The 68,004-nt window shown below is 36.8% G+C and overlaps 1 protein-coding gene and 1 pseudogene across 1 annotated transcript; one reads left to right on the forward strand and one right to left on the reverse strand.

The window, feature by feature from the left end:
* Positions 1–26,860: 26,860 nt before the first annotated feature.
* Positions 26,861–30,015, reverse strand: LOC114025345 (annotated as a pseudogene).
* A 234-nt stretch (positions 30,016–30,249) lies between these two features.
* ELP5 (elongator acetyltransferase complex subunit 5) lies at positions 30,250–33,117 on the forward strand. The gene is made up of 2 exons (XM_027838634.1): positions 30,250–31,172; positions 32,793–33,117. The coding sequence occupies exon 1, from the start codon at positions 30,280–30,282 to the stop codon at positions 31,147–31,149; it is 870 nt and encodes a 289-aa protein (XP_027694435.1). The 5' UTR covers positions 30,250–30,279; the 3' UTR covers positions 31,150–31,172; positions 32,793–33,117.
* Positions 33,118–68,004: the final 34,887 nt, after the last annotated feature.

The following is a 68,004-nucleotide window of genomic DNA, read 5'->3' on the forward strand; positions in this document are numbered from 1 at the left end:
ATAGATAGATAGATAGATAGATAGATAGATAGATAGATAGATAGATACACATATATAAACCTAACCAAAATGGAGATCTTAGAGAATCAGGTATGGATTTGGCCACTTAGATATAAAATAGTTTTTATGAATGTCATATGGTATCATAATTATTATTTGTTGAGCATTCACTTAACATTTTAAGCACTACTTATTTAAAGTCATACATGTGTATGTACACGGGTTTGTGTAAAATTTGGTCCTTGCTGGATCTCTCTCTCTCTCTTTCTCTCTTCCCTTCTCTTTTCACTGCTGCCATCTAGCTAGCCTCAGCTGCAGCCTACTCTTCCCCAGAAGAGGAAAGATTGCTTTTGCCATCTCTTTCTTAGCTTATAGTGCAAAGATTAAGCTTCAGATCTTTTACAAAAGCAAGCTCTCACATACCCACTCACCAGACTAGAGGAGAACAGACTTCTCTTCATAGAGAGAGAAGTCTGTCAGTTTTCAGAGTTTTCACTCCAGATTCTAAACTCTTTCAGCATACAGATCAGTCAAAACCTAATAAGAAACCACAAATATTTATTCTGTCTTTTGGACTCACTTCCCTAATAGCAGGATCAGAGCCTGTCCCAAGCTTTTATCTGATTTAGTGTTAGACAGTATTCTTTAACTCCAGTCAGTTCCTGACTTTCAACCCTCATTCCTACAAATCACAAAGGTCTGTGTGAGTCTGAGGTGCTGCGGTTTCCCTAAGCTCTCCAAATCCTTTGGGTCTCTCTTAACAAAAGAAAGGGAGAGGGAAGGTGGTTGGCAAATACAAAAAGGCTAGGTGGAACCAGGCAGAGCTATCATCCTCCACTTTGCAGCAATTGTTCTAAATTCCTGTCTTTCATGTATAAATATTGGCTGGCAAGAAACCTCCTAGCCTTGAAAGGCCTACCATGAGCATGACTATCATCTATGTCATCTATGATATATGTCCTATTAGCTATACTTGTGATTGTAAACAATGCCTTTGATTCAGTCAACATAATATCATCATGAAGCACCCTAGCAGTCATATGTAGTGTACTTGAACTAAAGAAATCAAATAAACAACAAAATTCCCCACAATATATAAGCCCTTCCATATGTTGAGAAAGGCAGCATGGTACAATGGAAAGAACAGTGAATGTAGAATTAGAGGATACAGATTCAAACTTCACCTCTACCATTTAACCTCTCTAGACTTCAGTTTCCTTAACTATAAAAACCAGTTAGACTGGTACTTTCTACCTCTAAATCTATGATCTTATGGCCCTTTGATCTCTCACCAAGACAATCTATCTCCCTATCTCAAGTCACTTCCCCTCCAATCACCCTAACTACTGCTGCCAGCTTCATCATACCAATATTTGATAAAGTCTGATAAAGTCACCTAACTGTTCAAAACCTTCACTAGCTTTCCATTGCCTACCAAATGAAATCTATATTTCCTAGGATGACAATCAAGACTTCCCATGATCTGGTTCTTACCTAGCTCTCAAGTATTTGGTGGAGTCAGCACAGTTCAATGGAGAGAACCTTGTCATATGAGTCAAGAGATGTAGATTCAAATCCCAGCCCTATGACTTACCACCTATGTTATCTTAATACAAATCACTTAACTTCTCTACACCTCAGTTTCCTTTTCTGGAAAATTATGGGGTTATACTACAGTGGTCTCTGAGGTCTCTTCTACTCTAAATCCTTCAGCTTTGTTGTTCATTTCAGTCATAACTGACTCTCCGTGACCCCATTTTGGGTTTTCTTGGCAAAGATACTGGAGCAGTTTGCCATTTCCTTTTCCAGCTTATTTTACAGAGGAGGAATTGAGGCAAATAGGGTTAAGTGACTTGCCCAGGGTCACACAACTAGTAAATGTCTGAGGCCAGATTTGAACTCTGGAAGATAAGTCTTCAGATTCCAGGCCTAGCCCTCTATTCACTGTGCCACCTAGCTACCCAAAATCCTTCAGCACTATATTATATATAGGCTCTTAAGTTACTTTCCCAACCCCAACCTATACCGGCAGATTGAGTTCCCCAGAGCTTGGCTACTGCTCCCTTGCCCTCCACCCTTCAGGGCCCTAGAGGCAATCCTAAGAGGTTGTAGGTTATTTTTTTCTAATAATCTAGTTCATGAGCCACCATCTGTTGGTTACCCCAATATCAATCACCAGCCAATATCTCCCCAACACCATGTCACCACTTGACCAACTGATTTCTCTTCCACATCATTTAATATCATTTAGATTTTACAAAGGAATGTTCTCTGGGAATATATTGCAAAGACAGAACAAAAGCATCCCCCAGAACTGGGGCATACTCTCTCTTCTGCACATCTTCTCAGTCCCTGGGATGGTGGGCTTAAACTTAAAATGATTATTACAAAGCATTACATGCTCGACCCCACCCCTATTCATTTTTAATGTGGCATAGTTTATGACCCTTGCTTGCAGGCCACCGTATCTCAGGTTCTGGGTCAGTTCACTGCTGGTCTGGATCAAGCAGGCTCAGCTGCTATGACTACCAGTAGTCTCTGCTATGGAATCCATTGCTGGGCCTCTCATGGCTCTTTCTGACCTTCAGAGCTAGCAAGGTAATAACTGCTCCATTCCATTTCTGATACTCATTCACCGAAGAATAGGAGAGAATAGACACGACAGAGATAAGAAACAAAGGCAGATATTAGTTCACAGCCAAATAAAGGCCTAGGAGGGCAGATGAGGCAGATAGTGGTACCTATTACTTCTTTCCCACCCTGAGGCTTACATCAGTTCTTTCCTCGCTTGCCTCCAGTTCTTCCATTTGTTCATGACCTTTGAATATATATTCAGTTCCAGCTCAGCAGCCAAGTAAAAGGCTTTTCATTACCATATGGTAAGCAGACAGGAAACAGTCACAGGTGCATGCTCTGAGTCAGGGAGGGCCCCTCCATCACATCATGATTTCCAGAAGCAGGTTCACCAAGCCTCCATGGAAAGTGATGCCAGGCAAAATATATTGTTCATGCTCCAAGAACTGTGGCTGTCACTGATCAGACTCCTTTTTATGGGACAATATTGTTTTACATTCTATTTAAGCTGAACTACTCTCCATCTCCTGAACAAATCTTAGTCTTTATTTTAGCAACCAGGTTCCATAACAAAATTCACAGATGTGAATGAATCTAGAATAAGGTAAATTCTGGTACCTATGTCAATGACTATCAGAAAGAGTAACATAATAACTAAGAGGGAATAATAAAGGATGTCAAGGTAAGAAGATAAATCTATTAAAGACTCATACAGGTCAGATGGAGGTTGAGAAGGGCCTTTTGTGGGTTCAATAAAAATGAAGGATTATTTGGATATTATTTGCATGGTGTTATGCAAATACTTTTCTCTCCCTGTAGCTTAGTATATTTGTATTATTACTAGTCCCTATTCCTTTCTGCCCTTTTCCTAATCAGAGATCAATTCATTTTTACAGGGTTTGCCTTGAATTTCCTGATGGGCTGGAACAATTTACCTCATTGGACCCTTGTACACACGCATCAGGGACTAAGTGCACAGACCACCACCTTTCAGTCTGACAACCTGTCTCAGTGTTGAAAAACAGTTCAAGGTAGCACTCCAGACCAAAAGTGTCATTTTCCTTGTCAAAATGAAAACTATAAATTTTAAACCTAATGCTTAATGTATCTAGATATTGAACACAGAGACTTTTATCCTCAGCTTAATGGTCTGTCTAAAAACATCAAAAAAGATTACTTAAAAACTCATGGCCTCAGAGGTCCTATAAAATTACATGAAGCTCTTTTTCCCCTCCAAGTTTTAAGAAATTTATTGAAAAACACTTATTCAGTATATAAACTACTTCTTAAGCCTTGATTTCTTGGACAAAGTGCTTGAATGCTTAGGGACAGGGCAGGAAGGGAGGATTGAAAAGAGAATAGCATGAAATTTTGTTAGGTTATGATCCAAAATTTTAAGAGATCATTTTTGAGAATGATACTTCAATGGATCTATGATCTCAAGAACATGGAAATTCAGTCCAATGCTACAAATTGCAATTTATCCCTGTGCTCTCAAACTGTGAGACTCTTGCTGATGCCTTCCTGAAGGTCCTCCACAAAGGAGGTACACACATCCTGGAGATTTCTTGACATTGCATGGATAACATGGGAGTGTGGGCACTCTTTATCAGTTAGCTTTATCCTTAGCTCTTGCCCCATAACTGACCCACCTTCTTTTCCATCATAAATCTCTCCAATGACATCTTTTATGTTTCTTCTGTTTTGCAATTCTTTGCTGGTAAGGTTCTGCAGCCTGCCTACACCCACCCACTCTGTGCCTTTCCATTGTCCTTTGGGTGACCCTCAACTTTAATTCTTTGGATGCTGTGGTATTTCATGACTCACAACAATACAGCATGATCAGTAGAAAATTGGTGTTAAAATATGGGCCTTTGTTTCATTCAGGAAGAATCCTGGATTTATTAAAAGCAATACACAAATTCACAAAGGCAATACAGCCTGTTCTCCTGTGCACTTCTGAGAACAGCTCATTGTCCATGTTAAAGTGTGTCCCAGACATGACATTGGGATGTCCATCCAACTGCATAACATGGATTGTATCTTTTCAGTCTTACTTTGTATTCCCCCTCTTTACACGCTCTACAGACCACTCAAATTAGCCTATTTACTATTCCTCAGGTTCCATTTCCTATCTCTGTTCTTTTGCAGAAGCCACGTGCTTGAAATACACTACTTCTTCATCTCTTAAAATCCCTAGTTTCTTTCATAATTAAGCTGCAACATTGCTTCCCACATAAGGTCTTTCCTGATTCTCCCACCCTCAGATGATACAATCACTTTATCTTTATTTTTATATATTTATTTTATATACACATATACATGTAAATATTGTATATGTTGCCTCTTAAGGGCAAAGATGATTTTGTCCTTTGGTCTTTGCATCCATTCCTAGAACCTAGCACTATACTTAGCACTTCATAGTCATTTAATAGTAGTTGCTGTTGATTGGACAATAAGTATTCTTTATCCTTTTGGACCTCCCTATGTGGATAATTAAGCTGGATTCTCTTGAGAATTTATAGATTTCATTTAGGAGGCCCTGCAGTGTTCTGGGCCTTGATTCAGTCAGCACAATGCAATTCACAAATTATAATAGACCATACTATCTAAAGGGAATCTCTCTTCCATTTGAACTCTGTTCAATGCAAATAGTGACAGTGGCTAACACCTTTAGTGGGTATATATCTGCTTTTAAAAAAAAAAATCTTTGGGGCAGCTAGGTGGCGCAATGGATAGAACACCAGCCCTTGAGTCAGGAGGACCTGAGACAGTGCCTCAGAATCCTGCCTCAGACACTTAAACAGTTACTAGCTGTATGACCCTGGGCAAGTCACTCAACCCCAACTACCTCATCAAAAAAAAAAATCTTTGATTGATAACAATGATCAGAAAGAAATCAGATAGACAAAGTTATCTATATCGCTACATCTTAAGCTTGGAATTTTGAACGATCTGAAATATCTAGCATATCATTGTATGATATTTGTATGTATATGTAAATATATGTATATGATAGCATACAGATACATATACTTAATTATATATCACTCTAAGAATGTTAATAGCCCTTGATCAACATCTTATTGAACAGGTGAAAAAGATAAGCACATTTTCACCTCATATAATTTGATAATAAAGATAACCAGAGCTTCTTTTGAACTAGACATAGGGCAGCTATGTGGCATGCTGGATGGAGTGCTGGACTTGGAGTCAGTAGTAGGTGCTGAGTTCAAATCTTGACTCAGAGACTAGCTGTGTGACCCTTGGCAAGTCAAATAGCTTCACTTAGCCCATCACACAGGGTTGTTATGAAGTTTTAAAGTAAATAAGATATACAAGTACTTGGCAAACTTTAAAGCACTAGCTTTAAATGCTAGCTATTGTGGAATCTGGTTAGAATTATATTTTGCTATTGTTTGGTAGTTTCAGTCCTGTCTGACTCTTTGTGACCCCATTTGGGGGTTTCTTGGCAAAGATACTGGAGTAGCTTACCATTTCCTTCCCCAGCTCACTTTACAGATAAGAAACTAAGGCAAACAGGTTCAGTAACTTTCCCAGGGTCACATAGCTAGTAAGTGTCTGAAGCCAGATTTGAACTCAAGAAGATGAGTCTTCCTGACTTCAGGCCCAACACTATCCAATGTGCCACCTAGCTGCCCCAGTCAGAGTTAGAATGGAATAATAATTGAACAGGATTACCTATAGAGTTCCAATATTGTCTGTTAGCCCTCCCTGACACAGAGGAAGAAAACTAATATTGAATCCCCTAAGTTTGGTTAAAAATTGGGTTATCTGTTCTCCTTGTGAAAAAGTAATCTAGGTATATAAAAAAAAAACAACAGTAGAAACTAAACAGTGAGTCTTGTATTATATGCAGAACAGTTTTGTGTAACAGATCTTGCTTTCAATCTCTCATGCTATTCCTATGGAAAAGATGAAAAGGTGTGGGCTAGTCAATAGGGGACAATAAAATTAAGTAAATTCAAAATGTCTTGACACAATAGAAGTAATTATCAAGGTTTGGATGTCAACCTGAAAGAAGGTCTTTAGGGGAATTTGTGTTTAATCCTATATGCTCTTTAACATTTTTTATCAGTGACTTGGATGAAGGCATGAATGGCATGCTTATCAGATTTGCAGATGACACAAAGCTGAAAGAGATCACTAACATACTGGATGACAGAATCTGACAGAATTTGACAGGCTAGACTGAATAGAATAAAATGAATTTAATAAAGATAAAAGTGGAGACTTTCACTTAGAATCAAAAAGATCAAATTCACATTCTTCATAAGTAGAAGATTGGGGGCAGGAGGAGAAACACAGTTAGACAACAGTTCTCCTAAAAAAATCTTAGGGTTTTAGGGAACTGTGAGATAAATATACATCAACAAGATAACATAGCACCCAAGAAAGTTAATGCCATCTTAGGCTGAATTAAAAGAAGCTGAGCTCTCAGGACAAGTCAGGTAATGTACTTACTTACCCTGGTCAACGCACATCTGGAATATTGTGTTCAGTTCTGGGTGCCACATTATTTAGAAGGATGTAGACAATAACGTGGGGGATGTCTAAAAGATGGCAACAAGGATGATAAAAAGCCTCAAGATCATGCCATATGGGGATAGATTGGAGGAACTAGAGATATTTAGCATGAAGAAGAGAATATTTATGGGGTCATCATAACTGTCCTCAAATATGTGAAGGGCTGTCATGTGGAAGAAGGAATAGATTCATTCTATGTAGTCTGAGAGGGAAGAACCAAGAGCAACGGATGAAAACTTCAAATAGGTAAATTAAAGCTTAACAACAAGATATTCTTCCTAACAAACAGAGCTATCCAAAAGCAGAATGGTCTATCTCAGGAGGTGGTGGGTTTGCCCTCACTGAAGGCCTGGAGCAAAAAGCTAGCTAAATCTTTCAGGGTATATTTTACAAATAATCCTTTTTCAAGTATGAGTCAGATCACATGGCTCTTGAGGTAGTATATAATTTTTGAATCCTGTGATTCTTATTGATGTAGCCATTCTCTGTAGTTAAGTTCTGTCTTAACATAAACAGGCTAACTCACTGTGTAACACTTCCTAGGCAGTTTATCTCTTTGAGAAAATGAGAGGATTGAACAGGATAGTTCCTAATATTCCTTCTAGGTAAAATAATCTTTCATTTTAGAATCCTTGTTTATCTCAGCAGAGCAAGAGTTTAAAATGAAGGCCTTTTCAGCCAAAATAATTAATTACCCCTTTGCCAAGAGAAAAAGTATGAACTATAGGGAGATTTCCACTGCTTTGGAATGGTATCATATCTCTCTGAAAAGTGATGCTGTCTGATCTCATTATAGTGTATAGAATAGGTGAGTGGCAAAGCAGAGAAACTGAGTATTTTTCTAGTTCCTCTCTAAAGAATGCTTTCAATATTTTAAGTGCTACAAATTATCAGAACATTATCTATACATTCAATTTGTATAGTACTACAAAATATTTTCAAGACATTATCTCACAATGTAAGAAACAGATATATACTTCAAATGCTATGTCATATAAGCCAGCCATTTAAAGTTGACTACTCTTACCCCACTTTGGGACCCACTTGTATATCTGACATGACAACAATCAGAACTTTAACAGCCTCAGTCCAACAACAGATCTACCTCAATCCTTTTTTTTTTTTTTTTAAGAAACCAATGTTGTAAGTAGACTAAAGCAGTTGCTTATGGGTTAATGGAGCTGAGGTGATCTTTGCCCATTAGCAGCTGCTTGAACAGCAGGATGAGAAAAGCTCTGTTCCCAATCATTCATAGCTGACAATATTGGTAACAGTATGAAGGTGAACTTACATACTGAGTATCCTTCAAATTACATAATAATTTAGAGCTAGAAAGGAACCTCAGAGATCATCTAGCTCAGATAAGGAAATCAAAACCCAAAGAGGTCAAGGGATTTCCCCAGTGTCACGCAGCTAGAGAGATATTGAAGCATGCTAGAGAGGAAGTAAGGACTTTAAGTATCTTCTAATCATAGACATGTAGAATCGGAGGATTTCCAAATTGGAAGAGACCTCAGAGACCATCTATTTCAACTCATACTGAAAAAAGATCTCTGAACCATACCCTCTAAGTAATCAGCCAGCTTTCACTTCAGACTTCCAGTAAAGGCATACTCCCTATCTCCTGAAACCCTCCATTCCACTTTGGGATAACTCTACTTGATATGAAGTTTTTTTTTTATAATATCAAACCTAAATATACCTCTTTTTGACTTTCAGTCATTGCTTCTAGCTGTTTCCTGTGGGAACAAGCAAAACATCTTTTCCTTCTTCCACAGGACAGTCCTTGACATACTAGAAGTTAGCTATCATGGCTCTATAATGGAATTCTCCAGGCTAAACATAGCCAGTTTCTTCAACCTATTCACATATGGCATGATCTCAAGCCACTTCACCATAGTTTTGGGTCTGTTTTGGCCACTCCCCAGATTATCAATACTTCCTTAAAATGTGGCACCTCAAACTGAACACAGTATTTCAGGGCAGAGGACAGTATGACTACAATCTCCTTATCTGTGAACATTCTTCCTCTCTTCCTGTTGTCTAACACCATTAACCTTATTGACTGCTTCATCATATTATTAATTTATATTGAGCTTCACTGGTTAAAGTTCACTATAATCGTCAGATCTTTCTCAGAAGAGCAATGGCATAGCACCCTGATCTTGTACTTGTGAAGTCAGTTTTCTAAATTCAAGTGTGGATATCACAATAATCCCTACTAAATTCCATCTCATTTGATTCTATTCAATGTTCTAGCCCATCAAAATCTTTTTTGAATTCTGTCATCTAATCTGTAAGTGATTCCCTCTCAAGGATGCAAATCCAAACATCCAAAATGTTAAACAGTGTAAGGGCACAAATATATTACTGTGGCATGCTACTGTAGATTTTGCATATGTAATCATTCATGATTACTTTGGGGGCCCAACCATTCAATCAATTCCAAATCTGCCTATATCTCTCCATCTTTTCCTTAAGAAGAAGAAGAGAGAATTTAACAAATTTTTGTTGTTAAGTCATTTTTCAGTCATGTCCCACTCCTCATGACCCCTTTGGGGGTTTTCTTGGCAAAGATACTGGAGTAATTGCCATTTCCTTCTCCAGCTCATTTTACAGATAAGGAAACTGAGGCAAAAAGGGTTGAGTGACTTACCCAGGTACACACAGCTAGTAAGTATCTGAGGTCACATTTGAACTCAGGTCTTCCTGACTCCAGGCCCTGCACTTTATCCATTGTATCATCTAGCTGCCCTAATTTAACAAATGCTTTGCTAAAATTAGACAACTATATCTACAGCATTCCCCTGATCTACCAGTCTATTAAACCTTTCCCAAAAGAAAATCAGGTGAGTCTGGCATTACCTGGTCTTGGAGACAAGGTTCATTATGATCACCACTGTTTTTTCTAGAGGTTGCCTACCTATTTAATATTATAGTCTAGAATTTATACTCCATTTCCTGTCTTCTGTGGAAAATCTGACAATATTTGCCCTTATTGTCCACGGTGTTATCCACAGTGTTTAAAAGACCACTATTTAGTACATATTCCAGCTTTTTCAGTATCCTACAGGGGTGGGGAACCTGTGGCCTTGAGGCCACATGTGGCCTTCTAAGTCCTTAGGAGCAGCCTTTTGACAGAGTCCAAGTTTTATAGAACAAATCCTTTTATGAAGAGGATTTGTTCTGTGAAGTTAGGATTCAGTCAAAGGGCCACACTTGAGGACCTATAGGGCCGCATGTGGCCCTCGAGGCCACAGGTTCCCCACCCCTGTACCTAGGACATAGATCAGTAGGGTCAAATGTCTTAAAATCATTAAGGATAGCTAAATATTCTTTTACTGTCTCCCTATTCATATTGGTTACCAACTTCCTTTCCAGTCTGATGAAAATTCTTCTTTGCAGAAAAACAATAGAAGCAAAACAATCATAACAATAACAATAATAATAAGCATCTCTGCCTTCTCTCCATGGTCAGTTGTTGTTCTATCTACCTGAGGAATGATCCTATAATACTCCTCTTTAACCAAATATAACTTAAAACTTAAATCTATGATCCTGTTATTTATTTTACAGATGAAGAAATCGAGGCACAATAAGGTTGAGGAATTTACCCAAAGTCAGTTTAGTGATGTAAGGCTAGAATCCAGCCCCTCTGATTCATAAGTCAGTTTTCTTTTTATTATGTCATATTTAACCCTCTATGTATGTAGGTGGCCAATAAAAACCAAATGAATGATTTGTTGGTTTTATTCTACAGATTTTTCAATCAAAATATCATTATGCTTTTTTTATTTCCTATATTCTTCTACATCCTTTTTGTCTCTCTTTTTCTTCTTCCCTTTCCTTCTCTTTTTCCCTTTTCTTACTTACATTTTCACTGATTGCAATTCCTCCCTTCCTTCAAGGCTCAGCTCATGTGGTGTCTTCCGAGGGAAGACTCTTTTTACTCTCAAATAATCATATATAAACATACATGTTTACATGTTGTATCCCCTCAGAAGAATGTAAGCTTCTTGAAGGCAGAGACCTTTTTTTTTTTTCATTTTGTCTTTGTATCCCTAGCATCTAACACACCTTGCACTTAGTAGTATTAATAAATGCTTGTTGGAGTGGAGTGAAGAGAAAAAAGTGACTACTGTTAAAATTCCTTTGAAAAAAAAACAAAACACTAAAGTACATAGCTACTATTCATCACACACATTGAAATTTATCACTTACTCTGCTCATTTTAAAGTAATATGTACAAATGTCTACCATAAGAAATTCACATAATTTTACTTTTGAAGATACTAAATCACTTTAATATAAAGAATATTAAAAATCCTTACCTACAAAATATTTTGATTCAAAAGGTGTGTCTTTATCATACTAGTTCAACTTGTTGGAAGATGAAAAATACAATCAGGTCATTCAATTCCATGTCCTTCTCCCTTTTTCAGAGGAGAGTTATGGGGGCAGGGACCAGGAAGATACTGTCTTAAAGATTTTAAAGTATGATATTATGAAGAGAGTACTAGATTGGAAGCCAGAGAACATGGGTTCAAATTCAGCTCTCTTACTCACTGCCTGTATGAACCTGGAGCTCATCACTCAGTTTTTCTGAGCGTCAGTTTCTTCCTCAGTAAAATGAACAGGTTGGACTAGATAATCTATAAGCGCCTCCCAGCTCTAAATTTATAAAACTATTCTATTTGCCTAGAAAGCAGAAGTGGGCATTTGTATTCAACTGAGCTAGCTACTGATGACTTCTGTTTAGAGTTCAGAACTCCAACAACATTTTCAAAACTTTTCCTATCTCCCTTCCAATCATACTCTTTCTAGAAACATCTAACCACATAATTTTCATAGGTCTTTTAAAAACCAGAGTGTCATCTTCAACACTTCCTTCCCCCTAACTACCCTTATCCAATCAGTTGCCAAGTCTTGTCAATTTAACTGTTCATTCACATTATCACTACTCTACTTTAATTTCTCATCAGCTCTCACCTGTACTATTGAAGCTGATTCCTAACTGGACTCCCAACTTCCGGTTTCTTTCCTCTCCAGCTTGTGATACAACTACCAAAAATATCTTCATGAACACACATTTGATCATGTCACTCCACTGTTCAAGAAGTATCAGTGGCCCTCTATTACTTCTCAGAGAAAATGCAAACTCTTCAGCTTGACATTTAAAGCTTTTTATGGTAGGATTCTGGTCTTCCTTTTCAGTCTTAATTCACATTATATCTCTTCGCACAATACATTCCAGCCACACTGACCTACTTTCTGTTCTCTGAACCTGGCATCTCATCCTCTGCCTCTGTACATTTTCACAGACTGCACCAATGCCTGGAATACAATCTTTCCTCACTTCCACTTCTTAGAATTCCTCCCTTCCTTCAAGGCTTAGCTCATGTGCTGTCTCCTGAAGGAAGACTCTTTTTACTCTCAAATAATCTTATATAAACATACGGGTTTACATGCTGTATCCCCTTAGTAGAATGTAAGCTTCTTGAAGGGAGAGACCTTTATTTTTTTCATTTTGTCTTTGTATCCTTAGCATCTAATACAACACTTTGCACTTAGTAGTATTAATAAATGCTTGTTGGAGTGAAGAGAAAAAAGCAACTACTGTTAAAATTCCCTTGAAAAAACACACTAAAGTACACAGCTACTATTCATCACACACACTGAAAAATTGTATCAGCCTTGAAACTAACACTCCTTTCTAACTTTCCATCCAGCTTAATTTAATTTAACTCAATTTAGTCTAAAGGCTTATACTCTGTATTAGGCTGTCTTTTAGCTTTTTGAAGTGAAAATAACATTGATACTTGAACCTGTGGACCCGTTGCATATTTTCTAATGTCTGTGTGTTTGCTTGAAGCTTGCAATGAAAAGCAACTATTAAAAAATAATAAATGTGTGTCCACATTTTGAAATGTCAGTAAATACACTATTTATATGACAGATCATAATGACTTGTAAAAGGCAGCCATATGTGTATCAAACTCTGTCTTCCTGGGGTTCTTTCTTTTTTCTTTTCTTTTTCTTTCCTTTTTTTTCTTTTAAATCAGAGAAAAACAGCACTAAATAAGAGCAACATTTAAGGAATTTTAACACTTTCACACAATTCTAAGTTAAAGCTGATGTTCTTGGCCCATGACCCACTCCCTTGCCAAGAAGAATCAGAGGAGCTTTTCCAGAGTGTGGACTGATATCACATCACCACATCTGGGGCAAAAGTGAAACACAAGAAAAATGAACTAAATAGAGAATATTTGAGTCAGTTCCTTGGTTTTTCATAGTCTGTTTCACTGACTTACAATGCCTGAAGCAGTTCATAAGCTCATGACAACCATAACATTCAGGATTAGAAGGGTCCTTAGAGATAACTTTGTTCAAGCCCCTCATTTTACAGATGAGGAAACTGAGACTGAGAGGGATTAAGTGACTTGTCGTGTTTGTAGATTTATTATCAGAAATACAGGCGTTAACAGTACTTTACATTCTTAGATCATTTGACCTTCCAAAAACAAAACATTTCTAAAACATCATACATATGTCAAATTTTAAATGATATAACCAGAAATCAACCAGTTAAGGCCAAGTGGAGGACAAGTTGCTATTAACAAAAGATGTTTTGGAGATTTTTATTTTTAAGGAAACAAATTCAAAAGATGGCCCTTCTGAAAAATGCTGGGGATGTTAAGTGTTTTCTTAGGAGTGAAATCAAATACACCAGTATAAAGCTGGTACAAAATTTTCAGAGGAGACATAACTTCTGTTTCTGAGTGATTAAGCACTTAATCAACATTCATAGTGTTACAAATTTCACAGTACTATATACATAAACTGCATCTTAAAATGCACAGGACTGATATCTGGAGCATAAGCTGTCCTTTATTCTGAAGGCTGTTTGTAAGTGATCTTTCCATAGACAAAAGCTTTTGCATTTATACTGATTAACCATCTTTCTTTAGAAAAAAGCTCAGAATATACTTTATGGGTGCCAAATTGCACAATAGAGAAAACTAAACAATTCTAGCAAGGTTTGTGGAGCCCTCAGTAAATCCTACAACAATTCTAGTCATCTGTCAATCAGGATGTTTCTTATAGAGAATCATGTGGCATTGCTACTGTCTATTACCTGTAACTATTCCTTTCGGTTCACTTGAGAATTAAAAAATATATATAATAAATGCATTCAATAATTGTTCAAATTGCTGCTGTGCATTCTGTCATAAATGGTTTATGGATAACCATCAATTGGTTCTGCTCATCAGTCTAACAAGTTCAATGTACTACTCAGAGCAGAGGAGGACTATTTATTTAACAGCTCTTGGCAGGAAAATTTGTTGCATGCCACAACTTTACAAAGAACATTAAAATCAATGACAATTTATAAACCAAAGCCTGGGAATTATGGTTTGGATTCCCATAATTCATCAGAATAAAGCTGTCAGATAGCTTTTATTATAAATTAATAGCATGTTGTCTAAAAGCTTGGTAGTGCAGATGTTTTGCCAGTTCAGTACTGACATCTAGTGGTCGATGGGTAAAATCCCTGATTTGAATTTGAGTCGGGAATTTTCTTTCATTCCCAAAAGTGTTTGTTATCAGTCATGAGATTTTATCATGCTAGAAACTGGTTGTATGTTCAAAAGTACATGACATGCAGCAGAATTTAGTGCTAAATATTTCCAAATTATACATCTTAAATTATTCAAGTCTAATCAGCAAACAATCTTTTTCATTGTTTCTGTATGATATTTTAGATTTGTTTTGCTACTTCTTGACATATTTGGTTCTTATCCCTTCACTATCAAAATAATTTTATTCTAATTCAATCTCAAAATCATAAGTGTTAACTAATGCCCTCTTATAAAAAAAAAGCAACAGAGAATTTTCTGTATTTCTAAAATGCTATGCAATAATTTTATTCAGAAATTTGAAACAACAGTCCCTATTTAGAACTTATTTGGTTTAAAGGCAATAATCATACTTGAAATAATTTTTGCACATGCATTCACCTATAAAAATTGATTTGTGGTGTGTAAATTACTAAGTAAATGAATACCATTTGATGATCAGGTCAATAGAAATAAGCAAAGTTCTTTTTCTTTCTATGTTTATTAAAATAATTTGTAACTAATATCACTTGAATAATAGCTACTGTTGGAATCACTTCCTACATCTAGTATGGCTCTCTGCCTGACAGGTGAATTGCCTCTATAACATCTTCAACAGGAGGTCATCTCATCTTTGCTCAAACCCCTACAGGAACTGGGCCATCCAGACTTCATGAAACAGGTCATTTTTTGACAGCTCCAATTGTTCAGGAATTCTTTCTTGTATTAAACTGAAATCTCTCACCCTGTAATATCTTCATTTCTATCTATGACTAACTTTCTTCCATATGAGAGTACTTTAAATGTTTGGAGACAAATGTGGGGTGCCCCTGTTGTAAACAATGTTTTCCAAATTAACATGTATCTTTTGCTTCCCCTTACACTGCATTCATGCTGTGTCTACACAATAACATACACACACACGCGCACACACACACACACACACACATATACACTAAGAGGGTAAAAGAGCTCCCCAGTGTATGCTGGTATACTCCTAGATTATTCAGTATCAACTCCAGTAGGTGTTCTACTCTAATACATTCTGGGCATATATCAAAAATTGAGTCCAGTATTAGGATCGCTCCATGTTCCAGGAATTCAGGTTTGTCTTAAAGGATAGGACATAATTAAACAACATAAAGAGAGGGTTTTTTTAATCTATTCTGGAAGAAAAAGGAGGATCAAAGAAGAAGGAACCCAGAGCTACTCAATACTTTTTTTGTTTCTTTTATCCCTGCAAATAGGGAAGAAATTTTACACTGGACATGACAGCAAGAAAAATATCAAGCAGAGAAATGATATCCAAGTAAAGAGATGGCAACACTGTATCTAGCTACCATTGATGAATTCAAGTCACCTGGCTCAGAACAACTACATCCTCTGGTCCTGAAAAAAACTTGAAGATGTGATTACTAAGCCACTCTCAATAATATGTGAAAGGTCATAGAAAACAGGTGAGTTACAACAAAATTAAAGAAGAGCAAATGTCATAACTATAAAAAAAAAAGTGAAACTGTCTCCAAATTATAGGCCTGTGAGTTTGACTTTGATTCCTGGGGAAATTCTAGAACAGTTCATTAAAGGGTAGATGTCCTTAAAAAAAAATTGGTGATTACAAAGAGCCAGGATGACCTCACCAAGAACAGGATGTGCCAAGCTAACTTAATTTCTTTTTTTACAAGAATATTGAACTAGTAGAAGGAGGAATTGCTTTGGACAAAGTTTATGTACATTTTTGCCAAACTTCTGATAAAATATTAAATTATATTCTGGTGGAGAAGATAGAGGAATATAGATTAGACAAGAATACAACCAAATAAATTCAGACCTGGATGGATAGATGGATGTATTCAACAGTAGTTGTTAATGACTCAGTGTTAACAGGGTCAGAAATCTTCAATGGAGCATCTCAGAAATCTGTGCTTGGTTTTGGTCTGATTAACATTTTTATCAGTGTCTTGGATAAAGGCATAGATCATATGTTCATCAAATTTGCTGGTGATACAAAGCTAGGAAGGACAGCTAATACAGTGAATGACAAAATCAGGAGCTGAAAGCATCTTAACAGGAAAGAGCCCTTGGCTGAGTCTAATAAAATGAAATGGAATAAGGATGTATAAAGTCTAGCATTTGGGTACCAAAAAAATCAACTTCACAAGTATAAGATGGGGAAGATAAAGATAGAAAGCAGCTCTGCAAAAGAACTGAGAGGGGGTTTAATAGACTGTAAGATGAATGTACAATATAATGCAACACAATAAACATTTATTAAGTGTCTATTATATGGCAGGCACTATGCTGAGACATATTGATTCAGTAGTGTGATGTGGCAGCCAAAAAAGCTAATGCAAGGTTGGGTTGCAATGAATGGCATAACCTCCAAGAATATGGAGGTGATAAGTCTCTTTACACTCTGCCGTCACTAGACCTCAACTGGAATACTGTGCTCAGGTTTGAGAACCATAGTTTAAGAAGAATATTGATAAACTAAGCATGTCCAGAAGAAAGCAACTAGATTAGTGAAGGACCTTGAGTTTGTGACATATAAGAGTGGATTGAAAGAAGTGAGCAAGAAGGAGAAGGAGAAGGGAAGACTCAGCCGAAATGATAGCTATATTCATGTGGAAGAGGAAATGCACTTACTCTATTTCGCCCCAGATAGTAGAACAAGGAGCATTAAGTGGAAATTGCAAAGAGGCCAATTTTGACTTGATGTCTGGAAAATTTTCCAAACAACTAGTGCTTTCCAAAAGTGGAATAGGATGCCTTGAGATACAGTGGTTTCCCCTTCACTAGAGATCTTCAACCAGAGGATGTATGATCACTATGTAGGTATATTATAATGGAGATTCCTTGTATTTATAGGTTTAACTAGGCTGCTAAAGACCCTTCAAAATTTCATATTTTGTGATTCTATGAGAATTTCAGGAAATCACAGAAGAAGGTCATTTTCAAAGCCTTTTTTTTGGTATATTCATCCTCAGATAGAAATTGAGATAGTAGAAGGAATGACAGTAGGATGAAAGGGCAAAAGTATAGTATATAGAATAAATATTGATGAATAAACATTACGTGCTTTATAGGATACTCTTCCACTAAAGTTCTACTCTAATATCTCACCATGGTATATAGGTAACTCTGGATCTTGAAGGTTACGTCAATAGAATGAAAGTTCTAGCCAGTTTTACCAAACTGTTTGAAAGGCTTCAATCATGGTCCTGGTGGTAGACTATATGTTTGTTGGCCAAGGACTCACCTAAGTTCAAAGCATCACATCTCCAGAACAGCCACTAGGTAATGAATTTTTGTCACCACAATTTCTGAAAAATCACTAAGTTACAAAGAGGTTGTGATCTGTGTCATTGGAGGGAGATGCCATACCAACACAATTCAAAGTGTTTGAAGTATTTAAGAAGCAATGGATAACAAAGTGAAATGTGTCATATCATTCAGCTCTCCTATGAGACATTCAATAGAGCTTTTCAGAAGACACTTAAATTACCTATTTCTCACTCTTCTTGAGTATAAAATAGGAAGAATAGTATGTCCTACCACTTAGAGATTTAATGAATTTATAAAATCATATTTAGGCTATTTTATAAGAAATTCATTACACTATTATCATTATTATGAAGGTGAATAAAAACAAAATGCAGCATCCTCCCACAACCAAAGAAAATCAACTTCAGATGTTTTTTAGCTAAAAGAAAAAAAAGGCTATTTAAAGAGAAGCCCCACAATTTTATATAGACTAATGTAAAAGAAAATCTTCAGAAATCTAATTTTTCCTTTTCAAGAGCCTTTGCAATCCTTGCCCTCTGCCTCAATCCTCATTTAAACATTTCCTTTCATAATAAGCTTTCTCCTTTCACTAAAGGAAAACCAGTGCAAGAATAAAATTGAGCCAAAATTTTGACTACTGAGGTGCTTTATCAAAGATCAGTTTTTTCCTCTATGAGAAAACAATCAATTCTTTGCCCCATTATTATAAAACAATCTACTCACATTGATTTTTCCTTGTATTTCCAGGTTTCTCATAGCTCTTTCCCAAACTTCCCATCATTCTAACATGACCTCAATCCATTCTAATACTCGGGTGATATGTTTCAATAATCCCAGAAAATGAGAAATCTATATTTTGTACCATGCCTATCATGCCCTGGCATGGTAGCAGCACAGAAGTCTGGCCAGAAGAAACTAAAACCAGTAAGTCAAAATGAGGTAAGCCACAGGCTGGGATCCAATGAATGTGTGTGTATGTGCGTGCGGGCATGCGTGCATGAGTGCATGCGTGTGTGTGTGTGTGTGTGTGTGTGTGTGTGTGTGTATAATGCATAGGTATAAATACGTAACTCAACTCAAAGGCCAATTGTTTGTGACTCTTCTTCTCATGGTAAAGATTGATTACTCATTTCCCCAAACCTTCGTGAGGAGCAGGCAGCAAAGTGCAGCTTGAAACCTAAAAATTACTTCTCCTAGACTAACAATATCTAAAGGAACAGATAGACATAAGTCTTACCAGGAATCCCCTTTTTCTGAGGAGAACAAAGTAGCTAGTCTCTGGCCCTTAACCTCCTGCTTCTCCTCCTGGAAGGAATTAAAGTCTCCTTTGCAGAAGAGTCGGAGGAGGAGTCTCAAGAGTTATCAATTAATTCTTGCCTTCCTGTGAGCCACATCTATACATTCATATGGACACTCATAATCTACATGGAATAAACAGGTAATTCCATATACCCTACCTTAAGAGACAGAAATAAGCATAATAGAGATAGATAGATTAACAGACAGAGACATAGTTATAGATATATAAACACAGTTGTTTTTTTTTTTACTCTTTGTTGGTGTGGGAGAGAATGTAATGAAGTAGCTGTCCAAGAGGCATTGGGTAACCTCCTCCCAAACACAAATTTCCCAAAAAAGCTATCTGAGTTTCGGGAGCCTCTTTGTGTCAGCTTCCACTCAAAACCATAATCTGTAAGGCCTCATCAGCAACAACAAAATTTACTTTTTCTCAGGGCAGCTAGGTGGCACAGTGAATAGAGCACCAGCCCTGAAGTCAGGAAGACCTGAGTTCAAATCCAGCCTCAGACCAAACACTTGACACTTACTAGCTGTGTGACCCTGGGCAAGTCATGTAACCCCAATTGCCTTTAAAAAAAAATTTACTTTTTCTTTAGTCAGCCAGAAGACACAATTAATTGGAAATAAATGCATTAATGCAATATCACAGTAGGAAAAGTAGCAATGGAACATTTCACCATAAAACTTAGTTCACAGTCATCCACAAATATACATGCTTTCAGTGGGAGAGTACACAAGCATTGGGAAGTTACATGCATGGAAGGACAACTCCAGCCTCTGATAGCACAGAATCAATTTTTTTTCTGGTAGTGCCACTGTGTTTTTCTCAATGGAAGATTATACTTACATAGTGTATTTATATCCACACATATACATACACATACACATGCATACATACCTACATACATACATACATACATATGTAATATACTTAGCTCTGGACCCACTCTCTAAGAACCAGATCTGTTATATTTCCCCCCTAACTCCTCCCAAGATTCTCTGATACCCAGAGTAGAGGTGTCCAGGGAATCTTTTTCTGCCATTGGCTTAATCCAACACCAGTTGCATTTCCTCCATTTTGGGTGGCCCAACAATTAGTACTCCCATTCTATTTAACCACTTAATCATTGAATAGTTTTTGCAAAGGGATGTTTACTTCAAAAATATAGCAAGAAAAAACATACAAACATTTTCCCCCAACACTTTAGGAGCATAATCCCCCTCTTAGACCATTTCACTATCTGGGGAGGGGATAAGATAAGGCTCACAGTTTAGCTCAGTCCCATCAAGTTTAACTCCAAAGCGAGTTATGCCAGTTTCTACTGGGCTCACACCTAGAGTTACTCCTCAGGGCTGCCAGCCTAACTGAAATATCTAGCTTAAATTCCTGGACTCCACAATCCCCATGACTCTAGCTCTTGGACTGAAGACTATTCAGTGCACCTAGAATGGAAAAAGACAAAGGAAAAGGCCAAAAGCTCATGCCTAAAAGGCTGGAGCAGGGGTAGGGGTGCTGTGGAGGGTTGTTGGAAAAAGAGGAGGATGTCCTTAGGCCCTCCTCCCCTCACTACACAGTGCAATCAGAAGAGTCCTTCCCTCACAGATACAAATGTAGGAAAAGCCCCACTGTGCTCAGTCAAGCAGTTTTAAAGACACAGATAGTTTTGGCTATGCAACCAATGGAAAAAGGCTGTTTCCAAAACTCTTGATGCTGGAAGTCTATCCGAGTACCAGTCTTCTAATCTCCCAGAGGCAGATCAACTAGCATCTTCCATGTGGGTGGTGCCATTTTAAGTCATCTAGGCATGTGTCAACCCTCCACTTACATTGCATATACATAATTATACAAATATATATATGAAAAAGATTAAACAGAACATGCACAAAATTGACTTATTTAGACAATGTGCCTTATTTAGTACTGCAGGGTCTTGATGCTTTGAGATGAGGAAGTCCTCTTATGATAAGCAGCTGAGCTGAAAAAATTTGACGACTCAATAGATATTTAAAAGGGAGTGACTCCACCTTCAGCATTCTTTCTCTTCTTTTCTGGTTTCAAATCTTGCCACTTCCTTTCAAGGGTGGGGAACAGGGAAGAATAAGGGAATAAGCATTTATGTAGACTAATCATATATATATACACATATATATAGTATGTGTGTTTACATGTATATATGTATGTATATATAGACATAAATATACATATACATATAATACCATTTGATCCTTAAAAGATCCCTGCAAAGTAGGTGTTGTCCTCATTTTACAGTTGAGGCAAGTGAGACAAACCGAGATTATGTGACTTGCCCAGGGTTACACAACTAGTTCAAATCTGAAATTTGAATTCAAGTCTTCTTGACTCCAAGCCCACCAGTCTATCCACTGTGCCACTAGCTGCTTCTGCAGCTGGGCATCTTGCCCTATCTGCACTCTGGACTTTCCCTTAATTTTAGTTTTCAACATTCACTTCCATAAGCTCTTGAGTTTTAAATTTTCTCCACCTCCCTCCTCACTTTCCTCCCCAAGATGGTGTGCAATGTAATATAGGCTCTACATATACATTCCTATTAAACATATTTTCACATTAGTCATGTTGTAAAGAAGAATTATAACCAATAGAAGGAACCACAAGAAAGAAGAAACAAAACAAAACAGAAGGAAACAAAAGAGCAAATAGCATGCTTCGATCTGCATTCAGACTTCTCCCTGACTTTTTCTACAATGCCTGAAAAACCTCTTCACCCTGGAATTCACTCCATCCCTAGACTTCACACATTGAAATATACTCCATTTCTGTGGCCTCTCCCTATCATTGGCTTGCTCCTCCCCAAATCTCCATTTTAAGGAAGGATGCCTATGCCGGTCTTCATTGCTCTAACTCCAGTCGGTGCTCTTTCCATTAGAACATGTTGCCTCTTTATCTATTGACTACATATCCCTTTTTCTGTTTTGTTTATTTTCATGTATTTCCTCTTGAAGTTTTTAGAGGGTAGGGCTGCAGTATTTTAAGTAAACCCCTATATTTCATTCAAATATTTTATCTTTTATTATTTAATTTTATAATTACTATGACTACGACAGTGTGGTGTTCTGGATAGAATTTTGTCTTGAAATGAGGAAGGTATGGATCTAAGTACTACCTCTGACACATAGTAGCTAAGTGACTATGAGCTAGCAGCATAGCCTCGCAATGCCCCAAGGCAAATGCCCCTTTACAAATTGAGTTACTGATCTGCAACCATTGAAGTCCTTACTGGAAGTTCCCTATGCCAGTAAAATTATACAAGATAATTTTCCCTGTTGGTGTACTCAAATCAGTTCATTTTTCTGGTATCTTTTCAAAGAATTTATAGGAGAAATGTTAATCTAAAGATCTGTGATTGTACCTGAAAACAATTCATTCTCCTTTCAACAATGAGATAATGGATGGCAAAGACAAATAAAATTGAGAGAAAAAGAAAGGGGGGAGAGGGAAAGGGGAAGGGAGAGGGGGAAGGAAGGAAGGAAGGAAAGAAGGAAGGAAGGAAGGAAAGGAAAGGGAAGAAAAAAAGGGGAGGAGGAAGGGAAAGGAAGTGGGAGGTACATGAGAGGTGGCATGGTTGGAGATATCCAGGAAAGGTTGGAACATAAGACTTTGACCTATCAAAACCCAGTATAATTTCAGGGACAGAGTCCAATTTTCCAATTGGGAGGAAGTTAAAATAATTGCCTTAGTACAGTCCAGTGGAAATAGCATAGCCGAAGATGTCCAAGAAGCACAAATGATGAAAAGTAAAATGAAGTTTATTATTTATTTTAAATCTTAGTAATTTCTATGAATTTTTAAATTACATCTGTAATTTTATGCATATATGTATATCTATGATTATTACATAACAGTTATCACATAATTATACATATGTATGTATACATACATTTGTTGGTGCATATATCTGTGATTTGTAGTTGAATGATTTCTTCCTTAGGTATTCACTTCAGTCTATCACACAAAGACTTTTACCTAAAGCTTTAGAAGTATCTAAACTAGAACTTGTAGAAATAGTGTGCAGCTGGGTAGCTGATTGAAAATTCCAACAGCTTTTTGTTTATTCTTTTTTATATTCTATCAGTAAGGTTTTAATAGTTACACAAGAACCACATGTTGATGTTACATGATAGAGTCCCAAGCAGAGATATCAATGACTGTAAATGATTAAATAAATAATACTGACAGCAAAAGGACCTCCAGGATGGTAGAAAAGAGCATCACAGAGAGAGGGAAATGAGTTGCTCTACAACATGTAAACAAGAATTTGGCACTGTTTATTTCTCCTTTCCTACAAATATATTGTAGAATTGTTTTGTACCTTGTTCTGATAGAAAGTTTGTGCAACTCCATGAAATATTTCCAAAGAGGAAGGAAGGATGGAAGGAAAGAAGGGAGGCAATAAAGTCAGTGGTCTCAGAGAGCTATCCAGGGGTGGGGAACCTGCAGCCTCAAGGTCACATGTGGCCCTCATGGTCCTCAAGTGCTAAGTCCTCAACTTCACAGAACAAAGTTTGGATTCAGTCAAAGGGCTGCACTTGAGAACCTAGAGGGCCACATGTGGCCTCCAGACTGCAGGTTCCCCACCCCTGACAAGCAAATACACAAAGTGAATCACAACTAAAGAGAACTAGAAAATCAAATATAAAAAAGCAAATGTGATCACGCAGTTTATCGTTGAAACTTGATAGGATGAAAGCTATCACTAGAATATTTCTTTGGAAGGATATATCTTATTCAAAAGGAACAGAATAGGGTAAGCAGGGAAGGGGGTAACATTGTAAAATAAGAAAATATACTCATATGAGAATGTAAGCATGATAGAGACCATTTGGGTAAAGATAAACAAAGGCAGAAGATGTAATCAAGATTGGCACCAGAGATAATTTCAACAGGAAGAGGAAGTAAATTAGGAGTTCAGGAAACAGCTCACCAAACTGGCACAGAAGAATGTTGTTGTAGTGGTGATGAGGGACTCAAATTATCTAGACATCTGCTAAAGTTCTCTCTTTTCCAAAAACATATTATCTAATAATGCTTTGGCTTCCTTCATTGATAATTTAATCCTTTAAAAGCTGGAAGCAAATTGAGGAACTGCCGTTCTAGATTTGTTCTCACCAACCTGAAGAAACTTTTTTATTGTTTAGTTGTTTTTGGTCGAGTCCAACTCTTCATGAGTTTTCTTGGCAAAACTGTTAGAGTGGTTGCCATTTCCTTCTCTAGCTCATTTTACAGATGAGGAAACTGAGGCAAACAGGGTTAAGTGACTTGTCCAGGGTCACACAGCTAGTGTCTGGGGTTGTATTTGAACTAAGATAAATCTTCCTGATTCCAGGTCCAGCACTCTATCCACTGTGTCAGCTAGCTGCCCTAAACCAGGAACTAGTTACTGAAGGTCAAAATCATGGAAGTGACCATTCCATCTTAAAATGTGTGATAGAGGAGTATTCTGATATGCATGCTAGATTTTGGGGTACTAGATTTTACAGGGTTCAGAGGAATACTAGAAACGATACCATGATAAAAAATTCTGTAAGGGAAGATACCCTTAAACAAAATAAAATTCTAAAGACACCAAGAGGAATAAAAGGACAGAGAGTTTAAAGAGACTAATGTGGATGCACAGGGAACTAATTCATCTAGCAGTTTAGGGTTCTTTTGTTGTTTTTCTTTTAAGATATTAACCAGGTAGAAGGTAAAGGTAGTGGGGGAATGATATAAAAGGCCTGTAAAAATCATATGAGAAGTGCTAAGGCTCAGAAAGATCTGAGGCTGACAGATAAATCTAAGGACAACAAAAAGGCTTTTAAAATAATTTTTAAAATGTATTGTTGAAGAAAAAGAAGAGATTCAAAGACAGTATAGGACTGCAGTTACGTGTGGAAAAGATGATAGCAACTGACTATGGAGAGAAGCTGCTTAACTCTTTCTTGGCTTTTGTTTTCTCTGCAAAGAAGAATAATGTTTGTACTAGAAAGAAAAAATTAGTAATAGGAAATTATATCCAAGATAAGTAGGGAAAGAGTGAGAGGGAATCTAGCTGCTCTATACAGTTCAACTCATCAGACTCAGATGAACTATATCCTTGGGTACTATACCTTTCTTTGTATCCCCAGAACTTAGTACAATGCTCTAGAACATAGTGGGCACTTAATAAATGTTGACTGACTGACTTGGGTACTGAACTGAACTATGGTCAATAATGTTTTAAAAACCAAAAATGATAGAAGTACCGTAGGCCTAAGGAATGGTAAAGGTCCCCCAAAAAGGTCCCTATTTTGAAAAAAAGAGGTAAGAGAATGGGATCTGAAAACTTTAGGTGAGTTTCTTTAATTCCTGGTTAGCAATAATTAATAAATACCTAGAAAAGGAAGTGGTGATCACAAAATGCTGTCACATCCTCATCAATCAATAAGTATTTATTAAGTGCCTTCTCTGTGCTGATCATTGTGAAAGGACAGAAGATACATACAAGGAAATAAATAATGGCTACTAGAAAGAAGCTTACATTTTAAGGGCAAAGACAAGTACTCATAGAAATACCATAAAGTGAATAAATACCAATGTATACAATACATACAAAGTAAAGTACTAGATAATACCCATTTCCTATTTTTAACAAGTTTACTAGACTTATTGATCCAGAGAATGCTGTAATTTATTGAAGACTTTTTAAAGTTTTGAAGCCTTTTGCTTTTATGATAGTCATTTCCTTCTATTGCCCCACCATCAACCCCACTGAGTCCTCCTTTAGAGGCAGTTAGGTATTGCAGTGGATGGAATGCTGACCCTGGTGTCAGGGAAACCCGAGTTCAGATCCCCTCAGACCCTTACCAGCTAGGTGACCCTGGGCAAGTCACTTAACCTCTACTTCAGTTTCAACTGTAAAATGGGGAGAATAATAGCACCTACCTCCCAGGGTTGTGAGGATGAAATGAGATATTTGTAAAGTGTTAACAAAGTGACTGGCACATAGTAGGTGTTTAATGTTTCTTTCATTCCTTGTGACACAACTCTTCCTTGGAGAACTATAATGAAAGAACCTTTTTCATTATCCATGAAGATTTGCTTAATTGACAGCTGAGCCAGAACTCCAGAGATATACTATATAGCAAGGGCTGTCCCCATCATTTAGCATGGGAGTGTCATTTTGTAGCTTGAAGGGAGGTAGAATAGTCATCTCCAGCCTCTTCTCCCTCTGATATTTCTCCAAGAGAGACTGTATTTCCTTCCGGAGAGGAAGCAGGAGGTTGGGGCCAGAAGCTTGACCACTCTTTTCTCCTTAGAGGGGGGGGATACTGGGCTAGAATTATATCTGCTCTCTTAAATATTGTTGTTCTAGGGGATACGATTTTTAGGCTCAACCTAAACTTCTGATTACTAGTCCTTAATAGGGGGAGGAAAGAAAGACCTCCCACCCCCAAGGTTTATCTCCAAAGCTTGACATGCCCCCCCCCCCACCCCTTCCCACTAAACATCAGTTCCACAATGAACATAGAGAAGGTAGCAAAGAAACCCATTTATCCAAGTCTCTAGCAAAACAGAATTCAGAGAAAGTAAACATATGAAAATATATACCAGACAATAAAGAGTGAAGAAGGTCTCCCACTGGGAGTGAGGTAACTAAGCTCAACCAACTGAAGAGTCCCAGACCTCAAGCAAGAGAAAGTTTCCCAAAGTCTCGAATGTAGCAAGCTGGTGATAGGGACATGATGGAGACTGACAGCTCCTCTCTTGCTGGCTTCTTCTCAGAGTCTTTTCCTTCAGCAACTTGAAGTAGGGTTGGCATTTTCCATCTTCATTTTTGAAGTTGGAAGCTAGAAGTACCCAAAGCAACTGCAGAGCCTGAAAAGACTAAGGAGATTACATAAGACCTAGAGAGACTCAAAGAGATTGGCATTCTTCCCTTTTCTCATCAACTCTTCCCTGCCCCTCACGCAGGTGGAGGACATTGCTATCTATTAATGAGGACAGAATCCCATACCTATGGGCTTCGGGACTCAGGTTACAACTAAAAGGGCAATCCTGGACTCTCCTTTCTGCTGAGCTCCCAGAAGTCAATAGGGGGCATGAAAGAGACAGCTTGCCCATGAACACATAAGGCAACAGACATGTTGGTTATTGGGTCATCATCCGTTTCTGCCTTCTTTCCTTTGGTTCAGGGCCTTGTGAGATCTCAAAGGTATCAGACATCTTTCCTCTTCCTGGCAATAGCTATCATAGTGGTTGCAGAGGCAATGGCATAGCAAAGGAAGCAACAGGACTAGCTAGGAAGTATCACCCAGAGAGAGACAAACCATAGGGGAGAAAGAGTCCACTTGGCTTACTGGAGGGGAAATGCAAAATAGTTAATGACCAATTGTTGCAAAGTTGCAGTAGTAACAGTTGTTGCTGTTCTTGCTGTGGCATTTATGTAGCCCTTAAGTTTACAAAGTGCTTCACAAATATTGTCTTTTTATCCTAATAACAAACCCTGGGACCTTTTTTTTTTCAAAGTTATGTTTATTTAGTATATGTAGACATAAAAGAGAAATCACTGTCTGATCCTGCCCAGCAGAAAACATGCACAAATCCATGGTATATGAATGAGGAGGACACTAGACCCCACAATCGTAGCCGGGATGGTGCAATCCTGTCAGTCACAGCTGAAGGACAGTAGAGAGCTATACTGAGCTGCTGGGTGGGCCATGGTCCTGTAGAAGTTAACATTAAAATAAGCATGCACCATAGCCAGAAGTCTGTCTGATGCTCCCAAAATAATACCACTGCCAGTCATCTTGTCTCCTCTGTAGATGGGATTCCTTTGCCCACCATAAGAAGCTCTGTCTCTTCATCTTTGTTAATAAAGGTCAAGGCAACAGTAGCGACGTGTCCATCAGGCCAAGATTTGAACCTCCATTTCATCACAGTCTTTTTTTCAGGGACCAGATCTAAGAACCCCTTTGTGACACTGCCATCCAGTAAGTAAAACTTTCCTCCCTCATCTGCTTCTAACACAGCAGAAGCATGGGTAAAGGCCTGAACCATCTCCTGAGTGACAAATACTCTAAAGAGCTCCTCTGGTGAGGAGTGTCCTTCAAAATGACCCTGCAGGTAGGGATCTTCATACTAACGGTTTTAGGCTGTCTTGCCAAACAAAGTACCAGGTTTGACTTTGGACTCTGGAGCTTTCTCAGGCAGCTGGGGGGCTGGATCTACTGTCTCGCCACTCAGAGTAGGTAACATCTTCCCCTGCATGAATTCTGTTTTAAGAGTCCTGATATAAGTTTCCACTGCATCTCAGATCTTTGTCACACCTTCTTGCTTCATTAAGGCCAAGAGGGTTGTGTCATGTTATCTCTGGCAAAACTCACAACAACCTCTACTTCACTGATGTCGTTTTCATCTGACAAGTTGGGGATCTCCAGTGTCCCTTGTATTTTACTCCTGACTTAGTTGTTCAATTCTGTTTGATGGTCCATTCATACAAGAAGATGGGTTTGACTTTGTGACTGTTGATTGATGCCTCTCCATCAAGCTTGCTTACTTCTGTCACCTAACAGTTGCCCTCTTCACCTTGTACTTGGATTGACAGAAACAGGGATTTCAGTTTATCAGTGGACCTTGAAGCATCCTTCTCAGTCCAGTGCCAGCTATTGACATTAGTGGCATCTGCCTACTTCTCCATGGTCCAGTGTGGGTCAGTCTCCTGCCATTATTATCCCCATTTTACAGATGAGGAAACTAAGGTTGAGACAGGCTACATTACTTGCCCAGGGCTACATAGCTAGTGTCTGAGGCTGGTCTTCTATTATGTATTTGTGATCATCAAAAACAAAAGCCTTTCCCAATCTTGGTTCCTTTTTCTATTTCTAAAAATTAGCACTCCTGACACTATTCTTACAGGGCTATGCCAAACTTACAGTGTATATTCATTCCTCATTACATGCTCTTCCTTCAATGCATATACTTTTTTTTAATTTTTAGTTGCCTGATTTCCCTATGCATCCACATTAGACAACTTTTTCTTCATCAGAACTGTTTTCCTTTGTGTCTTCAGCATTTCATTGAGAACTTGTGATCCTCCAACTAACTTTTCATTCCTCTCCAGCAATTCAATAACTATTATTCTATTGCTACTAACATTTTATTACACTATCCTTATTTTAATATGTACTAGCATTTACGTAGCTCTTTAGGTTTTCCAAGTGCTTTTATCCTCAAGACAACCTTGGGGATAGCTATTAGTATCTCTATTTTTACAGAAGAGGAAACTAAGGCAGAAGAAGTGAACTACCCAGAGGCACACGGTTAAGGCCTCCTTAGAACTAAGCTCTCCTCGTCTCCAGGTCCAGCGTCCTATCCACCGCGCTATCCGGCGGCCTCCACTTTCCCACGCTTATTAAGATGATTGTAGAGCATAACAAAGGTATCCTCGATGAAAGCAGGAGAAAACCCAGGATGTCCAAAAGGTAGAGGGAGCAGTACGGCGCATGCGCTCCCCGGCTGGCCTTCCTCGCCATCACAACGGTCCCTAACGGCTATTCCAGGCGAGCTACGGGGCCGCCCCCTCCCCCACTCTTTCTTCAAGGAGGGAGGGGAGGTGTCTTCGAAGGGCCGTACCGGGCTCGTATTACCTTCCCGCCCTGACTCCGGAGGTGGCTCGAGGTTCGCTCCTCCACTTCGCCGTATTCGTACGTTTCCAGCCCTCAGTCACGCCCCCCACAAGTCACGGGATCAGGAGGCGCGCCTGCCTTCGGCCCCGCCTCCCGCGCAGAGGACGGCCGATGACGTCACAGCGCGCGACGTGAAGAGGCCTTCGGGACTCGCAGGGGTCCCGCCTCGTCGGAATCCGAACCCAAGCCCTGTGACGCCATCAGCGCGCGCCGGTGGGAGTCGCGTGTGGGGCAGGACTTGGTAAGACTGACGGGGCACCGAGAAGCTGGAGAGAAAATGCTGCCGCTCCTCGGCAGCCGCGGCGACCTGGTGCTGCTCCGAGACTCGGTGGAGTGGGAGGGCCGGAGCCTGCTGAAGGCTTTGATTCGGGAGGTGGCCCTGAAAGGGGAGCGAGTGCAGGTCCTGGGCTGCGAGGTGAGCGAGGAGGCTTTCAGGGAAGGCCTGGACGCCGATACCAACCGGCGGCTCGTTTACCACGATGTCTTCGGAGACCCCCAGGGCTGGGCCGGGCGCGGGGGGCCCCTGGGAGCCCTGAGGGCGTGCGTGAGTGGAGCCGAGCCCGGCCCCTGCACCCTCGCCGTGGACTCCCTCAGCTGGCTGCTGCTCCACGCTCCCTGCAGCGCCCTGTGCCAGGTGCTGAGAGCCCTGGGCCGCGGCAGCGCCCACGCCGGGCAGATCCGGGTGCTTGGCCTGCTGCACGAGGACGTGCATGGGCCGGGCCCCCTGGGCGCTTTGGCGAGTCTGGCCCATGTCGAGGTGACGGTGGGAGGCGGCTTGGGCTGCACCACTGCGCGCGTCCTCCAGCCCAAGCCCAGACATCGCCCGGTCGAGCAGACTCACTGGCTCTCCATCCTGCCCAACTTTAGCCTGCAGTTCCACGGGGAACCCCCTCTGGAGGCCCAGCTCCACCGCAGACCCCCCTCCCCCACGATGGTCGCCATGGGAGACTTAACCTTTAACGTCCACCTGTCCAAGAAGGAAAGAGAGGCCCGGGATACCCTGGCCCTGCCCTTCCATTTCAGTTCGGAAAAGCAGCAATCCTTGCTTCATCCTGCTCTAGCCTCTTCCACCAGCCAAATATTTTATGAGCCTGATGCTGAAGACTACCTGGACCAGGAAGATCCAGACAATGACCTGGATATCTGATGGTTCTGGAATTCCTAGCAGTGGTATTGACCTAGATCCTGTTGCTGTACTGTACTCATATCTCAGCTTGAAAGTTATGGTTTAAAGTTACTGTGTAAGCCAAAAATTGATATAGTCAGAATTGCCTATGAAAATCCTTAAGTTCCCGTTAAATATAGTACAGTATCTTTAAACAGTTGTAGCTGGGAAAAAGGGGTAGGATCTCTTTTTTAAAAGGCAGTCTATCAGAGAGCAGGTGGTACATAAGTGGTTGCTGTAAAAATAATTGAATATAAATTTTATTTTACATCATACCCAGCTTAGCTATTGATCAGGAGATAGGAGAGTAACTGCTCTTCTCAAATCCGGAAAAAAACCAGATAAACATTTAATAAAGAAAACTGATGGTTAGGGGGAAAAAACTTTTGAAGGGACTTTACACCTAAGTGTGATATTAAAGATGGACCACACCATAATGTGAATTGTTTCACCAGGAAATACAAGGGAACATTTCATCAGGAACCTTCTAGCTAACCAGAAATTCTAGAAAGGGTAACTAATTAGGCTACCCTTCTCATTAGGTTTACCAGCTGCAAGATTATGGGCACAATTAGGAGATTCTAGAATCACTCCAAATCATGTACATACTCATTGTATCCTTGAATGGAGTAACAGGTTTCACCTATGTTGTTTAAATTGTTTTTCTCTCCCTTTGAGTTAATTTTAGATTAAAAAATAAAAGGGTGGGGCTGACTTTGACTAAATTTGGAAGAAAAGGAGAATCAAAGGAGGGATAGGTCCACTGTTCATTGTGAGTGGAAAGATTAAAACCATTACTGGAGAGAAGGAAGAACTGCTCGACTTTTGTTTTTTAATCCATTTTCTCTGCTAAAGAGAATAATCTTTGGAATGTAAAGGGGGGGGCAGGTATCAGAAGTGAGTTTCTGTCCAAATTAAGTGTAATGATGGTTGTCCGAGGAGCCCTTAGATGTGTTGGACTGGAGCATTTCCATGGAGTTGGGGCTACACCCTAGCCACTGCCAGTCATGCCTGTGCTCTGACTAGGTCACTTCGTGTGAAACTGAACATGCTTCCTACCCTCTTCCAGTGGCCCCATAATAAGTCACTTTTTTTTTTCTAAAGGCAATTGGGGTTAAGTGACTTGCCCAGGGTCACACAGCTAGTAAGGGTCAAGTGTTTGGTTGAGGCCGGATGTGAACTCAGGTAGTCCTGACTTCAGGTGATCTATCCACTGCACCACCTAGCTGCCCCATAATAAATCACTTCTAATGATACATGAACCTTGGTCTCTTGCTCAGGAATATGCTGGAACTAAAGCTTCTAGTTGGTCCTTAAGTCCCTGTGATGGGGAAGGGGGCCTAGGTGTGCCAAAGAGGATAGGCCACTGAGCCAACCCACTTAGTAGACTTTAAGAGGAGTGACTCCACCTTCTTGCTTATTCTCTTCCTGATAGTCAAATACATCAGGACTCTTCAAACTTTACCTCAGACTTTCAGTGATGGGAGAGACAATTGTTCTCCCCTTCTCCCAGCAGTTTTGGTAGCTGCTCACACATGGCAGTGAGAGCAGGTACTGTCTAGGTAAGACCGAGATTAAATCAAATCAAATGAAAGGATTCTTCTTTATGTTTCTTACCTGAGCAGAGGTCACCAAACAATCCTGAGATGAATCTTCTAGCCTTGGCAGCAACCTCGTAAGCTTAAGAACCTGTGATTTCCAGAATCAAGTGCAATTTGCCCAGTGGAAAGTACTTCCTGATTGGACAATATTTCTTAGAGGAAAAGATAACCACTGACAAGGTGATCCTGGCTTGCTAGAAAATACAGATCTTGAGTGAGCTGAGCAGACAGTGTAGATCTGAAGTGAAATTGCTCAAGATTGCCTACTCACCAATCCTACAAGTTTCTGAGGAGACTTTACCTTTTGGGAGAATACAATAAAAATTACAAGTTACTATAGCATGCTTAAGTATTTGTCAGTGTGTGCTTTTGAGTCTTGTTTTAAACGTTTATTTTGTGGTAAAGGAAATAGCCATCCTATGTTTATATATTATGTACTTGTTTATGCTGTTGCTCATTGTGTAGGTAACGAAATGAGAGCATGTAGCTGTTTTTGAAGCACCGAACCGAGACAAACTACATTCTTGGAGGTTGTAATAACTGCTAGATCTCAGTAAATCAATATAAGATTTTGAAGAATCTTCCCCATTTGTAATCAACCAACAAATATTTATTAAGTGCCTACTGTATGTCAGGCACTGTGCTAAGCATTGAACCATTTGATGGCAGATTGTTACATGCACTATCCAGTGGCATTATTTTGTCAGTCATTTTTACTTAATTGTTTTTTATTCTTCACAAGGGATAGTGAAATAGAGGAGAAATGGGAACTGTCTAGATTCTAAAACAAAAGGTATTAACAAAATTTTTAAAAATGAATAAAGATTATGGAGGATGGGAAAGATACTAACAGACTTGAAAAATTTAGTGTTGAAAGACAAAACATCTGATCAGGAATACTAAAGACTATGTGTATCTGGTATTGATTAGAGAAATGCAAATTAAAACAAGGTACCACCTCACCCATCAGATTGGCATATATGACACAAAAGAAAAATTATAAATGTGGGAAAACTGGGACACTGATGTTGGTGGAGTTGTGAACTGATCCGACCATTCTGGAGAGGAATTTGGAACTAGGCCCAAAGGGTTGTAAAACTGCAAACTATAAAACCGTTTGATCCAACAATACCACTATTAGGTCTGTCTCCTAAAGAGGTCCACTAAAAAAGGGAAAAGAACTATTTGTACAAAAATATTTATAGCAGTTCTTTTTGTGGTGACTAAGAATTGGAAATTGAGGGGATCCTCATCAAATGGGGAATGACTGAATAAGTTTTGATATATAATTGTGATGGAATATTAATGTGCTATAAGAAATGACAAACAGGATGCTTTTAAAAAAAACCTGGAAAGACTTACACGAACTAATCCAAAGTGAAGTAAGCAGAACCAGGAGAACATTGAATACAGTAACAGCAATACTGTATGATGGAGAACTGTGAATGAATTAGTTATTCTCAGCAATGCAGTGATCCAAGATAATCCCAAAGGAATCGTGATGAAAAATACTATCCACCTCCAGAACAAGAACTGATGTCATCTGAATACAGACCAAAACGTAGTATTTTCACTTTGTTGTTGTCGTTCATGTTTTCTTGCACAAAATGACTTAATATGGAAATGTTTTACATGATTACACATCTATAACATATCAGATTGCTTACCATCTCAGGGAGGAGGGGAAGGAAGGGATAGGATTTGGAACTCAAAGCATAAAAACAGTGAATGTTAAAAAATTATTTTTGCAATGTAATTGGGGGAAAATATTATTTAAAAAATAAAAAATACATGGGGGGAAAGAATGTGTGTGTGTGTATGTGTGTGTGAGCACCACATGGCACTTTTACAAAAACTGCATGTGCTAGGGCTAGAAAAAATAAGAATGTTTAAAAAAAAAAGCAATACTAAATTTAGTATTAAAACAAGGTACCACTTCACCCATCAGATTGGCAAATATGACACAAAAGAAAAATGATAAATGTGGGAGGGGATGTGGGAAAACTGGGACACTAATGCATTGTTAGTGGAGTTGTAAACTGATCCAACCATTCTAGAGAGGAATTTGGATACTAAATGCTAAACACCACCTTTACTGGTGTAATGCAATAAAAATAGTCCAGAGAATACAACAAAAAGATACAACCCTAAATGGGGGCTTAGTGATGACATGCTGAATAAAGAGTGGATTTAAGAACAAATATCAGAAATGGTGAAAGAGAATGATGATGAGACAACAGACCAAAATTTGTGGGATACAGCTAAAGAAACATCTAGGAACATATATCAACAGTTTAAAAAAAAAAAAAAAGACTAGTGAATAAGCAATTCGAAAAATCCAAGGGAAGAACAAAAGAGGGAATATTGAAAATTAGAGGAAAAATAGAGAATGGAATTAATGAAACTAAAACCCAGTTATTAAAAAAAAAACTAGCAAAATTAATAAACCTGAAGTTAACCTGAACAAAAATAAGAAAATTACCAAAGTAAAACATTAAGGCAAAGTCACAAGACAGAATAATTTAAAAGAATTATCAGAAAATACCATTTACCATTGTGTGCCAGTAAAACTGTGAATTTAAAAGAAATGGAAGTTTATCTAAAAATAGTTAAAACATCCACATTGGCTTATGGCTACGATGGTAATACTAATGTGCTATAAGAAATGAAGGAGGTGGTTTCAGAAAAACATGGTAAGACCTATATGAACTGATGCAAAATGAAGTGAAAAGAATCAGTAGATCATTATGCACAATAACAGCAATATTATAATGATGATCAACTGTGAAAGACTTAGATACTCTGATCAAAGACAATTCTGAAAGACTCATGAAAAAAATACTATCCATCTCCAGAGAGAACTGATGAACTCTTAAGTGCAAATTGAAGTATAATTGTGTGTGTGTGTGTGAGAGAGAAAGCGAGAGATGGCTAATATGGAAATACGTTTCACATGATTTCACATATATAATTGATATATTTGCCTTCTCAGTGAGTGGGGAAGGGATGGGAGGGAGAGAACCTGGGAGTCAAAAGAATGTTACAAATACTTTTTAAAAAAATATCCACATCAACATAACAAATAGAGATCTTAAGTAGCTTACTCTCAAAAATGAAATTGAACTAATTATAAAGTAACTATCAAAGAAAAAATCCATGGCCCAGACAAATTTACAATAAATATTAGCAAATATTTAAAGAGCAACTATTATGTAGGAAAAATATTACCAAACAAAAGCAAATGTTTCAAATTAAAAGGAGAGAGAGAGAATGGAGTCTGCAAACTATAGTTCAGTTGCTTGATGCTGATTCCAAAAAAAAAGACTGGAACATTATTAGAGAGGTGGTTAATGAATATTTAGAAAAGAGTTGATCACAAAGAGCCAGTGTGGCACCATCAAAAACAGGTATTGATGCACTAAACTTATTTTCTTTTTTGAAAGACCTACTATACTATTATTTTAGCAAAGTATTAAGTACCTGCTTAGTTCCAGAAACTGTGCTAGGGCCTGAGAATACAAATAAAAAGGGAAATAGTGACTGCCCTCAAGGAGTTTACTTCCTATTCAAGGAAAACAACACATATAGATAAATACCAAATAAAAGGTAATTTGGGGGAGAGGAATAGCAACTGTGGGAATTAGAAAAGAATCTATTTTTCCTGAAATTGATAAGAAGCATTTACCTAAAACCATCAGCAAACATACTTTATAATGGAGATAAGTTAGAAGCCTTCCCATTAAGATCAGGTGTGAAATAAGGATACCCACTGTTACCACTATTCAATATTGTATTGTAAATCCTAGCAATAGCAGTAAGAGAAGAAAAAGATAGAAAGAATCAGAATGAGCAATGAGGTAATAGAATTATCTCTTTTTGCAGATGATACGATGATATACTTGGAATATCCTAAAGACTCAACTAAAAAGTTAGTCGAAACAATTTTAGCAAAGTAGCAGGATATAAAGTAAACACACATAAATCATCCTGTATACATCACCAGCAAAACCCTGCAAGAACAAATGTCAGAAATGGTGAAAGAAAATGATAATTATAAGACAATAGACCAAAATTTGTGGATACAGCTAAAGAAAAATCTAGGAACACATATCAAAAAAGTTAAAAAAAAAAAAAAACTAGTGAACTTAATAAGCAATTAGAAAAATCCAAAGGGAATATTGAAAATTAGAGGAAAAATAGACAATGGAATTAATGAAACTAAAATCCAGTTCTTAAAAAAAACTAGCAAAATTAATAAACCTGAAGTTAACCTGAACAAAAATAAGAAAATTACCGAAGTAAAGCATTAAGAAATACCCTGTTCAAAATAACTCTAGACAATATAAAATACCTGGGACTACGTCTGCCAAAACAAACCCACAAACTATATGAACTAAATTAAAAAATATATATATATACATATATATATACATATATATACACAAATAAAATCACATTTAAATAATTGGGGAAGTATGAATTATTCATGGGTAGGCATGGCCAATATAATAAAAATGAAAATTTCACCTAAATGAATCTATATATTCAATGCCATCCCAACTAAATTACCAAAAAAAAAACCCTATTTTATTAAGCCAGAAAAAATAATAATAATATTCATTTGGAAGAACAAAAGGTCAAGAATATTTGAAAAAAAAAGTGTAAAGGAAGGAGGTTTAGCGGTACCAGATCTTAAACTATATTATAAGCCAGTAATTATCAAAACTATAGTACTAAGAAATAGAAAGATCAATGGAACAGAGTAGACAAACAATTTACAGCAGCAACTGACTATAGTATCTATGTATTTGACAAGTATAAAGACTTAAGTTTTGGGGATAAGAATTCATTATTTGGTAAAAAATTGTTGGGAAAGCTGGAAAGCTGTTTGGCAAAAATTGGGCATACAGCAAAATATTGCACCATTTACTAAGATAAGGTCAAAATGGATACATGACCTAGATATAAAAGGAGATATTACAAGAAAATTTGAAGAACATGGAACATATTATCTGTCAGACTATGGATAGGGAAACAATCTATGAATAAATAAGAGAGAGCATTGTGAGGTGTAAAATGGATAATTTTGACGACATTAAATTAAAAAGCTTTTGTACAGGGGCAGCTAGGTGGCACAGTGGATAGAGCCTGGTCCTGAAGTCAGGAGGACCTGAGTTCAAATCCAGTCTCAGACACAACACTTACTAACTGTGTGACCCTGGGCAAGTCACTTAACCCCATTGCCTAGCCCAAAAAAAAGCTTTTGTACAAATAAAAAAAAAATGTAGCCAAGATCAGAAGGAAAACAAAATTGAGGGGAAAATTTATAGACAATTTCTCAGATAAAGGTCTCTTTTCTCAAATGTATAAAGAACTTAGTCATTCCCCAATTGATAAATGGTCAAAGGACATGAATAGGCAGTTTTCCGATGAAGAAATCAAAACAATTCATAGTCATATGAAAAAATGTTCTAAATCATTATTGATTAGAGAAATGCAAATTCAAACAACCTTGAGATAGCATTTTATACCTATCAGATTGACTAAAATATTAGAAAGGGAAAGCAGCAAATGGTAGAGGGGATGTGGAAAAATTGAGACATTAATTCACTCCTGGTGGAACTGTGAACTAATCAAACCATTTTAGAGAGCAATCTGGAGTTATGCCCAAAATGTTATTAAACCATTCATACACTTTGACCCAGCAATACCACTACAAGGTCTGTTTCCCAAGATGATTAGGGGAAAAGGAAAAGAACATAAATGTTCTAAAATACATATAGCAGTTCTCTTTGTGGTGGCAACGAACTGGAAATGTGGGGGATGCCTGTCAACCGGGGAATGGCTAACCGAGTCGTGCTATATGATTGTGATGGAATACTACTGTGCTATAAGAAACACACACACACACACATTTGTGTCTAATGGCACAAATCTCTAGGATGGAGGGAAGGAAAGGAAGAAAAAAAGGAATGTACAATAACTTTATTATATCTTTAAAAGGAAAAGCAGGTTGCACATAAGAGATTTGCAGTTTCATTTGCAATCATCATTTTTTTCTTTTCTACTTTGTTATGGAAATGCTTGTTTTATTTCTTAAGTTCAGAATAAAAAATAAAAATTGAAAAAAGACTTCACATAGATGTTAATGCATGAGCAGGTTTATGAAGAAAACTAGGGATTTTAAGAGGTGGAGATAAGGAGAAAATGATTTCTAAGTATGGAGGATAGTCAGTACAAATGGACAGAGATGGAAAATGGAATACTACCTAGAGTGTTTTGTGCATAAAGAGTAATGATGCCTAATAAAACTGGAAAGGTAGTTTGAAGTGAGGTGAAAGGATTTAAGTGGTAAACAGGATTTGACAAGCTCTAAGAGGTGGAGGTGAGGAGGGAGAATATTCCTAATATGATAAGCAGCTAGTGCAAAGGCTTATAGATGGGACATGGAACATGATGTGTGGCAAATAGTATGGCTTCTAGAGAGTGTGTGTAGCGGGACAATATGTAAAAAGAAGGGGGCAAGTTTTGAAGAGCCTTAAATAGGACACAGAAGTTTTTAGTTGATCCTAGAGGGAACATTTAGTCACTGAATATTACTGAGAAGAGCAACATGATAAGACAAGTACTTTAGGAAGATCATTTTGTGAGCTCTATAGGGGATGGTTTGAAGTACAGCAAGACAAGGCAAGGAGATCAATTAAAAGGTTATTGCAATAGTCCAGGTTAGAGACTGAGTTTAGGGCTGGTGGCCATGTGAGTAGAGAGAAAGAGATTTACCTGAGAAGTGTTGTGAATGTAGAAATAACAAGATTTAGCAATTAACTGTGGTTTGAGAGAAGGTGAGAGGTTGGAGATAACACTGAAGTTGCAAACCTGAGTGACTGGAAGGATGATGACACCTTCTGTTTTGACATATTATTTAAGATGCTTAAGGAATTCAGTTCAAAATGTTCAATAGGCAGTTGGTGATTTGGAACTCAAGAGAGAGATTAGGGCTTTATAGAGAGACTTTAGAGTCATCTGCCTAGAAATGATAATTATACCCATAAGAGCTGGTGAGGTCACCGAGTGAGAGAATGAAGACAGAGAAAAGGAGCATTTCTGATTAAAAGACCAGAGCTGATTAGAAGCTTTGCAATTCCATAAGCACAAGAGTCAAGAGAAACTCAGAAAGGTAAATTCATTTGCGCAATCAGAAAGAACTATAAGATGATTTAGTGCTAAAAATTCTGAAAGAAGAAACAAGTGTCCTTATTGTCCTCAAAGAGTTTAGGGTTAGTTATATTAAAAAAATATAGAAGCTGCAAGTGAAGTGGTTCAAATGTTTGGATTTTAAGAGAGGGAAAAAAAGAGAGGGTAAAAAGAATACATTAGGACAGAAAGGAAAAAGAAGAGGTAGAACTTGCTATTTCCTATAATTAGGGTGTATGAGAAGAAGAATATATAAATATAGAAGTAAGGGGAGTATGCATCACATGAAACTTACCCAATTCAGACAAAGTAAGGTTGAACATACAATTTGGTATAGAAATACATGTAGACTCCTAAAAGAATAAATGTGATCGCTGAGCTACTTTTAGAGAGCATTTAAAGATCATGAACAATGAAAAGGATTATTGTAGAAGGGTAAATGTCACGAGCATATAGTCTACAGACTATAGGCCAATAACCCTGACTTCAGTTCTAGCAAATATTCTATATCAAATTACTAAAGTTATGGCTAGAAAAAAAGATAGAAACAGAAGCAGTTAGCATGAAGAACAAGTCATGCTGATTAACCTTATTTTCTTTTTTTGACTCAATGATACTAAAATACATCTACACTACAAAAAGCTTCTATAAACATTTTTGTACAAATTGGTCCTTTTCCCTTTTTTTTTAATCTTTTTAGGATACTTGCCTAATAGTGGTATCGCTGGATAAAAGGATATGCACAATTTTATAAGCCTTTGGGCATAGTGCCAAATTGCTCTCCAGGATGGTTAGATCAGTTCACAACTCTATCAACAATGCATTAACGTCCCAATTTTCCCATATCACCTCCAACATTTATCATTTTCCTTTTCTGTCATACTAGACAATCTGATGAGTGTGGGGTAGTACTTCAGTTGGGGTTGTCTTAATTTGCATTTCTCTAATCAGTAGTGATTTAGAGTGTTTTTTCATGTGACTATAGATAACTTTGATTTCTTCATCTGCAAATTGCCTATTCATATCCTTTGACCATTTATCAACTAGGGAATGACTTGTATTCTTACAAATTTGACTTGGTTCTCTACATATTTTAGAAATGAGTCCTTTATCAGAGACACTTGATGTAAAATTTTTTTCCAGCTTTCTGGTTTCATTCTAATCTTGGTTACATTGGTTTTGTTTGTGCAAAAAAAATTTAATTTAATATAATCAAAATTATCCATTTTACATTTTGTAATGCTCTCTATCTCTTGTTTGGTCATAACTTCTTCCCTTCTCCATATATCCGACAGGTAAACTATTCCTTGCTCCCCTAATTTGCTTATGCTAAAATCCTTTATGTCTAAATCATGTACCCATTTTGACCTTTTCTTGGTATTTGGTGTAGGATGTTGGTCTGTGCCATATTATTTTCCAGTTTTCCCAGCAGTTTTTGTCAAATAGTGAGTTCTTATCTCAGAAGCTGGGGTCTTTGTGTGTATCAAATACTGAATTACTATGGTCATTTACTACTCTGTCTTGTGTACCTAATCTATTCCACTGATCCACCACTCTATGTCTTAGTCAAAACTAGATAATTTTGATGGTTCCCACTTTATAATATAGTTTGGAATCTCTTACAACTAGGCCACCTTCCTTTGCATTTTCTCATGAATTACCTTGATACTCTTGACCTTTTGTTCTTCCAGATAAATTTTATTATTCTTTTAGCTCTATAAACAATTTTTTGGTAGTTTGGTATGGCACTGAATAAGTTAACTGATTTAGGCAGAATTGTCATTTCTGTTATATTGACTCAGCCTACCCATGAGCAACTTATATTTTTCCAGTTGTTTAGGTTTGAATTTATTTGTGTGAAAATGCCCGCTAATGTTTTTAATAGGAATGGGTACTGTATTTTGTCAAAAGCTTTTTCTGTACCTATTGAAATAATCATATGATTTCTGTTGATTTTGTGATATGATCAATTATGCTGGAAGTTTTCCTAATATTGAACCAGCTCTGCATTCCTGATATAAATCCCACCTGGTCGTAGTGTATGCTTCTTGTGATATATTGCTATAATGTCCTTGCTAGTATTTTTATTTAAATTTTTTGCATTACTATTCATTAGGGAAATTGGTCTATAGTTTTCTTACTCTGTCTGGCTCTTCCTCGTTTATTATCAGCACCATATTTGTAGGGTTCCTTCTTCATTTGGTAGGATTCCTTTGCCTATTTTTCCAAATAGTTTATATAGTATTGGAATTAATTTTTCTTTAAATGTTTAATAGAATTCACTTGTGAATCCATCTGGCCCTGGGGATTTTTTTCCTAGGGAGTTCATTGATGGCTTGTTCAATTTCTTTTTCTAAGATAGGTTTTTTAAGTGTTCTATTTCCTCTTCTGTTAATCTGGGAAATTTACATTTTTGTAAATATTCATCCATTTAGCTTAGATTGTTAGATTTATTGGCATATAATTAGACAAAGTAGCTCCTAATTATTGCTTTAATTTTCTCTTCATTGGTGGTGATTTCACACTTTTATTTTTGATGCTGGTAATGTGTTTTCTTCTTTCTTCAAAAGTTATATTTTTAAAGCACAGATCTGACCATGTCACTCCTCTGCTCAAAAAGCTTCAGTAGCTCCTTATTGCCTTTAGATAAAATAGAAATGTTTCTCTTTGGCATTTAAAGCCTTTCACAAGCTGACTTCAAGCTATCTTTCTGAGTTTACTTCATATTACTTCCCTTCATGCAACCTAAGTTACTTCCAAATTTATGTACAAGTTGTTCCTAGATACAACTTTCCATCTCCCACCTCTCTGCCTTTGGATATGCTGTACCCTCGGCTTGAAAAGCTCTTCCTCCTCACCTCCAGCTCTTGGACTCCCTTGCCCCATTTAAAGCTCAGCCCAGGTATCACTTCTTATATAAGGCCTTTCTGATCCTTGCCAAGTTGTTAGCATTTGCAACCACCCTCCTTCCCTCCTTACTCCTTCTCCCTTTTCCCTCTTTCCTCCACCCCAGCCCAGTCCAAATATTTTGTATGTACTTACCTGCTACATGTTGGGTTTTTATATTTGTTTCAGACAGTTCTCATTTTTCCCTTTGTATTTCCCAGTGCCTGGCTCAATGCCTTGTACACAGTAGACCTTTAATAGATGATTATTGAATTGGATTCCAGTTCTGTGATAGCAAACAATTTGATAACTGAAAAGCCCATTTTAAAAATTAAATTACTTTAGGGGCAGCTAGATGGCGCAGTGGATAGAGCACCGGCCCCAAAGTCAGGAGGACCTGAGTTCAAATCCAACCTCTGACCAAACACTTGACACTTACTAGCTGTGTGACCCTGGGCAAATCACTTAACCCCAATTGCCTAAAAAAAAAAAAATTTAAATTACTTTAATATTAAGTCTTTAATTAGGTGCCTTGTCAGAAAATGAGTCCTTATTACTCCACTGAGAGACAGTTATTCTAGTACTACAACTAACTCCCAAGGCTTGTATTGGAAAATCAGACCTTCTACCAAGGCTATCAGTTCAATTAGCTATATATCTTACACCCTCAACTACTGATTAAAATTTTGAACCCAAATAGCTCCATCTCCACAATGGAGTATTTTTCCAATGCAAAAAAAGAAATACTCTGCAGGGCACATTTTGCATAAGGAATAGATAATAAAGTAATATAGAGAGGAATGTTTCCAGATATTTATACATAATAAAAGCAGGAAGTTATAAGAAGAGATTGAGGTAGAGTGTGATGCCTCCAGCTTTGAACCTGTGGATTTTTTTCCCTTTTTTTTGAACTGTTGATATTTTTTCCTTTTTACCCTCTTTCATTTGTATAAGATCCAAAGAATCTCGTACTGAGATAAAACTAAGATCCACATAACTTTTGGATCTTCTTTAACAGAGCCCCTATACTGAAGGTTTGTGCGAACAGGAGAGCAACCAAGTTCACAAGTCCTTCCTTGACCAAAGGTGGGGAGGAAAGCTAAAGCATTGTCATCCTGTCCTCCACCCCAAATGATTCCTTTTCTGGAGCTTAGTGAAAAGAAAAGGCTCACACCTCTAAGCTGCCATATGCCCAAATCCAAATTCCAAACAAGCTTGCTAGTTTTATTCAAGTCCCCATAGATATTCAACTAATCCCAAGAGACTTTCTATCACGTCTAATTGAAATATTTTTGATTGATTGATTGAAGCTGTTTTCACCTGATCAAGGTTAAGTGAGGAGCAATGACTGATTAATTTATTAAAGCAACACCCACACTTAGGCATCTATAATTCAAGCTGTAGCAGGAAAGTAAAATAAAATGATAGTATAAGCACAAATTGAACTTCTGAAACTTCAGGCAAAAAGAATACCTTCCTAAATGTGCAGTATGGGTAAAAAGAAAGATTGTAATCGTGGGGTGACCAGAATACCAAGATGCAAGTTACAGAGCCAGCCAACCCTTCCTAATTGTATCCTTCCAGGCAGGTTACTTCACCTCTATGAGGCAGTTTCCTCATTTAGAAAATCAGGATGTGTATGTACCACGTACCTCACAGTGCTATTATAAGGAAAACTCTTAGAAGACTTTAACATTTTATATCTAGGATAGTTATTTTTTTAAATAGAAAGGAGAGAGAAAGTGAAAATGTAACTTTCAAGTTAACACAGAAGTTTGTGGTAAAGTTAGGCATAGGAAAGGTCCAGATTTTAAAATAAAATGTTACTATCCCAATACCTACAATTAAACATTTAGTCTCACATGAACTTGAACATATGTATACATATATGTAAACATTTCCAACTAAAATTTCTTCAAAATCAGTTGGATAGAATAAGTGCATTATTCAACTTCAGTTATTTAATTTACATAGTCCATAAAGTAATTATTAAAAAAAATTAACCTGAGTCTACATATGAGTCTGACAATAAGGCTTATAATTATGATTGTTCGCCATTATTATTGCTTAATAATATATCTTAAGAATCCAAAGTCATTCACCAAAAAATCAGCAATTTTATACAGTGCTAACAACAACAGACAGAAATTATAATTAGAGATATTCCATTGTGCAGGGGAGGGGGGAGGGATTTATAAAGTACAAAACACACCTACTAAGACATGTTGTTAAGTCTTGTCAGTCGTGTCCAGCTCTTTGTGACTCTATTTGGGGTTTTTGTGGCAAAGATACTGGAGTGGTTTTCTGTTTCTTTCTCCAGCTCATTTTATAGATGAGGAAACTGAGTCAAACAAGGTTAAGTGACTTGCCTAGGGCCACACAGCTAGTAAGTGTCTGAGGCCAGATTTGAACCCAGGTTTTCCTAACTCTAGGCCCTGTGCTTTATCCACTGCACCTCCTAGCTGCCCTGTAAGACATACACAAGATTTACATAAAAATACAAAACATTCTTTGTAGAACTGTAGGAAGGCTTAAGTAATGAGAGGACTAGTCACCATGGTTGGACCATGCCAATATAATAAAAATAATACTACTGAAATTATTTTAATGATTTAGTACTATACCAATCAAATTATTAAAGGAATGCTTTTTTAGAACTGGACAAAACAATAATAAAAAAATTATTTAGAAGTACGAGAGGTCTAGAATCAGAAGGGAAATAATGAGAAAAAGTAGAAATGAAGAAGGCATAATATTCCCAGAATTTAAACTATATTTTGAAATAATATTCATCAAAATTATTTTAGTACTGATTAGGAAATAGAAAAGTTAGTTCAGAGAATAGGAATAAGAGAAACAATCAAAAGCAATAGACCTATGTTTCATGAATCCAACAACATATATTATTAGACTGACTTTTATAAGAGCTGCTAGGAAAACTGGAAAGCAATCTTGGCAGTAATTAGACTTAGGTCAGCATCTTACAACATATATCACGGTAAGCTTAAAATGAATACATATCTGAAATATAAAAGGTTACACCATAAAAATAGTTAGAAGACAATACAATCAGGTATCTTTCATAATTATGTCTAGGAAATGAATTTTTATCCAAAAAAAGAGGAAGAGGAAATTATGAAAGAAAAAAATAGATAATTTCAACTACATAAAAAAGATTTTTTACAAATAAAGAGAAAATGTAAAGTGAAATAGTAGAGTAGGAAAAATGGTTGCTTCCAGTATCACCAATAAAAGTCTCATATCCAAGATACAGAGGGAATTGACACAAATGTATAACACCAACACCTATTTATCAACAGCAAAATCATCAAAGAACATGAGTAGTTTTCCACAAAAGAATCAAACTATAAATAGTTACAAGAAAACATAATACAAATCACTAAAAGCAAGATAAATATAGCATATAATGGCATATTTAAAAAACTAAGGATTCACCTCATACCAATGAAAATTGGCAAAGATGACGAAACATGGGAATGACCAATGTTAAAGGGGATATGGGAACCCAATGTATAATGGTGGTGGAGTTGGTAGAGTTATAAAATGGCCAAATCATTATGAATATCAGTTTGAAATTATATAAGAAAAGTAAATAAACTGTCCATACTCTTTGTGTCACTATTAAGCAAGGAAGTCAAAGAAAGAAGCAAAGATCCAATATATACAAAAATATTTATAGCAACCCTTTATAATTATTTTTAACTATTTGTAGCAATTATTTTGCTATTGTGGTAGTAAAAAATTAAAACAAAATTGGAATATGTCATAGAATGTTATTATACAGTAAGGAATAGTGGCTGAGAAATTCAGAGAAGCATGGGAAGATGTATATTAAATGTTACAGAGCAAGATCAGCTGAACCAAGAGAATAATATACATAATGACTACAACAATATAAATTAACAGATTACTAAAAGAAAGTCCAACTCTGCATAACAGAAAAATTATTGAAACTTCCAAAGATCAGATGATAAAATATTACTCCATCATCTTGCCAGAGAGGCCAGAGGTTGCTAGGATTGAATGTTGTATATACCCCATCAGACAGAGTCGCTATTGAATGTTTTTGCTTCGTAATTTCGCTTTGTCTCAGGGAAGAGTTGAATCTGGAGAGAAGTTTGAGATGACTGTTGTCAAGGGGAATTGATAAAATGTATTTTAATACAATTTAAAATAAGTTTTAAATTTTAAAAAAATTCAAGGTCTGCACCCTTTTATTGAACTAGTATAAAATCATGTGTACCTGTTTCCAAGAAAGACAACATTTACTAGGATTTACTAGGACTGGGGGAGAAAGTTTGTGTATTTGTGACCATACCTTTTGAAGTAAATATTTCTTTGTAAAATCTTCACTGTGTTATATTCACAACCTGGCCCCTTCCTACCTTTCAAGGCTTCTTCCAGTTTACTCCTCTCAAGGTATTCTATGATCCAGCAACAATGGCTATCTTTCTGTTCCTCTCACAACATTTGATCCCCTGACTTCATGGTTTTCATTAACTGTTCCACATGACTAGAATGCTCTCTCTGCCACCTCTGCATCCTGATTTTTCTGGCTTCCTTCAATACTCAGCTCAAATTCTTTCTTCTGTAGGAGATTTGGCTGATTATCTCCAGTTTATCATGTATGCATGACAGCTAGGTGGTACAGTGGATAGAGTATTGGTCTGGGAGTCAGGAGGACTAAGTTCAAATCCAACCTCAGACACTTATTAGCTGTGTGACCCTGGGCAAGTCACTTAATCCTGTTTGCCTCAGTTTCCTCATCTGTAAAATGTGCTGGAAAAGGAAATGGCAAACCACTCCAGTGTCTTTACCAAGAAAGTCCCAAAGGGGTCACAAAGAGTTGGACATGACTGATAGACTAAACAACAACAAATGTATCTTGTTTGTACATTTTTGTTTGCATATTATCTCCTTCATCAGACCATGAGCTCCTTTAAGGCAGAGTGTGTCTTTTGTATTTTTTTTTTTTTTTGTATCCCAAGTACTTAGTATAGTGCCTGGCACACCGTAGGTGCTTAATAAATACTCGTCACTGGACTAGACCTGGCACTTCTACCATGATCTCCTGTGCTTGTAGAGAGGCTAACCTGACTAGCAGCCTCCACAAACGTCCAAGCATTAATCCCATTCCTTAGCTTGTGGATGGCCTAGGTTGCCTATCCCTTTCTCCAGCTTTACAGCTGCTCTCTGTTCCCCAGGCATCTCCATAGGTAAGTGTTAGGATAGAAAGGAGCTGCACCTGCATTTAACCTTTTCTCCCTATCTGAACAGAATTCTCCTTGAAACCAGAATAGACTCAGTTGACTTCCCAACTCATATGCTATATCCCACATCTCTCCTCATCTGAGTTAGTCATCTACCATTAATGTCAAGCTCAAATAGAAACAGATTCCTGCAGGCCTCATATTAACTTAGAAAACCACAAATTAACATTATCTATGTTATACTGTTTTTTTATTTATTTTGTTAAACATATCCCAATTATATTTCTCAGCATATTTATTTGTATTTTTTTAAAGCACAGAGCCACTTTTTATTCTCTTTTTAAGGTCCAAATCCTCTCCCTCCCTGTCCCACTTTCCCCACCTATTCAGAAGACAAGAAAAAGAAAACCCACTACAAATATGTATAGTTGTGCAAAACAAATTTCCACATTAGCCATATTCAGAAAAAAAATAAATAGGAAAAAAATATGCTTCAGTCTGTACTCTGAGTACATCAGTTCTCTATCTGGAAGTGAATATCCTGTTTCTTCATGAGTCCTTTGAAATTAGGATGGATCATTATGTCAATCAGAGTTACTGAGTCTTTCCAAGTTGATTATCTTTACAACACTGATGTCATTGTATAGATTGTTTTGGTTCTGCTCAGTTCGTTTTGCATCATTTCATATAGGTTTTCTCAGTTTTTTTTAAACGATCCCATTCATCATTTTTATAGCATAATAGTATTTCATCACATTCATATACATATTCTCCAACTGATGGTTTCCCTTCAATTTCTAAATTTTTGCCACCACAAAAAGAGCTACTGTAAATACTTTTGTCCTTTTCCCCTTTCTTTGATCATTTTGGAGTATAGATGCAGTATCAATATCACTGGGTCAAAGGGTATGTACAATTTAATAGTTTCTTGGTGATAGTTCCATATAGCTTTCCAGAATTTTTGGACTCATTTGCAGCTCCACCAATGGTGTATCCCAATTATATTTTAATCCGGTTCTGGTGCACTTGAGAGTTTTGCTCACCATGAGTTTGACAACTCTATCTAAGCTGTTATTAAGCTGTGATAGTCCCACTGCAAATGGTGAGTAGTCTCTTCTTGGAGTCTTTGTGGTTACTTGTTCATTGCTCCTGTTATCCAAGGAATACAACTAACTTCTCAAAAGGCTTGTTAGTACTCATGCCAATGCCAAATTTTTTGTCTAGCCTTCCCAAACATTGAAATACTTGAGGGTCTTTATATTTCATACTACACACCAGATCAAAAACTGGTTCCTAGAAACTGTTCAGTCTTCTCCATTTCTCCATTTCGGTCCTTTGCCAGTGCTACAGTCCCTCTGTGGCATGTCCTATCTAGTTCCTCACCCATCTTGTTTGCCATAATAAAGTTCTTGCTCTATCTTGCATCCAGATTGTCCTCTGCTTCCAGATAAATTAATCAATCAATAAACATTCATTAAGCATCTCCTATGCACCAAGCACTGTACTAAGTTCTGGGAATACAAAATGAGGCAAAAGATAGTCCCTGCCCTCAAGGAGCTTACAATCTAATGTCAATTTTCTCTCATATATACATTGCACAGCACCTTCATATTCCTTCTCTTTGCAGGAAAGACTTGAGTCTTATTTCCATCTCTTCTTCAACTGAGGAATTTAATAACTAGTTTCCAGATTTTGTCCCTGTAGATGCTAGAATATGCCACTAAGGCAGGTAACCTACAGCTACAAACAGGCTCTCTTGGTTTCCCTGTGATGTTTAATAAGAACTTTGCATTTACACCAAATTGTCCATAGCCCAATTCAGTACCACCTCAATAGCTTTGTTATCAGTACCATTAGACACTCCTAGCATGCAAAGTCCTTGAAGGAAATTTAATTTAAAAGCCTCACATCAGTGCTGGAAGTTTTTAACATCCTCACTAATTTTAGCATACGTTGCAATGCAACAAAGAACATTACTTAATCACACAATAGCAACTTTTTATCTTTCGCATAAAATAAGAATATTAAATCTTATTAAATCTTACTCATTAGGATAAAATTAAAAATACTATGCACCAATACAAGCTACATTTTTTTTAACATAAGATTAAGGCATTAGCATAAATTCAACGTATAATGGAATGAAACAGTTCAATTCAGAAAAGGTTTCTGAGTAGGAAAAAAAGCAAACAAAAAGGGAAAAATCTTTCAAAAATGGCAAATATTAAAAAAGAAAAGTTTCAGGGAAGTCTATAGAAATCTAAGGATCTGTAGGCTTGTCTCTTCTGACTAATTCTGTAATTTTTTTTGGAATAAGGAGCTGCCAGTGAGGACTGCCTCTGCCAATGTAGATTAGCATAGCTGTAATTAACTAAATTATTTAAAATCTCTATAACCCTTAAAGCAGGAGTTCTGAACCTGGGATTCCTAGACTCTAAGGAATCCATGACCAACAACAAAAAAAAGTTAATAAACCTTATATTAGAGAGTGGTCTAAGGCATTGAGCTAGGCGACTTGCCAAGGGTGTCATATGCCAATATGTATCAGAGGCAGTACTGGAACCCAGATTTTCTTAATTCAAAGTTTTTCTATTCACTACCTCACCCTGATTTCCCAAATAAGCCCTACATTTAACCAATAGGTTGGCATTAATAGCCACTAAAATGCTCCTAGTCAACAGGAAGCATAAGGTGCTAGAAAATCTCATGATCCTAGTGGATATGTGATCCATCCCCTTTGAATAAAAAAATCAATCAAACATTTATAAAGTTTCTACTATGTACCAGGCATTGTGCTAAGAGCTGGGGATACAAAAAGAGACAGAAGGCATTCCCTGCCCTCAAGGAGCTTACAATCTAATGGATAGAACATCAATCAGTCATTCAACAGAGCAGAGTAAGACAGTGATAGGCACTGGTAAAGGAGAACCTGATGGGATTCCAGCCTGATGTCTACCACCTTGAGCCCTTCGGTTCAAATCTCCAGTAACTGAGAGAGATGTCATATCCCTCTTACTCCTATGCTTTGTCCAAAGTACCTCCTCTTTGAGTGGTATAACTCAACACTTCTACCCTCACCCTTATCTTTAGCTCCTCATCACAAAGGTAAGCCACAGAGGGAAGGACCAAAGTATGTGTTTTACATTCAAATCATTTAACAATGAAAAACATTCACTTTGAAGGAACCTGGTGAAATAATAGTATAAAATATGTTTTTGTGTGATCATCTATGTGCTTTCATATAATGATTTATGTAATTAATTAAGTGCTTACTGACCAATTACATTGCTATATATGCTATAATAGGAATGATTGAACTATGACCATAACATTCTTCTTTACTATGTTAAAAAAAATTCATCTTATTCAAAGCTCTATGTAGTAATATCACTTTTGCAGTGAATATTAACCTCACCATTTCCTATTTTACTACATTAATTCCCATTTCTTTAAAAACAATAAAACATCCCCAAAGGAACTAGAAAATATTATTACTAATGTATTTATTTGATGCCAGTTGATTTTTGGATGTTTTGTTTTACCATGCTTCCCAACCCTACTCCCTTATCTAAACAGATATTTAACACCTTGGAGTAGCCTCCAATGCTAACTGTTCTCCTTGACATGTTGCCTTATTCTCCCATATTTCCAGAATTGACAAAACACACAGTTTTCTTTTTTTAAAAGTCTTAACCACATGGAAAGCTCTTTTGTGTATTTTGTCAAAATAAATGTATATCACTTCTAATGTGGCTTAATAAGACATGAAACTGGAAAGATTTCGAAACTTGAAGTCCAGGCAGTTTCCGTAGGCTTTGTTTTCATGAACTGAAGTTTCATTTGTTGAAAAGACAGGAAAGGAAGAGACATATGGAATCCATAACATGAACCATCTAGATATTTTAAAGAAATGCAAATAATTCTAAAAATTGCCCAAACTACAGATATAAAAGCAAGTACAAAATCGACTCAATTATTCATATGTTTACTCTCCTCTTTTTCCATCTGGTTTGTTTTTTGCTCATTTGTCCCATTAGTACCTCTGTCCAGTGGTGAGAAGAAATCTCTTTTCTGCTTTTTGGAACCATTAATGGGAGAGCCTAATGGAATAAAAAAATTATTTTGTCCTACTTCATCATTTTTTGAATTTAGAAATTCAGGTCCAGTGAGATTTGAGTGATTTTCCAAAAGTCACATAGCAAATCAGTAACAGAAAAAGGAACAGAATCCAAATCTCCTATTTCTCAGACCAATGGTTTTTATAATACTCCACACTATTTCAATAGAATATATTTGTCTAATAAAAGGTTTGTTGAAGGAAGAAGTTGAAGCACAAGTTTAATCATAAAAACACAGAAGCTTAAATTTGGAAGGGACTTCAGGAATCATCCAGTTAAAAAAATTGTCTGTACCCCAGAGGAATTTGTTTATATTCTATTAAAGGAAGTAATATGTACATATATAAATAAATACACAGAAAATACAAGGTAAATGCATAGTCTTTTGGGGGGAGGCAGGGGTTACTAGTAACTGAAAGGCTATGAAAAGGCCTCATATGGGAGGTAGCCCTTGATCTGAGTTTTGAATGGACCAAAGAGTTGGAGATAAGGAATGGATTGTATTCCAGGTATGAAGGTAGAAGTGGAATTTCATGCAATAGTAACAGGTAGGGCCATTTGACTGGAACATAGATTGTGAAAGAGAGTAATGTGTAATAAACCTGGAAAGATAAACTAGAGTCTAACTGTGAAGAACTTTAAATGCCAAACAGAGACATTTGTATTTTAGCCTATGTTCTTAACCTTTTTTGTGTCATAGGCTCCTTTGGGAGTCTAGTAGAGCAAAGCTATAGGCCCCTTCTTAGAATAAGGTTTTTAAGTGCATAAAATAAAATACATGGGATTACAAAGGAAATCAATTATATTGAAATATAATTATAATTTATTTTTTAACATTCACAGACTTCAGGTTAAAAACTTCTATTCTAAGAGAAAGAAGAAACCTTTGAAGCAGGAGAGAGTCATAACTATGTTTAAGAACATTACTTTTGTAATTCTATGAAAGATATATTTATTGGAAAGGGGAAACAGGCAAGAGGCAACTAGGCCTGAACTAGGACGGTGACCCTGGGCAAGTCACTTAACCCCATTGCCTAACCAAAAAAAAAAAAGTGAGGAAAGAATCTGGGAAGGAATAGTCAAGGTCAAAAAATTCCCAAACAGAACCAGAAAAATGAAGTATATATTAGTTGCTATCATAAGAGGAAAAGTAAACAAATATAAAGAATGGACAAGGAATTCTTAACAGGAATTAGGGAAGAGTGATCTGAAAAAATTGTTCTAATTTGTATCTCTTGATATTTAGGAAGTCAAACATTTTATTCAATTTTTATTTCCTTTTCTGAAAATTGTCTGTTCATATCCTTTGACTATTATGATTATTAGGGATTTTCTTTCTCTCCATCATATCCTAATACAGTGTTTCCTCTCTTTGCCCCAACTACCTCTTCCATTACAGAGCAAAATGATCATATTCCTGGCTTGGAACCATGAACAGGACACAGTGTTAGTGGCCCACTGCTGCAGTTTGGAGCTTTCATATATTTTGTGATTCAACTCCCAACCCAGGCTGTGTTGGCCTTGTCCATTTTCTTTTTTACAGTCACCTACTGGGAATCAGTGGCTTCAGATAGTACTGAAGTGATCTCACTGTAGATAGTGCTAGAGTCAGTCTCCCAAATCACAAGTTGTCCTGGCCTTAGCCCAGTTTTCTGATGCCATCACCTACTGTGAGACTTCAGTTTTGGACCTAGATTGGCCCATGCATCTGGTCCCAACTCCCTATACAGTTTTTTATGAAATGGAGATCAGTGGTATTTCCTTCAGTTCTTTTGTTTCATATGACACTCTTCATTGTTAATCATTGTTCCTCAAGGAAACTGAGTTTTGGTCTATGACACAAAATAAGAAACCCTGCTTTAGGATTTCATGTCACCTTCTTAGCCAGAAATACATTCTTTAATATCATGTTTTCTGTCTTATTAAAATTGCTAGAATATCCAGTACAATGTCAAATAAAAATGATGAAGGGTATCCATGCTTTAGACCTGTTTTTGGTGGTATTTCTTCTAATGTTTTTCTACTGCATATTTAATCAGCTCTTTGACTATCAATTACCTTTCTCAATACAGTTATCAGGATTTTTTTTAATTTTAAATTTACAGCCTCTCATACCTCTTCTTACTTCCCTTATAAAGTCTAAAAAGTGTGGGAAGAGCCCTAAACCAGAAGTCTGGAGACTTCCTTTTAACCCTAATTCTACCACCAATTTAGAGGGTAACTTTAACATGTCACCTCATCTTAATGAACATCAGTTTTACCATCTGAATGAATAAAATGAAAAAGCATTCATTAAGTTCTTACTGTGTGTTAAGTAGCTTCTAGTGCTCTCCCTTCCAAATTACTTTGTATTTAACTACTTTGTGCGTGTTTGTTTGTTAGCTTTATATTTATTCTATATATATTTTCATATGTATTTATTGTTTCTCCACATTAGCTCCACTTAGAATGTAAGTAAACTGATAGTAAAAATTGTTTCTTTCTTTGTTCTCTTATCCTCAGAGCCTAGAATAATGCTTGGCACATAGTAGATAGATTGATTCATTCATTCATTAAGCATAGTGCTAAACACTGAAATATTTAAAAAAAAACTTTTGAAGACATTCCTTTTCCCCAAGAAGCTTACATTTTAATAAGGGAAGGCAACATTATGTAGAGGAGTCATGGCTGGGGAGGGACTATATTGGTTTGAAAATTGGTTCAATACTAGATTGGTAAGTGGAATCATGGGGGAATGTATTGACACACACCCTTTCCAGGAATAATAGCGATATTGTTTTGATTATAGTTTCAGAATTAAAACCAGTTGGAGGAGAGGGGGAAGAACACTTGGACATCAGCAAGGCAGCTGTTGAGAAGATGGGTAGGGAGTGGATTAAAGCATGACTAGGGTCTGCCAGAAACAGTGCGCAGCTTGCCCCAATCAGACCAGCAGGGCCCCAGGGCAGGGGTTCAGGAGATGAAAAGGTTAAGTCCTAGGTGCATGATTTCTGATCCTAGAGTAAGGCAGCTGGCACAATGGTCCAGAACCAGAGGAACTCTAAATTTCTAAGCTCCTTCCCAGCTCTAACATATAAAATGAATTAAATCTACATCTTTTACATTTTTCTAAGCTAATCATTATTACTTAGGTGACAAAAAGTTATTTGCAAGACTATGTTTAACATTTCCCAACTTGAGTCCAGTTAAGCCGCCTGAGGCCCAGCCTGCCAATCAATCTTTATGAGGTCTCCAATGTGCTGTCCATTAATTTTTGTTGTCCCTTTCCCCTCCTGTTATTGACAGGTTCTTTTTTGTTTCCTTATTTGATTGCTTCCTTAAAAGAGTAACATCTTATTACTAAAGCTAAGTTAATTCAATTCAATAAGCATTTATTAAATTCCTAACTATAGTCCAGGCACTCTGCAGGGACTTGAGACATAAAAACAAAAACAAACAAACAAACAAAAAGTCCCTGACCTCAAGAAGCATACTGTCTTCTTCACACTGAAAATCCAAGGTATAATATATCTTCTAAAAGCAGTTTGTTCTAGGTGAGATGAAACTGAAAATCAAAATATGCCCACTAGCAGTACAGGATGTCCAATAACTCACTGGGAATAGATTATTTGTATGTAACAACACCTTTGGACTCATTTTCTCAAACCCCACTCAAACTAAAAGGTTAGATCCCCAGAGATTAACTGACTCCTGTTTTATCTGGGTCCTAGGGGTAACTCCAAAAGGGAATAGATTCTAACACTATCACTCATAAAAAACCCCCACTGGCAAGTTCTCTTCAATATCAATTAACCAGTTGATATCAATTACCTTTTATGAGGAGATATTAACTGAGAAAAGTATAGCAAGAACAGAAACTACAAAAACACTCCTCAAACCAGGTATATACTCTTCCCACTTTACACACTTGGTTACTGGGGATAAAGGGCTCAAACTTGAAGATGTTGATCATGAAAGATGCATGTGGGGTTAAAAATTACCTCCTGGTCCCAAAGGTCCTCAATTTTTTGAAGAGGCACCACCAAGTTTATTTCTGGATGTGGTGTAGTCAGTGGATAGCCCTTTCTCATTTGGGCTAGCTCCTTGTAAGATGTAATGTCTCACCTGCTAGACCAGTGTTCTATTGGGCTGAGTCAAAGAGATTGCTCCTCCGGGCTGGCTCCTCACTGGTCAGTCAGTCAGTATTTATCTAGTGTCTACTATGTGCCAGGCACTGCTCTAGGCCTTGAGCATACAAAGATAGATAATAGTCCCCTCCCCTGAGGAGCTTAAAGACTCACCTACTGAACCTGTGAGTTACCAATCCCAATGGCATAACTACCGACTCTAGTTGCTTAGATGACCTTCTATGGCTTTTCTAATCTTTCAAAGCTCAGAAGATCAGAATGTAGTCTGTTCCATCTTTTTGAAGTAAGAAGATATCTTACTGCATGAGTACAAAAAAAAAACCAAAACACTTTTGGAAGACTTAATCCCAAAAAGAACATTTACCACGCTCCCACCTATAACTACAAAATAAAACTTTAATTCAGTTCGCTTAAAACATACAGCCAAAATCTTGTAATTGAACAGACAATGAAGCTTTGCAAGCTCCAAATTAAAGGTCATTGAAACTTGATTTCACTCCTCTTTCTTCCACATTTTCCAAGTAAGCTTCTTATGTGCTTGATACAAAGCAAATATCATTCTGCTTTACAAAGTAGATAAAAAGTGCCCAAGGAATAATAGGGTCAAGTGGCTTAATCTTTGTTGTTAAAAAATAATAACTTATTGGGCTTAGCTGTGAAAGGAAGAACTAGAAGTAACATTGAGACAATGGATTTTTATTACCCAAACTCAGCATGAGTTCAGACAAGCTGTTCTTTCTTTAATAAATGTGTTCCACTCTTAAAGACAATGCTAAAATGGCAAATTACATGACCAGTGTTTTTCAAATTGTTTCATTCCATTTGAAAATAAGGAATGACAGTAGGACTTAAATCTCCTGATAACTCAATTGAATACTATTTAAATTGTGTGTGTTTTCAACATATAGAAAGGAAAGTGGGGATTTCTGTTGATAAACTCCAGGGATTGAGAACAGAACTTGGCTTTTGACTTTCTGTGTAACCTTGAACAAGTCCTTCAATCTCTCTATTTTTGCTTCTCCAGAAAATTGGTTTAACAGTGTCACTGTTCCTCAAAGTAGTCTTATTAGAGGTAATGCTTTTAAAACTGGTTTTACGGCCATGCACACAGAGCCCTCTGTATGCATGCAAAATATTATAATCTTTATTTTCGCATTTAAGTCTCCTTGATGAAATAAGTTCTTGGATATATTTACCCAGTATAAAGGCCTTTTGAATGAGTTGAAAGCTTTTTGACAGGAATATTTAATAGCCTACATTTCTTCTTTTTGAGGAATTAAACTGCCATGAGCATTTTTTGTGATGTTTCATCCACTAAAGTAAAAACTTATGACAGTTTAATTCCCCAAGTAAAAAGGGGCTGCTGTAAACATAACTGAGCTACCAGGAAGCAGATGGTTTTAATTATCTACATAAAAAGCTGTTTATATTGGGAATTTGAAAAAACAATCTAGAAACAATACTCATTGTGGAAACATACATTTTAATTAATTCAGGCTTTAAAGAGGAATAAAGAGTGATTATTGAGTATTACCTAAAGTCAAATTGATATAAAGGGCTAGATATGAAAACCTTGAAACCCTGTCTTTAAAAAAAATTGTAGTTGCATTTATAATTGCATTTTTTATTTTTCACATAAGGAGTGGGGGCCAGAAGGCTTATTTAAAGTCAGTGCAAATCTACCCATGCTGTGTCCAAGCCAAGAAGTCAGTGCTATATATATTGTCCACAGGGATATATTCCTAGGAAGTTTAGAATGTGGGACAAATAGAAGAATATCCATAACTACAACCCCTTCCCAACTCCACCACAAACATTTTTATTTAAAGGAAATCAAACGCCAAAGAAAAGCATGAAGGGAAAAACAAGTCACAAAAGGGCAGCCTTATGGGTGTGTTTGAAGGGGAGAAAGAAATAGTTCCACCCCTTTTTCTTATTTGGAGAATGTGGAAAAAGACATTTATGAGACTAATTATATGCAAATGAGTCTCAGATCTTTTTCTCATCAACATTTGATAGAGGCATTTTCTTCCTAACTGGCTGCCCCCTGGGTCATAGTCTCATACAACACAGTCAGAGCTGGAACCTTAGAGTCCTTAGATGGAACCATCTTGTCCATCCAGCCCCTTTCCCCTTCTTTCATTTTACAGATGACGAACTGCATTCTGGCCAGCTAACTTTTAAAGGCAAAAACTACTGACTCAGAAGAAAATAAACAAGCTTTCCTTTAAAATGGAAAGAAAATAACAAAACAGTTGTCGTGATTTAGTCCAGTAACAAGGCTTAAGAATGGCCTTGCTACTTCTTTAAAAATTTTAAAAGTAGACCACCTGAATATGAATGTTAAGGGTGTTGATGTAATTTTTTAAAAAGTTATTATCATTATTTGTTTGGTACATGTATGTTTCACAGCTTGTTCTCCAATCTGTCATAAAAATAAGCCTAGATTTTAGCAAAATCTTGATTAAAGGGCAAATTAGCTCATTTGTCAAATTTCTTTGTATCTCCTGTTTAGGCTCGTCTTGAACCCTGGGATAAGATGTTGAAAAGCAAATGGTTAACCTGCCTATAATGACTGCAAAAAGAAACAAAGGCTATTGGGGTTTTGTCAGGAAGTTAGCCTCCTCAAGTTATTAGTTCATTAGCAGCCAAGGAGAGACTACAGGCAGCTGAGGTCTCCTTGAGGCTAAAGAGAAGTCAAGTTTACTGGCAGGCATCAATATAAAGCGGTTCCTGTTTTAATGCAGAGAATATAGCAAAGCATTTAGGTGTCAGATATAAGGGGATAGATAAAAAATCGCCAAATGCCAGGGTCAATGAGATCTTAAATGTGTTATCAAGAAGAAATAACTAAGATAAGTATAAAGGAGGGCAGGGGGAATTGGTTCAGTTGATATAGTCACAGTATGTTATTAATCACAGATGATGAGGAGTATATGTGTTATCTACAAGGCTTATACACCCAAAGGGAATAAAGAAAGAAGAAAAGGACCTATAAGAACAAAAATATTTATAGCAGCTCTTTTTGTAGTGGCAATAAACTGGAGACTAAGAAGGTGCCCATAAATTAGGGAATAATTGAACAAAGTTAAGATTTATTAATGTAATGGAATACTATTGTGCCTTCAGATGTGATGAAGGGGATGGTTTCAGAGAAACTTGGGAAGACTTGTATGAAATGATGCAGAAAGAAGTGAGCAGAATCAGGGAAATAATTTATCCTTTAGATTTGAGAGCACTTATCAACACAATAACAAACTATGAGAAGACCTATGTTGAAGAATGCTTACCTATGCTTTGACAGAGTGGTAATGAACTCAAGATGAAGAATGAGACACAATTTTGGACATGGCCAGTGTGGAAATTTGTTTTGCTTAACTATGAATATTTGTTTCAAGGATATTCTTTTTCTTTATTTTTCAGGGTGGAAGGGAGATAGGGAGTAGGAAGGGGAGAAAATAAATAGTTGTCATTTTTTAAAAAAAAAATAAATTTTTAAAAACACCTGTTATCCCTTTATGAAATAGGAATACTTTTCTGGAAAGGGAGCTACAGAAGTAGCATGTCAGAAATAGAAGATGGGAAACTAAAGGCAGTCAGAATCAGAATCAGAATGACACCAGAGGGAAACCAAAAATTATCAAGAAAGAGGTAGGGTAGTTTTCAAGATCCTTTTGATGGGGCTTAGTCGATTCTTCCATTTCGATGACTTAAATAAACTAACTCCAAAAACCAAAAATTTCTCAGACCTATTATTTCATCAATATAGGGAACTTCCAGTAAGGAACTTCCTCCATCACTGTAGATCTACACAGTTTCTAAGACTTGGAGTCTTAGAGAGTTGCTTGACTCACTCAAAGTTTAAGGGATTTTCCTGGTCAGTGTATGTCGAGGCAAAATCTGCTAATTCCAAGGTCAGGGCTCTATCCACTATACCACATTACCCTCTCATACAGACTTAAGATGAGAGGTTAGAATACAATCTATTATGTCTCAGATGCATCCTAAAAAAAAAAGTATCAAACATGACCTCAGATAAGACAAAAGTAAAAGTAAGCGTGGTCAAGAGAGAGAAGTAGAAAATCTAAATTATTCTTAAAGGTACTGTAGATAAGCTATATCAACATTAAATATAAGTGTGATGAATAGCATAGTATTTAAATACTTAAAAGCCAACCAAATGTCAAAAAGATATAAACAGAAGAATTCCAGTGAAGATTACTACATAAAAAGTTCCAATTCAACACAACTTCCTCTAAAACCACCTTTAAAAAATAAGAAATGGAGCCAAAGGAAGCAGAGAATTAACAGATAAAAGAGATAAATGAAAAATTCCTATGGGTTCCTTCCCCTTCCTCCCTCTCATTCCCACAAAACAACAAAGAAATAAACTATTTGCTCTGGATCCTACTCTGCTCCACTGCTGAGGGAGAAGGCCTCCTGCTGCCATCCAGTATTGGGCCTTTTGTTGGAAACCATTTGTATCTAGCTTAGCATGAAAACCATTCAGAACAGATCTGAAAAAGATTGGAACAGAGGTTGCTTTCACCTAGCTTAGCATCTGTACCACCCAAGATTGCTCTGAAAAGAAATTCCCAGAGCTTACTTTTGTCTGGCAGGGCATCTAACTCGTTCAGAATTGCATGGAGGGGGTATTGGTAAAAGGTGAATATCACCAACCTCAAAGAAATGATAGAAACACTTTAAGTCAAGAGACCCTCAGGACACAATTCCAAGACAGGAGGATAATTCTACAACAATTTCAGGTAGAACCCCAAAAAAGAAAATGGACTAGATGCAAATATTCCTAGAGAGAGTAGACATCCTATTGTAAGAAAAAAAGGCAGACAAAAAGATTGAAATTAAAACCTTTGAGAAATAAGGAGAATAAACAGCTTAGAAGAAAAGCTAGATAATATTCCCAAAATTGTAAACACCCTAGAAAAGAGAATGGAAGAAATTAAACTAAAAATTCAGTGATAAAGTAAGAAATATTAGAGCAAGATAGTCAAAAGAGAAAAATGTGATATATCCACTATTAAAAAAAAAAAACAAATGGTCTACCAAAATCTCAAAGAGAAAATGAAAAAAGATAACAATGGAGGGGATGTTGTGACCAGACATCATATTGTGAAACTATAATATCAAACCTGGTTTAACATCTGATACTCGTTTTTAAAAAAAGTAAATCAGAGAATCAGAGTAGATAAGCAAGAATTAGAAGCAATCCACAGCAATTTTTGATACACCCAAGAGTATAAATGACTAGGGGAAGGATTCCCTATTTGACAAAACTTTTGAGAGAATAGAAAGCAAAGAAAATGAGAAATGGAAAGGTTTAGACAAACATCTTTCACCAAATAATTGGGGAAAGTATTGGAACTTCCAATAATCCCCTAATGAATATAGAACCTAAGTATAAAAGTTCATATCACTTATTAAAAAATTTTAAGAGAATGACAGAATATAATTTTCATAACTTTGGTGTATGGGAGACTTCTTAACCAAACAAGAGGCAGAGGTGATCAGAAGAGATAAAATAGACAATTTTTATTTTTTTTTAATATGAACTACTTCTCAGCTGCTTATAAAGCTTTCTTTGATATCAAAGATATGGAGCTTAATGACTACCTTTATGGACGAACTAAATTTCAGGTTTCTCTCTGATAGCAAGCTATGGATTCTATCAAGCTATACTGTGCCCTGTTTTAAATATACCCTGTATAATTTCCTGAAATATGGTATTTGGTTTGTTTGTTTCACTGTGTTTTTACAAGATGTCAATAATTCTGGCTGTCTCACTGAGTTCTGTCTTCAAGATCAGTTGCTTTGCTTTAAAGAGAATTCAAGTAGTCATCCAAATTTGCTGTTTTTCAATTTTATTCTGAAGATTACTGTTACATTACTATTTTTTATATTCCATCTCTCCCTCCATCTCTTGCTCGCTCTCTCTCTCTCTCTCTCTCTCTTACTCTCTCAACAAATCCTTGCTGATATTTGGAATTCTTTAAGAACTATAATTTCCATCTTCTCATCTTTTAATTCTTCTATTTGGGCTCTGGACATTTTTGCAGTTTTTTTCCATTCTCATTTGTGGGGGTCTGGTTGTTGTTGTTTTATTATTCATTCTTCTGTTGATTTCTTCTTGTCTTCTTTTGACCTGCAATGTTTACATTTTTTATTGGAGCTTTTTTTTCTAACTCATTTCTTCAATCCCTTCGCTCATTTTTCTGCAAGGTTTTCCTTGTCAAGATTTATTTTTCTCCTCTTTTTTATTTTTGTATTTTGCTTTATTTGGCACATTTTTTTTGAGATGATGAAGGGATCCAAGCTCAAATATAGCCCCTCACTCAGCCATCTTGCCAGTTCTCCTAAAATATCTGTCACATCCATCTTCTTCATTCCTTAGTTTGCTCGCTCTAATTACAGCCCAGACTTTCATGGTCTCTCACCTGGACTATTACACTAGTTTCCTAATAGTACTTTCCATCTGTGGACTCATCCCCTTCTAACTTATATTGCATATCACTGTCAGATTGGAAGAAATTCATCTTCCTAGGGCATATACATGCATAGGTCTTCACATTGCTCAAAAACTTTCAATGGTTTCTAATGGAATAACGACCAAATTCCTTAGCTTGGCATAGAAAACCTTCCTCAAAGGACAGAGACCATATGTGTTTTTCTTTGTATTCCTAGCACTTAACACAGTGCTTGGCACATAATAAGAACTTAAATGCTTTTTGATTGTGACTACAATCACTCTCAAACCTATTTTCCCAGCTTTATCTGACTGCTGCCCAGTCATGCACTCTATATTGCAAACAAATTGGATTATCATCCTTCAAACATATTCCACATTTTCTCACTTCCATTCTGTTGTTCAAACTATTCCCTGTGCCTGGAATGTCCTCTTCTCTCTATCTTCACCCCCATCTCTGCAAGGTAAGATTTTGTGAAAGAAGTTGTGTTCACTGGCTGTGTTTATTGTTGTAGGATAGTTATATGTTGTCATTACATGGAAATAGGTAAGGAAAAGAGGAAAAGTAACAAGACTACAGGAAAGGTATAAAGCCTATCCTTTTGTTACCCATTGGTACCAAATTTGAACTTGAGATAAAGTAACCCTTTAGAAAGACTGTTTAAAATATTATATTTTCAAGTGCTGTGATGGTGGAAATGTGGGGAAAATGACATTTTAATTCACTGCTTTTATAGGTATAAATTGAATCAACCATTTTTAATACAATATGGAATTATGCAACAAAAGTTACCAAAATTATCACAATCTTTGACCCTGAAATTCCTACTTTTAGATTTAAACTCTAAGGAGGTTAGTAATGGGAAGAAAGTGCCACCCTCACAAAAATATCCATAACAACATAATTTGTAAGAGCAAAATATAGGAAACAAACTATGGGGAGACTTGTTAGGAAACTATTAAAATTGTTCATGTGAGAGGCAATGAGATTCTAGACTGTATAAAACTGGTGTGCAAGAAGCAAGAAAGGAAAAGATGGATATGATAGATATTTCAGAGGACTTCTGGCAAAATGACTGAATGGCTATGTCTAAGCCCAGTTCCCTTTTATCATATCAAAAACAATAATATGTCAAATTAAGTAAAATAACAATAGCAAAAAAAAAAGAGGAGAAAAAAATCTTCACCAAAAAAAAAAATAGTTAAAAAAACCAGTAGATTGAGAAATTTCCAAATAAATTGTGGTCCATAAACATAATGGAACATTTTCTGTCAAGATGTAGAATACAATGTTGTTTTGTTTTTTTTTTAACAGACCAAAAGAACACTGATATCAACTATTAAAAGGAAAATATCTGCAAAAAGCATCTAAACTCAAGTCAAATACAATGGCCAAAATTGATATCATCTTTTTAGAGTGAATGAATATGGTGCCCTTATCTTTTATCAACCAGCAAATACCAGAAGCATTCGATATGAAATCAAGTCTTCCTGATTCCTGGGTCAGTGCTCTATACACTGCACCACTCAGCTGCTTTCAGCTGCTCTATTTTCCACCTTTTGCTTCTTTCATATGCAAATCACAGATTGCTGTGGTAACATCACTAGATTTAATAAAAAATAAAAATCTACCAATTAAGTTTTTTTTTCTTTTCACTCTATTTGATTGTATTGTATTAGTGAGCCAACTTTTCCACCCCTGTCTCCATGGGCATTTTTTTTTTTAATTTGATTTTCCCTTTGAAACCTTGCCTCTCATTTGGTATACTAGAAAACTTCTATCTGGCTTTGATTCAAGGCTTTACATTCATATTCATAAGTGTGACAACTATTACTGAGTACATACACACATATACAATCAAACAAACATTCAAAATATCTCTAAATAATTCTGGACTTTGAAGCTAATAGGCTCTTGGTTAAATGCGTCTTTTTACATTGTTTGACAGCATGCTATTTTTGGCCTTCTGTTTTTGTGCTTCTGCTCCTTTTAACAAAAACATTATTCCTTGTTTCCCCTGTCCACACCAACAATTTCTCTGTAGGAAAAATGTTTATATTTTTAATTTTAAAATTTATTTTAACATAAATTTTAGCCAAAAGGCAGTGTTGCTTAATGGGTAGAGAGGTATCTTGGAAGCCAAGAAAATCTGATCTTAAGACTAACCTCTGATAGCTATGTGACCTTGGACAAATCATTTAACTTCTCAGTGCTCTAGGAAATTCTAAATTTATAGGAAATTCTATTTATTTATTTATTTATTAGGAAATTCTAGCATTATAAAGAAGGTTCTAAACTATATTGATAGTAGTAATAGTATTAGTAATTTCTTCATTCAAGAGTTCCCTATATTAATGAAATCACAGGTCCAAGTCTATCCCTATAAATTTTAGCATCAATATAGGACCTCATCACTTGATTTTTTTTTGTCCCAAGCTCTAAAATAAGTACAGCTAGAAAGTATTGTTTTGTTTGGCCCTCTCCAGTGAGTGTGGCAAAGGAAAAATGAATTTAGAGAAATAAGTATAGATAATAGAATACCTCCATTCACCCCAGATGCATCAGCTACTTCCCTTCCTGCAGCTGGCATATGTCTTGCCCCTTGTTAGCTACAGACAACAAAGAAAGGGTTTGCTTTTTTATATTCCTGCTTTCTTAACATTTAGAGAATTTTTTAAGTTTTCTGTAGTTGAAGGAGCACAATTTATTTATTTTTATCTAGCTTTATATATTATGTGTGAAGTCTCTCTCACCCTTCCAACTCCTGTTTTATTTTCAGATTCACTTACGATTTATTTGTGCTCACTTGCTTTTTTATTTATAATCATTGACTTTCCATTTAGTATTTCTTAGTGCACTTGATTTTTTCTTTCTTTCTTTCTTCCTTCCTTCCTTCTTTTATTTCTTTTTTTTTCTGCTGCTGCTCTGATTTTTTGGCATACACACTACTGCCTTCTGGACTGTGCTAAGCTTTGACAAGACTGAAGAGGAGGCCTGACTGAAATTGTCTAGTACAACCAGCACTACACTCAAAATAACTCTTCCTTTTGAAAATCTATTTATACTGGTCCAGACCTCATCTAATCTTTCATCATTAGGTTGAACCTTGCATTTCAATTTAATCTAAAAATGAAGTTTTTTTAAAAAAAAATCTAATAAATAGAAAAAATCATTTTCAGTTATTCAGATTTGGGAAGGGTTAGATTGATCAAAGATTGAACAGTAATTGTGCAACTCAGCTGATCTAATCGGCTTTGTACACCCAAAACATTAAACACTTTGCCTTTTCCAGTAATCTATCACAGAGTGAAAATCATTTTCTCCTTGCCAACTCTTGAACTTGCTACATGACATGGTGCACAATTTCCATTTTTAAATGCATAGTCACACAAAAAATGCTTTTGTATGCCATAAAAAGGATTTTTATTAGAATCTCTCTCTCCTAAGCTAGCTGTCTGTCCACTTTGCTGTATTATAGATTTGATACCAATTTTAACATCTAGGACATTCACAATTTAGTGAAGTGGGGATAACAAAGGAATTGGCAAAAGTTTGCATCTGATAGCCTAGTGGAGTGCCCTGATGGCTTCTGGGGTCATTATGTCCTTGTTAGGCTCTTTAAGAAATGCAATAATAAAGATGAAATGAGAAGTGCTGATAGGTTAATGTAGCATGAATAATCCATTATCTGTAGCTAACATAGTACTCATGAAGAGACTATAACTGCCCACAAAGAGAGAGGGCCAAGCTAAAGCAAAATGATGTGTATGTATGTATATACACACACACACACACATATATATATACATATATATATTTCAAGTAGATTCATATATTTTTAGATCTGTTCAAAAATTACCTTCCCATCATGGGCTAGTTTATAGATAGGTGTATAACTAATGGCCCAGGGACCCACACCTCTAAAGACTCTGGTCTCATAAAGACTGGTTTCAGTCCTGGGGGTTGACTCCAAGGGAGATAATTTCCTCTTTTGTTTCACTACTCCCACCTGTAATTGTTCCTGGAAAATCTCCTAATGTATTCATGTCTAGAATTTCTCAAATTTGGATAACAGAGGTCCCAAGCTCCCCTATAAGCACTCAAGGTACCGAATACATATCAGGTACAAAACAGACTTTATTAGTTAAGGGAGACGAGAATGTTAGTGGAATATTCAGTGATTTACTTAAACTTAGTCAGCGTGATGTGATGCTAGTTACTATAGGACGTTCTGGGTCCAGTTAGATGGTTTTCTATGAAGTTTTAAGTGGCCAGTAGATAAGGGATAAGTGTGACAAGTAAGACAGACAAGTGTGAGTGAGGAAAACAGGGCAGTCTGTTAGAGAAGACAGGATGGAATGAGATCACTTGTGCAGGTTTGTCTTGGCAAGGAGAAGGGCCACCTCTTCGTGTGAGAAAGGAGTGAAGGAGGAAATAGTAGCAGAAGGATCATGGTAATATGAGATGAGGAGGACAGGAGAAAAGGAAGATTTCAGCAAATGGCCTCAATTTTTTCAATTCATTATGAAACAGGATCCTCAGCTGAGATGACATAGGGAAGGGATAAGGAGTTAAGAGAAGATTTGAGGAGGAAAGAAAAAGTTTGAAATAGCTACTGTAGTGAGTGGGATAATGAATCAATTAGAGAAGTGTAAAAGGTTGCTTTGCTACAGTAAGGAATCAGTTGAGATTAGGTAACATAAATTTTCAATGGATATGATCAACACAGTTTCATGATTTTTTCCATCTTCAGCAGCACATTAGTAAGAGTGAAGGCAGCAGACAATAGGAGTAATTCAAGACTGAGGTGAATCAAAGAAAGATCTTCTGTAAGATAAGGGGGCACAATAACTGAGAGAAGAGGACAGGGTAGAGTCCAATTGGTTCACCAAGATGGCAAGATGGGGAGGGACTTAAAGGAAGCCAGGGAAACTAGTAGGTAGAGATGAAGAAGGAGAGCATTCCAGGAATAGGGGGCAGGCAGAGAAAATGTCCTGAACCAAGAGATGGAGTGGCTTATTCGTGGAACAGCCAAGAGGTCAGTGTCACTGGATCAAAGAATATGTGCTGAGGAATAAGTTGTAAAAAGACTAGGAAGGTGGGAGGGAGCTAGATTATGAAGGCCTTTGAAGGTAAGAAAGAAAGAAAGAAAAAGAAAGAAAGAAAGAAAGAAAGAAAGAAAGAAAGAAAGAAAGAAA

Source organism: Vombatus ursinus, unplaced genomic scaffold (assembly GCF_900497805.2).
Source record: "Vombatus ursinus unplaced genomic scaffold, bare-nosed wombat genome assembly UNPS02014830.1, whole genome shotgun sequence".
Taxonomy (NCBI): Eukaryota; Metazoa; Chordata; class Mammalia; order Diprotodontia; family Vombatidae; genus Vombatus; species Vombatus ursinus.

Excerpts from the sequence above, each read along its gene's own strand:
- ELP5 (XM_027838634.1), top strand. The coding sequence starts at position 30,280 with ATGCTGCCGCTCCTCGGCAGCCGCGGCGACCTGGTGCTGCTCCGAGAC.